General features: G+C 44.6%; 3 protein-coding genes and 1 pseudogene across 9 annotated transcripts; 1 reads left to right on the forward strand and 3 right to left on the reverse strand.

Annotated features, from left to right (window-relative positions):
* The first annotated feature begins 1,478 nt into the window (after positions 1-1,478).
* On the forward strand, positions 1,479-15,068 carry ZNF549 (zinc finger protein 549). Of its 4 annotated transcripts, NM_001131986.1 has the most exon segments (4): positions 1,600-1,766; positions 5,257-5,295; positions 9,331-9,457; positions 11,411-15,064. In NM_001131986.1, coding segments are annotated over 4 exon segments (1,923 nt in total). In that variant the 5' UTR covers positions 1,600-1,733; the 3' UTR covers positions 13,135-15,064.
* Positions 15,069-16,035: 967 nt separating this feature from the next.
* On the reverse strand, positions 16,036-36,010 carry ZNF550 (zinc finger protein 550). Of its 4 annotated transcripts, XM_063720350.1 has the most exons (7): positions 35,791-36,000; positions 30,636-30,762; positions 26,978-27,073; positions 20,819-22,358; positions 17,846-18,782; positions 17,092-17,435; positions 16,036-17,009 (listed from the first exon to the last, which is right to left on the reverse strand). In XM_063720350.1, exons 1-4 carry the CDS (start codon positions 35,815-35,817, stop codon positions 21,340-21,342), a joined length of 1,269 nt encoding a protein of 422 aa, XP_063576420.1. In that variant the 5' UTR covers positions 35,818-36,000; the 3' UTR covers positions 16,036-17,009; positions 17,092-17,435; positions 17,846-18,782; positions 20,819-21,339. The 4 variants fall into 4 exon arrangements, with proteins under 4 accessions (XP_063576420.1, XP_063576421.1, XP_054397208.1 ...); XM_063720351.1 differs by lacking the exon at positions 17,846-18,782; XM_054541233.2 differs by having other exon boundaries at positions 16,036-17,435.
* An 11,683-nt stretch (positions 36,011-47,693) lies between these two features.
* Positions 47,694-55,092, reverse strand: ZNF416 (zinc finger protein 416). The gene is made up of 4 exons (XM_024238236.3): positions 54,819-55,092; positions 54,204-54,245; positions 51,926-52,052; positions 47,694-49,828 (listed from the first exon to the last, which is right to left on the reverse strand). The coding sequence occupies exons 1-4, from the start codon at positions 54,849-54,851 to the stop codon at positions 48,246-48,248; spliced, it is 1,785 nt and encodes a 594-aa protein (XP_024094004.3). The 5' UTR covers positions 54,852-55,092; the 3' UTR covers positions 47,694-48,245.
* Positions 55,729-56,607, reverse strand: PONPYGV1R-PS1929 (vomeronasal 1 receptor ponPygV1R-ps1929 pseudogene; annotated as a pseudogene).

The raw sequence follows: 56,844 nt of genomic DNA on the forward strand, positions 1-56,844 counted from the left end.
GTAACTGTTTCTGTAACCATTTATCTTTTAACCTTTTGCCTATTCTGCTTCTGTAAAAATTGCTTCAGCTAAACTCCCCCTCCCGTATTTAGATCAAGGTACCAAAAGAAATCTAGCCCCTTCTTCGGGGCCAAGAGAATTTTGAGCTCTAGCTTTCTCTCAGTCGCTGGCAATAAAAGGACTCCAGAGTTAGTCTTAGAGTGTGGCATTTCTCTATAACTCATTCGGTTACAACACTATAGGCAAAGATTACATTCATAAAGATATTTTTACAATATAGGTGTCTTATTTAATATGACTCCAATCTAAATGGTAATTTTTCTAACCTTTCTCAAGTAATTATAAAATGTCAAAATTATAAACAATTAAAAACTAAAGAGAAATAAAGACAACGAGTAGCAACAAAAGCTAATTGCTAAATATGGGGAAAAAAGGCCAGGCGTGGTGGCTCATGCTGGTAATTCCAGCACTTTAAGGCAGGCAAATAACTTGAGGCCAGTTCGAGACCAGTCTGGCCAACATGGTGAAACACTGTCTCTACCAAAAATACAAAATTATCCGGGGGTGGTGGTGCATGCCTGTAGTCCCAGCTCCTCGGGAGGCTGAGGCAGGAGAATCGCTTGAACCTGGGGGGTGGAGGTTGCAGTGAGCAGAGATTGTGCCACTGTACTCCGGCCTGGGCGACAGGATGAGACTCTGTCAAAAAAAAAAAAAAAAAAAAAAGAAAGAAAAGAAAAAGATGACATAATGTTTTTGCAATCTCATTTCAGTTCCACTTATGATAATAGATACATTATGTAATTTAGGTCACTAACATTTGAGGCAAAAAAACAGAATAAACACAAACGTGTGGGATAAGGGGATGCTGACCCCACTGTTAATGATCACCTTGGTTGGAGACCAAGGTTTTATCATACAGATGAAGCCTGCAGGTGGCAAGTTTCAGAGAAATAGATTGTAAATGTTTCTTATCAGACTTAAGGTCTATGCTGATGTTATTGCTGTAGGAGTAGAATGAGGCATATCCAACCCCTCTTCCATCATGGCCTGAACTAGATTTTCAGGTTAACTCTATAATGCTGAGAGGAGGGGTCCATTCAGATACTTGGGAGGCCTTTGAATTTTATTTTTGGTTATAGTTTCTACATTAAAGAAAAAAAGAAAAAAATTAAGGGCTGCGTCAATTCCCAATTGTCAAAATTTTTAATGTACTGTATGCAATATATGTCAACTTTTGTGTTGGGAAATGAAGATCAAATCGTATTCTTTTATCCTGTGTATGTAATAGGCTTTGCTGACCCTAGTTTGATGGGTTTTTTCTTTTGCCCTCTCTCTCTTGGATTGAGTCCTCATGGCGCCGCGGACTGCGGCGTGGTAGGAACTACACAACCCAGAATACTGTGCGCTGAGCGTGCCGGAGCCTTGGACCAATCATTGCCCAGGAAAGGGGCACCTCCGTAAGTGCGCAATACAACAGAATCTTCCGGCGTCTTTCCGGTGGTGGTTATTTTTGCTGCCTGCGAGCGCATCCGCTGGCTAGGCGTTTCCGGCTCGCTGGGTCCGGGCCAGGTAACTGGAGCCGGAAACCGGTGGAGGTGGTGTCCGCGGTGTCCGCCTGCAGAGGAGCTTGCCTGGTCTCGGTCTGAGCGTCGCCCAGCGATTTGCCACCGCACGCACACCGGGTCCCGGGCTTTACCGCGCGCCTCTCCAGGCCCCGCCCCGCCCAAAGTCCCATGGCCGCGGCAGCGCTAGTGAATACGCCGCAGGTGAGAGCGCAGTCCTCGGATCCTCACCTGGGTCCTCAGGCCCCGGATTGGGGTCACCTGCGTGGGTCTCTGCAGTTCAGGCCCCTTCTCCAGGACAGCGAGGAGTTCTGGGTGGGGTCCTCAGAGCTGACGGCAGTGAGGTGAAGAAGGGAGAGCGTTGCGTACCCTGGGGGCTGCACGCGCAGAGCCTGGGAGGTGCGCTGGGGTCGCGAGCATTCGGAAACTTGGGGGCGGACCGGTGTCTGCAGGGAGCAGAGAGAATGAGGAGAAGAAGGCACGGCTGCCATGGCAGCCTGAGCAGCCGGGCTTTTAATTCTGAGTCTTTGGGAGCCACGGAGGGTTGTGAACTAAAGGAGAACACGATCTGAGTGAGGGTCTGAAAAAAGATTTCAAAGGCAATGAGTGGAGAAAACAGACTGTTACGGAGTGATGAGGGTGGACGCAGGGATACTGGTGAGGAGACTGCTGTAGTAGACTCCAGGAGGATTATGGTGGATTCTGGACCAGACGGGTTGCTGAAGGGACCTAAGTAATAAGAATCTTGGTAGATCTTAAAGGTAAAGCCAGCAGGATTTTCTGCTGCATCATTTGTGCCTGTGAGCAAAAGTGGGAGTGAAGTATGATCCCAAGTTTTTCTTTTACCTGAACATCTGGAAGAGTTGACAAAGAAATCTGGTGAGGGAGCAGGTTTCAGGGAGATAGTAGGAGTTGAATTTTGGACGTGGTGTTTCTAAACTGCCACACAGTGAAGTTGTTACATGGGCAGTTGGAATCATAAGTAGAAAATTCATGGGAGGAGACTGACTCAGTGATGTGTAAATGGTGACAGGCTGGGGCCTAGACTCAGGCCAAGCCTTAAATTTAGACGGGAAATCTTAAGGTTTTAGTTTGAGCTGAAGAGAGGGAGGGCTGAGGCTGGAGGCTGGGAAAGTGTGGGTCGGCCTTGGCGAAGCTGCCTGCAGATAGGAGGGCCATGGGGTTCCGGGGGTACTTCCAAAGGGAAAGTGTAAGGAATACACACTGCATAGGATGGATTTGAGGGTGGGACACTGTGTAGAGTCACCATTCAGAAGACTTGGCGAACTGTTCACTCTATGTGGAGCCAGAAAAAGGTCAGCCAGACTAGCAGAGCAGCCCAAGCCCAGCAAGAGCAGCTCTCCCAGGAAAATACAAGTTTAGACTGTATAGATTTAACAAATTAAATTTATGCAAGCAATTACTTAACCGATTAAAATGTCACTATAACTCTGTGCTCTAATAAAAAATAAATGTTTGTTTTTTGTCATGCTTTCCTGGCACAGAATTCCTAAAATCGTTGTAATTTCCTCAGTGAAAAGTGTCTTGTGATAAGTCATGGACCGCATAACAACAATGTTGACCACATCAATGACGGTGGTCCCATAAGATTATGATACCATATTTTTACTGTACCTTTTCATTTTCTTTCTTTCTCATCAGGAGGCAAACTGCATTTTCTAAGTTTATAAATCTTTAAATGCACAAATAATTATCACTGTGTTACAATTGCTGACAGTATTTAGTATAGTAACTTGCTGTACAAGTTTGTAGCCTAGGAGCAATAGGCTATACCATTTAGTAGTTGAACAATGAATGTCTGAACAGTAGTTCCCCCTTATCCTCAGAGGATACTTTTCAAGACCGCCAGTGGAGGCTTGAAACTGCAGTTAGTACCTAACCTATATATACTATGTTTCTTCCTAGACTACATACCTGTAATAAAATCCAGTTTATAAATTAGGCACTACAAGAGGTGAACAGTAATAACTGGAAATAATATAGAACAATTATAATATACTTTATAAGTTAATAAAAGTTATGTAACTGCAGTTGAGACAATAAAAAAGCAAAAGTTAAATTGTAAAAAACATTATGTGAATGTGGTATCTCTCTAAATATCTTACTATACTATTCACCCTTCTTGTGATGAAGAAGGGACTAAACTCAATAGAGTGAGATTTCCTCACACTACTTAGAATGGTGCACTATTGGCCGGCGCGGTAGCTCACACCTGTAATCCCAGCACTTTGGGAGGCTGAGGCAGGCAGATCACAAGGTCAGGAGATCAAGACCATCCTGGCTAACATGGTGAAACCCCGTCTCTACTAAAAATACAAAAAATTAGCTGGGCGTGGTAGTGGGCACCTGTAGTCCCAGTTACTCCAGAGACTGAGGCAGGAGAATGACGTGAACCCGGGAGGCGGAGCTTGCAGTGAGCCGAGACACGCCACTACACTCCATCCTGGGCGACAGAGTGAGTCTCCGTCTCCAAAAATAAATAATAAATAAATAAATAAATAAATAAATAAAGGATGGTGCACTATTTAAAACATGAATTGTTTATTTCTAGAATTTTAATATTTAATATTAAAATTTTAATATTACTATTTTCAGACTGAAGTTGAAATTTAATACTTATAATTTTCACACTGAAGTTGAATGTGGGTAACTGAAACTGCAAATAGCAAAACAGCTGATAAGGGAAGACTTCCATACTTGAATTTTATGAGATGGCTTAGGGTGAGCAGACAGGGTGGAGTCTCTAGATAGCCTCAGAGTGGAGTCAGTCACCAGACAAATCAAGTGATTATAGAATTTGAACTTTAAGCCCCACCTCTGGCATCCAGGGAGGGGAGCAGAGATCTGGAGATTAGGTTATATAAAATCTTGAACAATGAGTTCTAGAAGCTTCAAGGTTGTGAACACTTGGAAATGCTGGGAGAGTGACATAAGAGAGCATGGAAGTACTCTGTCTTACCCCCTCTCCCAGTACCTTGCCATATGCATCTCTTTGATTTGGCGGTTCCTGAGTTACATCCATTATCATAAACTGGTAAACATAAGTAAAGTATTTTCCTGAGTTCTGTAAGTGGTTCTAGCAAATTATTGAACGTAAGGAGAGAAGTCATGGCAGCCCCCAAATTTGTAGCCAAGGGGAGAAAATTACGGTGGTCTGGACATTGGCTTGCAATTGGCATATGAAGTGAGGGCAGTTTTGTACGACTGAGCCCTTAAACCTGTTGGTTTAGCTGCAACTCCAGGTAGTTAGTGTTAGAATAGGATTGAATTGTAGGACACCTAGTTGGTATAAGAGTCAGAGAATGGTGTGGGAAAAGACGCTACATATTTATTGTCAAAGAATCACAGAAGCCTCTAATAATTTGAAAAGATATCACATTCACATAAAGACTTAAATGGCAAGTAAGAAACACCAAAATTTTAAAAAATGTTTACAGAAATCTTAATGCAGTAGTCAGTACTAGCTAAATCTTAGCATTGGACACGTATGAATGAGTTTGATGCCTACAATAGCACTACGAGATAGCCACCATTAAGTGTTTCCATTTTACAGATGAAGGCAACCTCAGAGAGGTTAGGTCTTTGTCTAGTGTCACACAGTTGGCAAGAGCAACTTACCCTTTGTAAATGCCACCTTGAACACCTTTATTTCATAGCCTCCCTCTTCCTACAGATTCCCATGGTAACAGAAGAGTTTGTGAAACCATCACAGGTAAGTGGAAGAAGTCCCAGGTCTTCACTGGCCCTGTTCCCTAAAGCCATGGTTCTGGCCCACAGATGCAGGTAACACTGATGTCCTGGGACTCTTTTTCCTTCATCTTGGGTCCCTGGGGTCACCTCAGGCCCAGGATGATTAATCAGGGTCAGGAGTTAATACAGAAATGTTCCCATTTCTGCATCCAATAGGATGAAGTGATGAAAGGTTTCCTGGGCATAGGTGCCAGCATGTCCAACTGCTTAGAGATGAGAATGATACGGGCACATATAGGGAACTGCAAGTCTCTGTGCACTGTGGCCAAAACTTTTGCAGTTTGAGCTGTGACAGAACTAACATGAGTTTCTTTTTCCTTCTTTACAGTCTCACAGATACATGATTTGTCCTTTTTATAGATCTTAGCAAATTCAGAGTACAATATTTTTTTTCTTGTTAAGAACTCTCACCTTTTCACTTAAAGGAAATACTTCACAGGTTGTCTTTTACATATCTGAATGGCTGGTATTATCGCTCTTGTGCTTTGGGGGTATTAAGTAAAATAAGCGTTACTTGAACACAAGCACTGTGATAATGAGACAGTTGATGTGATAACCAAATGGCCACATAGTGATTAACAGGCAGGTAGTGTATTCAGCATGGATCTATTGGACAAACGGATGATTGATGTCTTGGGCAGAACAGCGTGGGACAGTGTAAGATTTTATCACTACTCAGAAAAGCACGTCATTTATAATTTTTGGGTTGTTTATTTCTGGAATTATCCATGTAATATTTTCAGACCACAGTTAACCAGTGGTAAATGAAACCATGGAAAACAAAATTGTGGCTAAGAGCGGGGACGACTGTATATGTATTCAGTGCTATACATTTTATTCTAAGCACCGCTTCCACTGCATCTCACAAATTCTAAGTTGTGTTTTCATTTCATTTAGTTCAAAATATTTTTAAATTTGAGTATTTCTTCTTTGTTCCATGTGTTGTCTTGTTTACATCTCCCAGGTATTTTGGGATTTGCCAGCTCTCTTTCCATTACTGCTTTCTAGTTGAATTCCATTGTGATTGCAGAGCAGACCTTGTATTATTTCTAGTAAATTTATTAAGATGTGTTTTATGACTGTGTATTGTAAACTGGGGAGTAAGTGACCTTCGTGGGGTCTCTAGGATCATTCCAACACTGCCATGGAAATGAAACTCTGAGAGGCATAAAGGATTTATTATATTCATAGGTCCTCATAGAGGGTGGCACAGCAAACCATGCATGGAGCCATATGGAAAGAGCTCTCAGGGAGTGGACTCAACCAAGCAGGCAGGGAGCCAAGAGGGAGAGCAAGGACCTGTGGGCAGATGCCTTTCCTACTGTGTTTGAATGTCATTCAGTCACAGTCAAAGGAGGAAAAGAAGCGGAGGTTGTGACAGGGACCAGTCTTAGCATGATGGGGACCTGGTCACTGGGGTGGGTTGCTCATAATGTATTGGGGATGTTGAAGCATCAGGAAAATAGGAAGTTTTAAAGATTTCTAAAACAGGCCAAGAATGTGGTCTGTCTTGAATATTCCTGTGAGCTTGAGAACAGCATGTATTCTGTTCTTGTTAGACAAAGTAATCTAAAGATGGTGATTATGTCCAGTTGATTGATGGTGTTGTTGAATTCAGCTAAGTGTATTGGTTTTCTGCCCACTGTATCTGTCAGTAACAGATAGAAAAGAGTGTGGAAGACTTCAATTATGATGGTGGATTGATCTGTTTCTCCTTGAAGATCTGTCAGTTTTTGCCTCATATAGTTTGATGCTCTGTGGTCAGGCATGTATGTGCTAAGGATTCTTATATCTTTTTGGAAACTGCCTCAACCTCCCGAGTGGCTGGGATTACAGGCGCCCGCCACCACGCCCAGCTAATTTTTGTATTTTTAGTAGAGACAGGGTTTCTGCACATCGGCCAGGCTGATCTCGAACTCCTGACCTCAGGTGATCCACCCGCCTCGGCCTCCCAAAGTGCCTGTGATGTTTTCTCAATAGCTAGACATGATGAGCTCAGTAAAAGGAATTGCTGTAAATCGGCCTTTAATAATGTGGTGGTGAGGTGTGTCAGCGGGCAGGGGAAGCATTTTAAGTCCCGCAGTTAGGTCTCAGTATTTTAGTGAGCCTGTTCCTCTTGACTGAAATTCACATGTGTTTCTAAATTGTGTTTTGTTATGCTTTTTCTCTCTCATTATGTGGAAGAGGAATACTAGAGTGGGTTGTAGTTGGTTATTTCCCTTCCCCCAGATAGATTAGGGTCTGATAGTACCTCTGCAGGTTAGGCTCTGGTTAACTGTTGTCTCCCAAGGGCAGGCTTTGTTTAGAGGAACACATTGCTATGGCATATTTTAAAATGATTCATTTTCCCCTCTCTGCTGGAAGCACAAGGGGATTTTTTTTCCCCAGTAATCACCATGAGAACTTGGTTAAGTTTCTGGAGGTAAATATTGCAAGATTGTGGGGGCCCCCATCACTGAGTGCCTCTTGAATTTTCAGCTCACAGAATTGTCCACACAGACCTTCCAGCAATTTATGTGTTATAGATTGGGTTTTCCTGACCTGGCACTAGTTTGCATGATGGTTTCCTTTCATGAGTTTCTGCTCTTGTGAGCCTTGATTCCCCTGTATTCCCTTGTTTGTCTCTCCAGTCTTGTGGGCAGTGGTGTGTCCTGTGCCCTTCCTTATCTTTCCAGTGTGGATCCTAGAAGAATTGTCCGTTTTTCAGTCTAACTCTTTACTTGCTATTGTGATAGAGTGGCCACTTCCAAGCTCCTTACATGCAGAATAGGAAACCAAAGTCCAGGAGTTAGGCCTTGACAATGTGGAGTCTCATGCTGGGACTTCTTGGTGGTGGTGTTAGGTGCACAGCAAGAGACAGACACGTGGAGTTCAGGGAAGGATCCAAGTGAAAGCTGTCCATCAGCCAGTGGCTGGCCTGTGGACCATGGCAGATTTAAGAGGAACACTCTTCAGGTCATAGTGGCAGTCCCATCAGTGAGGAAGGGTGTAGAGAGTATTCTCTAATGACTGGGTCTCTTGCGTGGTCACCTAGATAGAAGTGGGAACCATCACTAAGACAGATAAAGAAGAGTAGTAACCATGGGTGTGTGGGGGTAGGATGAAACGGGTGTCCAGCTGTTGGCACAGTCTTTAAATGGGGAATGGTTAAGAGATTCGTTCAGAGGCAAAGCAGTAATAGAGGTCAAATAACACCAAGGTCAGGGCTGGTGCTTTTTCTCCCTTCTCTTGGCTCAGACTTTTGTTGGTAACTCTTGGTAGGGCCTAAGTAGTTCAGACAGTGTGACAGATTAGGTTAAAAGCAAATGAGATTGACTGGGAGAGTCATTCAGCCTGAGGTGGGAGCAGCTGGGGGCTAGGCTTTGACTGAGTATAGGTGGAGAGAGGAACGATATGACTGGTGTGGGGACAGCACAGGCAACACTGAGGTGGAAGTGGACTTTGGCAGCCTGAGCTCACACAAGGTCTGAGTGGCTGAAATTGGAACAAACAGCCAGGCCAGATGGGGAAGTCTTCATAACAGTCCTGAGACTGCCTCTGGCTTGGGTCTAACAAAGATGTGTGGTGGTGCTGGATCCTTGTTGCATTTAGCAAGTGCTGCCTGGGTCCCTTGAGCAGAGTGGCATGTGGAGAAGCCAGTGAAGTACCTGTGTCATGGATGCTGAGGGCAGTGGAGTTCAAGGTGTAGCAGTCATGATCTGGAGATGTGTTCCCATGAATGGTGTGCAACCGGGGAGAGAGTATGGCTGTACTCAGGATCCTTGTACTGGCACTTTAAACCAAGACGGTAAGCACAGGTTTCAGTTTATCTGGGTCTCCAGGGAGGTGAACTAGCAGGAGCGTGGATGAGATTCCATGATGTAAGGCCCAGAGCCCAGTGGGAGACACCATAAGGACCTGGTATCTCCTCTGAGTTGGAGAACTAGGGAGGAGGGAGATTTACTGGGGTTCCTGGGGATTGAGTCTGCTCATGATCTCATCTGCCCCCATCATGCAGGGCCATGTGACCTTTGAGGATATTGCTGTGTACTTCTCCCAGGAGGAGTGGGGCCTCCTTGATGAAGCTCAGAGGTGCTTGTATCATGATGTGATGCTGGAGAACTTTTTGCTTATGGCCTCAGTAGGTAAGATCTCTTAAAACCACACCATCAACCTCTGCTGGACTCTGCTCTTCCCCTTTTTCCAGGAGTTTCCTGTCTTTCCCAGAATTGGACATGGGCCCTTCTTCTTTCCTTGGTTCTTGACCTGTGGAAGACATAGGCGTTGTGGTTGCCAGGCCTGGGTTTTTTCTGCCCCAACATCTACTGTCCTGAAGCCTTTTAGTTAAGAGTTTGGGTTCAGACTCTTGTAACTTGCCTAACTGACACCACTTGGTTTTGCCACTCCTTGCTAAGGTAACTGTTCAGTTCTGTGGTGGACCTGTGTTACAGGTTCTCCCCCTGCCTTTAGTAGACATGTCTTTGGACCTCCCTTTCTCAGGAATTACAGGTACTTACATGGTTACTATTTGTAGGGAACCCTAGATTATGACAGCAAGACCCTCTCCCAAGGGTTTTTTTGTAATGAATTTCCCTCCTGTAGTCTGTCATGGGTTGGGGCACCCTGGGCCAGTGTTGTTGACCCACCTCCCTGTTTTTCCCTTAGGATTTCTTCTACCTTCCAGGACCCACATAGTCTCCTGACTTAAGCCAGGGACAGGGGAAAGGCCTGTGTTCCTGAAAGGGTAGTGAAGTCTTCAGCCACAGCAAGGGGGGTTAACAAGGTTTGGGACCTGTGAGTAGGAGCAGTGGGAGGGCATGATTTGAGGGCTGAACTCAAATCATACCAGGCAAATGTCCTATGTTCCCCACTATTTTGGTGCCAGGGCTCATGGCCATACCTCATTTTTCTCTTTTCTCTGCCTACTTGACAATTTGCCTACTTGTCGTTTCTACTGTGATTGTCCCCCACCTCTGTTCTCCACATCTCTCCTGTTCCTATTCTGCTGTGTTCTCCAACATTAGCCTATACCTAATGTATTTAATATTATGAGCTGTGCAGATACAGATGTTCCTTAGCTCATGATGGGGTTATATCCTGATAAACCCATTGTAAGTTGAGAATATCATAAGTCAGAAATGCATTTAATACACCCAACTTATTAGACATCCTAGCTAAGCAACACAGTAGAGTGTCAGTTGTTTAGCCTGGTGATTGCATGGCTTACTGAGAGCTGCAGCTTGCTACCACTGCATCACAAGAGTATACACACTGTGTATCACTAGCCTGGGAAAAGTTCAAAATTCAAAGTATGGTTTCTACTGAATGCATCACTTTTGTATCATCATAAAGTGGAAAAATCATAAGTTCAACCATTATAAATCAAAGACTGTCTACTTAAACTCTCAAACATCAGCTATCCAGTTGTAATTGCATTTTCGTGGGGTGACACACATTCTATGCAGGTCTCCCCTGTCTCCATCAGACAACGTCCTATTGAAAACCATTGACAGAGAAGGGAGTTGTATACCCCCTGCCTCTCTTCCCACCACAGTACCCGATTCCTTGTTCTCTTGCTGGTTATGGGTCTTCCCCTACATGGTAACCTTAAGAGGCCTAATACTGCAAGTATTATCTTCCTTGACCTGACTCCAGCTCCCTTGTCCTGAAAACAAACCCATGGCCTGGGTGCGATGGCTCATGCCTATAATCCTAGCACTTGGGGAAGCTGAGGTGGGAGGATCACTTGAGCTAAGGAATTTGAGACCGGCCTCGGCAACATAATGAGACCCGTATCTCCACAAGAAATTAAAAAAAAAATTAGCCAGATATGGTGGTATATGCCTGTAGTCCCAGCTGCTTGGGAGGCTGAGATGGGAGTGTCACTGGAGCTTGGAAGGTCAAGGCTGCAGTGAGATATGACTGCAACTGCACTCCCATCTGGGTGACAGAGCAAGACCCTATCTCAAAAAAAAAAAAAGAAAAGAAAAAGAAAAACCATGGACTCATCCCTCCCTGTGTTCCACAGGTATTTGTAATAGAGCTGTTTCCTTCCACCACAGTCTGCATATACTTCACTTGCATTTTTATGCTTTTAGGTTGTTTGCATGGAATAGAGGCTGAGGAGGCCCCTTCTGAGCAGACTATTTCTGCACAAGGAGTGTCACAGGCCAGGACTCCAAAGCTAGGTCCTTCCATCCCAAATGCTCATTCTTGTGAGATGTGTATCCTGGTCATGAAAGACATTTTGTATCTCACTGAGCACCAGGGGACACTTCCCTGGCAGAAACCTTATACTTCTGTGGCCAGTGGGAAATGGTTTTCATTTGGTTCTAACCTGCAACAGCACCAGAACCAGGACAGTGGAGAGAAACACATCAGAAAGGAGGAGAGCAGTGCCTTGCTTCTGAATAGCTGCAAAATTCCTCTGTCAGACAATCTTTTCCCATGCAAAGATGTTGAGAAGGATTTTCCAACCATCCTGGGCCTTCTTCAACACCAGACCACCCACAGCAGAGAAGAGTATGCACATAGAAGCAGGGAGACCTTTCAACAAAGACGTTACAAATGTGAGCAAGTTTTCAATGAGAAAGTTCATGTTACTGAGCATCAGAGAGTCCACACTGGAGAAAAAGCTTATAAGCGTAGGGAATATGGGAAATCCTTGAACTCTAAATACTCATTTGTTGAACACCAGAGAACCCATAATACAGAAAAGCCTTATGTATGCAATGTATGTGGGAAATCATTCCTCCATAAACAAACACTCGTTGGGCACCAGCAGAGAATTCACACTAGAGAAAGGTCTTATGTGTGCATTGAATGTGGGAAATCCTTGAGCTCCAAATACTCACTTGTGGAACACCAGAGAACCCATAATGGAGAAAAGCCTTATGTGTGCAATGTATGTGGGAAATCATTCCGCCACAAACAAACATTTGTTGGACACCAGCAGAGAATCCACACTGGAGAGAGGCCTTATGTATGTATTGAATGTGGGAAATCTTTTATTCATTCCTATGACCGCATTCGACACCAGAGAGTTCACACTGGAGAAAGGGCTTATCAGTGCAGTGAATGTGGGAAATCCTTCATATACAAACAGTCACTTCTTGATCACCAGAGAATCCACACGGGAGAAAGGCCTTATGAGTGCAAAGAATGTGGGAAAGCCTTCATTCACAAAAAAAGACTTCTTGAGCACCAGAGAATTCATACTGGAGAAAAGCCTTATGCATGCATCATATGCGGGAAATCATTTATCCGCTCATCTGACTACATGCGACACCAGAGAATTCACACTGGAGAAAGGGCTTATGAATGCGGTGACTGTGGGAAAGCCTTCATCTCCAAACAGACACTTATTAAGCATCACAAAATCCACACTAGAGAAAGGCCTTATGAATGCAGTGAATGTGGAAAAGGCTTCTACCTTGAGGTTAAACTTCTTCAGCACCAAAGAATCCATACTAGAGAAAAACTTTGTGAGTGCAATGAATGTGGAAAAGTCTTCAGCCACCAAAAAAGACTTCTTGAGCACCAGAAAGTTCACACTGGCGAAAAGCCCTGTGAGTGCAGTGAATGTGGGAAATGCTTTAGACACCGCACCAGCCTCGTTCAACACCAGAAAGTTCACAGTGGAGAGAGGCCTTACAACTGCACTGCATGTGAGAAGGCCTTTATCTATAAAAACAAACTTGTTGAGCATCAGCGAATCCACACTGGAGAAAAGCCGTATGAATGTGGTAAATGTGGGAAAGCCTTCAACAAAAGATATTCCCTTGTCAGGCACCAGAAGGTACATATAACAGAAGAGCCCTAGCAATTGTTGGGATGTGTAATTGTCTTATTCATTGTAAATCACCAGAGAGCTGATTTTTCAAGGGATCCAACAGACAGAAATTCACCCTCATATATCTGCGTATCAGTAGTTGAAAGATTCACTACAAGGTCCAAGTACTTGGGAAGCTTTCCAGAGATTACTTGTACTTTCTAATCTGCCCAGTGTAACAACAGACACTACCATGTGGCATATCCTCACAGTTTTCATCAGTCACTCACATGTGCTCAAGGAATGCAGACCACTGTGCTCACCAAATTCTGAAGGGAATAATATAATAAAAGCCTATTGACGGTCCTCTTCCATCTTGCTGAACTGTTCAAGGCAAAGACAAAACCCAACTTTGACCAAGAAGAGCAATCTGGATTCTTATAGCCCATGGAGGTTTACCTTCTTCATAGGTTTTTTTTTTTTTTATGTGATTGCCATAGTGGGATATTCCCTCCCCCACATTACCCAAGAGGGAAATGGGCTGTCTTACCATGTGCTGATGTATGTGTTCTGCCAATGTGAAGGGTGAACAGCTCCAACTTTATGTCCCCCCAGGGACATAGTATGAGATCAGAAAATAGTTCTTAGTCCTGTTTGTCTTAATTTTTATTGGTTTCCAAGGTTTCCTAGGAAGGAGAGCAGAGCTGTGTGGTCCTAATCATGGTGTCAATGCCAGATTTATTTGTAGGTCCAGAGGTCTCCCTGAGAAGAGGCATTTGTGACAAACTCAAGTGCTGGGACCTGCATGAATTGTTTATTTGCAGTGATGCTCCATATTTCCTAGCACTGTTCATGTCATCTTATTTCCCAGGTCCTTCATTGTAGCCATGGGCACTGAAGGACTGAATTGGTAGGTAGGTCACTGGTTGTAAGACCTACTGGGGCCCGGTAAGAACAGTAATTGGCCCAGAGAGGTAGGTGTGATAAACAGAGTAGAAAAGATTGTAGCAAAGAAGAGTGAATGTGTCCCATCCAAAGGTGCATCCAGATATGTCTGTGTTACTATGGCTTCATGCTTTGGGGGTATATAGAAATTCTCAGGACCTCAGACCTTTGATTCTCCTTTAGCAACACATCGTCGGCATAAGGCATCTAAAGATTTTGTGGACTCTCATAACTTATGTACTGTTTTTCAGATGATTGCAGCACGGGCAGGAAAGCAGGATTTGAGAGAACATACACCTTGCCTTCCAGATATGTGGTTTTTGTGATTCACCCAGATCTGTTGTGCCAGTTAGGAATTATCTTTATTACTTCCCGTTTATTGCCACTGCTGAGAAGGCTGTCCTTCCTAACTTGTGAGATGAATCCTTAATAATAAGTAAATCTTGTGTTATCCTATAGTCTGGTTTTCCAAAAGGAGAGGCAGACACATATTTTTGTGTGGAACCATTTATCTTAAAACATTGAGGTGCAGTTTTCATACACAAAACCTTCTATCTTTTTAAGAATTCTGCCTGTATGGTTGATTGCCCAATTAATGGGTTTTGATAGTCATGTAAGCTCAGTGTCTTGTCTTAGAAATATGTGTGTATAGGCTGGGTGCGGTGGCTCACGCCTGTAATCCCAGCACTTTGGGAGGCCGAGGCAGGTGGCTCACCTGAGGTCAGGAGTTCGAGACCAGCCTGACCAACATGGTGAAATCCAGTCTCTACTTAAAATACAAAAATTAGCCAGGCGTGGTGGCGTCCATTTGTAATCCCAACTACACAGGAGGCTGAGGCAGGAAAATTGCTTGAACCTGGGAGGTGGAGGTTGCAGTGAGCCAAGGTCGCGCCATTGCACTCCGGCCTGGACAACAGAGCGACACTTCTCAAAAAACAAAAACAAAACAGATAAGAAATATGTGTGTATATATTCTATTTTGTCTTTTCATTCACCTTATTTCATAGTCTTCCAAATAAAATGTTCTTAATTTTGATGAAGTCTAATTTGTCTGTTTGTTCTTTTACTGTTATTTTGGTGCTATTAAAAAAATTTTATTCCTCGGCTGGGCGCGGTGGCTCATGCCCGTAATCCCAGCACTTTGGGAATCACCTTAGGTGAGGAGTTTGAGACCAGCCTGGCCAACATGGCAAAACCCCGTTCTACTAAAATACCAAAATTAGCATGGCAAAACCCCGTTCTACTAAAAATACAAAAATTAGGTGGTGGGTGCCTGTAGTCCTAGCTACTTGGGAGGCTTAGGTGGGAGGATTGCTTGAACCCGGGAGGCGGAGACTGCAGTGAGCCAAGATTGCGCCAGTATACTCCAGCCTGGGTGACAGAGCAGGACTCCCATCTCGGGAAAAAAAAAAAAAATTGTGTAATTATAGGAACTTTGGAAACATTGTTACTCAACTGATATACATAAGGTATTTATTTTGTAAATTATTTGCAATATTAGAATTTCTGTCAGTTTACAGTATTTCTCTGCTGTTATTCTGACCTTAACACATTGAAAGAGTTCTTAATTTTGCTTTGCCATCCCTTACGCATACTTAATTTTTGTTATTTTGCCAAATTCCAGTTATCTTTACAAGATCATTTTTTTTTTTAAAAGAGCTAACCAGACAATCAAATTTGCCCTTGTTATTCCCACTTCCTATATAGCTTGTCTGCCAAACTCTTTATGCCATTATTCTCATCAGTCTCATTCTCAGGGGTTTCTCTGAGCAAATCCATATAAAAGTGGAACTATATGACATTTCCTGCCCCATTCTCATGCATTTTTAATAGGTAAATTTACCATTTTAAATAGTTTTAAAATTATCTTCACTGTGTGTGCTTTGGATTTAATCCTTACTAATGATTAAGATGCTCTAAGAATCAATGTAAAACTCATTTTAAAGCCAGCAGCATAATTTTGTGAGATATGCCTGAGTATTCAAAAATCCTAACAAGTCAAAAATATTAATTAAAATCAATGTTTAATCTTTCCAATTAAATACTTCCATTCCATAAACTTCAGAACCAAAGTTAGATACCAACAAGAGACTGAAGATAAATACAGTGTCAATAGTATCAAGGGACTAGCCCATATACTTGAAAATCTTATTAATCATCAATAAAGTATCCCACCATAAACAAAATACACAATAAAAAGTCAAGATACAAATAAAGACAGGCCAATATATGAGTAGACCATTGACAGAAGAGGAAAAACAAAAGGCAATGAAAAGATATGAACTAATGTTCAAATGTATTTCAATATGAGAAATACCAGATATATTCTATATCATTTTAAACTTCTAAAATAAGAAAAACTGGAAAGCTGGGTAATTCTAAATATTGTCTGGGACACAGTGATACAGAAACACTTTTGTCCATCGTATGGGAGAGGAAAGGGCAATGTATAACATAATTCCAGTTACATACTAGATCACCGTATGACCTAGCCATTCAGCTGCAAGGTACATTTCTCATGTATGTCCATAAGTTTATTTGGAACATAATACTGATGACCTTATTTTTAAGGTTGAATCAAGCTGATGGTGATATATTTCATAGCAGGAAAATGGAGGAAATACATGTCCATAATCAGGATTTGAATCAAGGATGAAAGCTTCATGATGTAAAATATTACATGGCAGTTAAAAACAATTGGCTAGAGGTAAGCCCATGAAATATAGGATAGAAATACAATATTTTGCTGTAGTTTGAGTGAAAAAGAAAAAAAAAAAAAGAATTGTGAGGTCTACAATAAAACATAATTTAAAAATAATACCACAAAAACTCCAAAGAAAAAAAACCAAAACAACCCAGACACTTCTTACTAGAACAGATGTTCCATGCTTCTCTCTCGGCTTCTGGTAGCCCCATGTGTTCCTTGGCTTGAAGATGTTCTTCCTGTGTCTTCACATCGTCTTCCCTCCGTACATCTGCTTCTGTGACCAAATTTCCCATTTTTATAAGGACACAGTCATAGTCAATTAGGAACTAACCTAATGGATTAACTAACATGATTACCTGAGGTTCTGAGGGTGACGACTCCAACATCTTTTTTGGAGACACAAACACTTAACATTGCCCTATGAATTTCTGCAGTTCTTCAAAGGGCAGAATGAATAATAACCACAGTAATTTCAAGATAAACAGGCTTCCATTGTGAGATGGCTTGTTTAAAGAAACTATGAATTCCCTACACTCTTCTGATCACTCTGTCGTTCACATTCATTTTAGAATTTCTCTTCCAAATCACTTCTGGTGCTTTCTTTTCTGCTTCTTTCATTTCCTTCAATATTCTAGTTCTATTATGTTTTTATTCCGTCAGCAATTTCTTAAATTTCTCTTTTCAACCTTAAGCGGTTTTTCTGAAATTATAAAATTTACTGTGAACATTTCAAACATTTCCACATGTGCATGAAGTTAAAGTGAATGTTCACTGACACTCCCCTCTGCCCCCATCCCTTCCCGCCCTCTACACCCAAGGAGCAAATACCATTTAACTGGGTGAGGATCCTTCCAGACACGTTTTTTGTCTACTTACAAACATTAAGATTTCTAATTCATCTTTCATGACCGACTTGCTGAGTTAATTTACCGTCCACATTTCCTCTGAGATTTACTAACTGAAGTACACCAACTGTGAATGGTCATAACTAGTCCCACCCCCACAATCATTTCTCACAGATTAATCACAAGAGCATAGTGCTTTTTATCTAATTTGTTCATTAAATGTAACAAAGTTACAATAACAAACATGAACATGAAAACATTTTACCTCCGCCAGGCGCTGTGGCTCATGCCTGTAATCGCAGCACTTCGGGAGGCTGAGAAGGGTGGACTACCTGAAGTCAGGAATTCAAGGCCGCCTGGCCAACATGGTGAAACCCCGTCTCTAATAAAAATACAAAAAAACTAGCCGGGCATGGTGGTGGGCGCCTATAATCCCAGCTACTCGGGAGGCTGAGGCAGGAGAATCCCTTGAACTCGGGAGGCAGAGGTTGCAGTGAGCTCAGATGGCGCCACTGCACTCCAGCCTGGGCAACAAGAGTGAAACTCTGTCTCAAAAACAAAACAAAAACCATGTTTTACCTCAATCATAAACTATTTGTGGAAAACATACAAAAGTTCACAACTTTTACTGTAAGTTCAAAACTTCTACTGACTTAAAAATGGGTGCTAAACAGGTTTAGGTCAATATATTGCACCTGTTCTCATGTGTTCTTCCTATACTAGACAGTAAGTTCCTTCCCTGCTCAAGGGCAGGACCCATAGCCCAGCCATCCACTGCATCCCACTCTTCCAAGTATGACCACAACAGTGAGTGGCCATGGAGCTAAATGACAGGTGTCTCATGAGATTCTTGCCTATCACAGCAGCAAGTTCATAGTAGATCCTTGTACCAAACACTTAAGTGAAGACTGTACGGAAAGAGCTGGAAGCTAAGAAAAACCCTAGGGTGTCCTTTATCCCATGGAAAACATCACTCCTGCTTTGGGACAAACTGGGGCCTAGGTCCTCAGGCCTGGAAAGAACCCTTTGACAGCCAATATGTTTCTAGAGGGATTTCTCCAACTCTCTTGAACCCAGGGCCTTAGGGACAAGTACAGCCACAGCTACAATACATGCAGCCTTCCAGAGAGAGGATGCAGGAGGGTGGGGGTCCTCAAGAGTCAACTCTCCTTCCCACAGGAGAGGAAACTGTGCACTCTGTCCTGAAAAAACAAAAACAGAGAACTCTTAACTCACCAAGAATTATATTTATAATATGTGCAAAAGGACCACAGTAAAAGGTACATGCCCACTATGAAAACATGAAATATATATGCAGTGCTTTAAAAGGTTGTGAGGAAAGCTCAAAGTGAGAAAATGATAATTTTTTATTTTTCACACAATACATGTTTTAACCTAAGATTATCTCATGTAGCTTGAAAACTAAAAGAAAATCTCACAAAAGGAATTTCAAATTACCAGATGCAGGCTAAGTACAGTGGCTCACACCTGTAATCCCAGCTTTTTGGCAAGCTGAGGTGGGTGGATCACCTGAGGTCAGGAGTTCGATACCAGCCTGGGCAACATGGCAAAACGCTGTCTCTACTAAAAATACAAAAATTATCTGGGCATGGTAGTACATGCCTGTAATCCCAGCTTCTTGGGAAACTGAGGCAGGAGAATCGCTTGAACCCGGGAGGCAGAGGTTGCAGTGAGCCAAGATCGCACCCCTGCACTCCAGCCTAGGCAACAGAGTAAGAATCCATCTCAAAACACAACAAAACTAATTACCATATTCAGTGCTAGCACCAAGGGACTAAGGTCATGGTGGTTAACTACAAAACTCACGTAAACCTGCACACGTATATCCTGATTCACCTGTTAAAATGCTAGGCACTTTATTTTGTAGCAAAACTTCACGCAAATGTTTACAAGATCAGACAATGAGATTCCTCTCCATGTTGTTTTCTTGGGTTTACTGGGTTTACCATGGATTCATCTTAGTTGTGTGTTTTATTTTGCCTGTTTTAGCTATAATTCAATCCCTAGAAAAATGCTGAGGGGGACCTAAAAATACCCCTCTACATAGGATTAAAGAATCTGATAAACACCAGAAAGAATTAGGACTCACCTGAGAAGGCCAAGCAAGTACAAAGATCACTATGTTGCCAGAGAAAATAAAGACAACAAACAAATAGAATGGAATCAGGAAAATGTGAGAGTGCTGAGCATTTGAAACCATATTAGGCTAGGTGTGGTGGCTCACACCTGTAATCCCAACACTTTAGGAGGCTGAGCAGGATGATGACTTGAGTCTAGCAGTTTGAGACAAATCTGGGGAACACAGCAAGACCTCATCTATACAAAAAAATTTAAGGCTGGGTGCGGTGACTCACACCTGTAATCCCAGCACTTTGGGAGGCCAAGGCAGGTGGATCACTTGAAGCCAGGAGTTCCAGACCAGCCCAGCCAACATGGTAAAACCTTGTGTCTACTAAAATTACAAAAATTAGCCAGGCGTAGTGGTGTATGCCTGTATCCCAAGCTACTCAGAAACTTGAGGCAAGAGGACCATTTGAGCCCAGGAGTTCGAGGTTACAGGGAGCTATGATCATGCCACTGCACCCTAGCCTGGGTGACAGAGCAAGTCCCTGTCTCTTAAAAAATAATGAGTTTATTAATAAAAATCAAAGCCTTAAACAGTCTTATGTAGTGCACATTTTAATGTGGCCATCCGTACATGGGTTCTTCTCACCCTAGATATAAAAAAGAAGTGTCACATGAAGATGTTCTCAGTATTCTAATTTCTTGTAAATTCAAGAAGCTCGGGGGGAGGGGGGAGGGATAGCATTAGGAGATATACCTAATGCTAAATGACGAGTTAATGGGTACAGCACACCAACATGGCACATGTATACATATGTAACAAACCTGCACATTGTGCACATGTACCCTAAAACTTAAAGTATAATAATAAAATTTAAAAAAAAAAGAATCTCATGACACAAGCCTTCATATTTCTCACAAAGAATTACTCTCCTCATGGATATCCTCCCAGAGATGTCTGGATCAAAGGCAGCTTCCAAGAAATGTCTGAAGAGCTGCCCTCACTGTCCAACTCTGACAAAGGATGGCAGTGAATGTATGTAAAAAAAAAAAAAAAAAGGAATAAAACCCCTTTACCTCTCAAACATTCCCCTACCAAAAAATAAAACTGATCTTACAGGGAAGTCTGTAAGGACAAAAAGCAAGAAGATACCTGTGACTGAAGGTTTTCATAAGTTCATAGAGAAAATCCCAAGGTGGGTCAAATTCCAGCATGGCTCTTTATAGGACAAGTAAGTGACGATCTGGTCACAGAAAGTTTTCTCACATCAATGACAATTATGTAGTAACTTTTCATTATGATTCTCAGATAGTAAGATTTTTCCTCTGGCCAAAGACTGTCCTTAATAGTTATATTTGGAATGTCTCTCTCCAGCATGAGTTCTCTGATGTTGATGGAATGCCTTCCACATTTCCCCCTGGTATGAATCCTTCTGCAATGAGTGAGAACTGAGTGGTGACTGAAGGGATCCTTACATTCACTGTATTCACAGGGCTTCTCTCCAAAGTGACTGCTCATGTGTTAGTTAAGAAAGAGCTGACAAAAAAAGTGAAAAGTTTCCTGACATTCTTTGCACTCGAAGGACTTCTTCCTCTATTTTGGGTCCCATTATAAATGATAAAATAATAACAGTGGGTAAAGGCCTTGCTGTATTCATTGCAATAATAGGGTTCTCATGTATGGACCCTTTGGTGCTGCAGAAGGTGTGACCTGCGTTTGAAGGCCTTCCCACACTCGATACACTTGTAGGGCATCTCCCCAGTGTGGATGACAGAGTGCTGAATGAGGTACGTGCTCCGGTGAAAGGCTTTCCCACACTGGGTGCATTCATAGGGCTTCTCCCCAGTGTGAATCCGTTGGTGCTGTATGAGTTCTGAGCTGCATCTGAAGGCCTTTCCACACGCCATGCAATCATAGGGCTTCTCTCCAGTGTGGATGATGTAGTGTTGAATTAGGTGGGCTCTATTGCTAAAGGCTTTCTCACATTCTTTGCACTCAAAGGGTTTTTCTCCAGTGTGGGTCCTATTATGGCGAATAAAAGTAGACCGGTGGGTGAAGGCCTTTCGACACTGACTGCACTCATAGGGTTTCTCTCCAGTGTGGATTGGATGGTGCTGCATGAGGTACGACCTGCGTTTGAAGGCCTTCCCACACTCAAGGCACTTGTATGGTTTCTCCCCAGTGTGGATGAGGTAGTGCCGAATGAGAGTTGAGCTCTGGCTAAAGGCTTTCCCACACGCATTGCATTCATAGGGTTTCATTCCAGTGTGAACCCTCTGATGTCGAACGAGATACCACTTCCTGTTAAAACCTTTCCCACACTGCTTGCATTTGTAGGGGTTTGTCCCTGCATGAATCAAGGCGTCTTTCCCTGGTTGCTGTGAGTCACATTCATGGAGAACATCTGCTGATAACCACTCTTGTAATGCCCTGGAGTGCAGACCATCATCTGTCCCCAAACCTTCACCTTCAAGGCTCACTTTCCCACGATGGGTCTCCTTGTGGAGGTCTGTCTCTGGTGTCACTTTACCTTTCTGCATTTCCAAAAGCCCTTCCTCATCCCTAGCTCTCCCCAACCTCGAATCACTTGAGGTTAAAGATTCCAGAGTCAGGCTTCCCCGGAGAAAGGCCCGCTCAGATAAGACTGGCAGGTAAGTGGTTGGCTCTCTGGTATGAACTTGTGCTCTGTCACCTGAAGGGCATCAACAAAGGAGGGGTCTTTTAGTGATAAAATATAGAAAAACACAAAATAACCACTTCAGTAGGAAAATGAAGATGAAAATAGTGCCTATGATACTTGCTGCATTTTTACATCTCTAACCCAGGTTACCAAATACTGCTTAAGGTCCTTGTATCCTTGACACCATTAAAGGGAAAATCTGGAGGGCAGGCTGGACCAGGGGACAGAGGATCTGGAGTAAAGACATTCCTCTTTACAGTTCAGAGTAAAGAAGAGATAATAGACTTTTGATGACATTGTCTGAAGGGCATTTGCTTGAAGAATTGAACGCTTACATCCATCTGACAAGGGATTAATAACCAAAATATATAAGGAGCTTAAACAACTCTATAGGAAAAAATCTAATAATCTGATTTAAAAATGGGCAAAAGATCTGAATAGGCACTTCTCAAAAGAATACATACAAATGGCAAACAGGTATATGAAAAGCTGCTCAATATAATTGACCATCAAAGAAATGCAAATCAAAACTACAATAAGGTATCATCTCATCCTAGTCAAAATGGCTTTTGTCCAAAAGACAGGCAGTAACAAATGGTGGCAAAGATGTGGAAAAAAGGGAACCCTCATACACTGTTGGTGGGAATTTCAATTAGTACAACTACCATGGAGAACAATTTGGAGGTTCCTCAAAAAACTAAAAATAGAGCCACCATATGATCCAGCAATCCCAGTGGGGGTATATACCCAAAAGAAAAAAAAAATCAGTACATCAAAGAGAGATCTGCACTCCCATGTTTACTGCAGTACTAGGCACAATAGCCAAGATTTGGAAACAATTTAAGGGTCCATCAACAATGAATGGACAAAGAAAATGTGGTGTGTATACACAATGGGGTACTATTTGGCCATAAAAAAGGAGATCCTATCATTTGCAACAACATGGATGGAACTAAAAATCAAAACAACTGAACTCATGGAGAGAGAGTAGAAAGATGGTTACTAGAAACTGGGAATGGCAGTAGAGTGGAGGAGGGATGAAGTGAGGATGGTTAATGGGTACCAAAATAAAGTTAGAAAAGAATGAATAAGACCTAGTATTTGACAGCACAACCGGGTGGCTCTAGTCAACAATAATTTATTGTATACTTTAAAATAACTAAGGGTATAACTGGATTGTTTGTAACACAAAGAAGGGATAAATGCTTGAGGTGACAGATACTTCCTTTACCTTGATGTGATTATTATGCATTGTATGCCTATATTAAAATATCTTATGTAACCCAAATATGTGTACACCTATGTACCCACATAAATTAAAAATTAGCCAGGTGTGGTGGTGCATGCCTGTAATCCCAGCTACTCGGGAGGCTGAGGCAGCAGAATCGCTTGAACCCGGGAGGCGGAGGTTCCGGTGAGCCGAGATTGCGCCATTGCACTCCAGCCTGGGCAACAAGAGTGAAACTCTGTCTCAAAAAAGAAAAAGAAAAAGAAAAAGAACTGAAGTCTTCTGGTGCTGAGAGTTTAGGGAAGTTGCACCTAACGAGACTGGAAAGAAAAAGAGATCATGGAAGGCTTTCTAGAGGAGATGTCCCATAAGCTGAGTCCTAAAAGATAAGCCAGAGTCATTTAGAGAGAGGAAGTGGGCAATGGGTTGAAGGTGAGGAAGTAAAAACGGGTAGATTCACCCTTTGGGCACCAGATGCCTGTTGAAACCAATATAAAAGGGTGATTAGACTTGGAGGAAGAAAATGAAGATTCCAGCACAAAAGGGATGGACACACAGGAACAAATGGTACAAAATGCCTAGTGTAGTAAGATCTGACAAGTTTCTGCTGTGTCAGAAGGCACAATGCATGGCAGACAAGAGGGTACCGGAGACAGAATGACTCAATTCAAATCCTGCCTGTGTCAAGTGGATTGATACTGGAGGATGACTTTCTCCACCAGGTCTCCAATTCCTCAACTAAGAGACTAGGAGACTCAATTTCTCAGGCTGTCATGAGGTTAAATGAGAAAATGCACAGTTCTTGATGCAGCACAAGTGTTCATTAAATTGTGGGACATTACCCTTATTATTATTTTCATTGCTGTGCTGGGCAATTTGGGTAATGGCAGTGACAAGAGCAACTTCAGTGCTGTGATCTGAGGAACCTAGCAGCTGTGCTTCATAAAGTGGCCAACATCGCATGCTTAGAAGACCCGAGTGCAGCACCAGTCTCATACCTGGAATGGTGGGGATGGGAAATGGTGCAGCTACTCTGGAAAAATATTTGGAGGTTTGACTTAAAACTGAGCACAGATCTGTCTCTTGACTCCACCAGTTGTCTCATGGGTGTATATGCAACAGAAATGAGTGTTTATATGCACTAAATATTATGGAAAATAGTATTCATAGCAGCATTCTTCATAATCTCCAAACAAGGCAAAAAATACAAATGCCAACCAATAGGAGAGTGAAGAAACAGATCCTGATGTTTTCACACAATTTTATGGTACACAGCATACAGGATAAACCCAGCTCATGGACACAATGATGGTGAAAAGAAGAAATACACAAAAGAGAAAATGCTTTGGGGCTCCAATTATGCCCATTCACAACCAATTAAAAACTAGTCCCTAGGGAGAGAGTCTAAACAGTGGCTCCCACTGCAGGAGGAGCTATTGACAAAGACAGGGTGACAGAAACTGCCGAGGTGCTGGAAATATTGTAAATCTTGACCTAGATGAAGAATTCAATTTGCAGAAATGCAAAAATTTAAGCTGAGCCCTTCAAATTTGTACTTATTATTGTATACATAAGATTTTTTTTAGTTTGAGAAATTTTAAACAAAAAAAAATTACAGTCAAGTGTAAACATCTCTTCCAAACATGAGACAACTCCAAGAAGCTTGGCTTTACAAGTGGGGTCAACACAAGTTACAGGGTATTGTAGGTGAAAAAGCATTTTGTCTGTTTTCCCCAAGTGTAAGCAATTTGAGTACACTTTTTTTTTTTTAACTTATATTCACTTTCTGGTTTTGTATTGTGCACACTTTTTATTTGAATATAGATAAGTTGAAGGTACAGACAAAGCAGAGAATTTTTTTTAAAAAAGCAAGTTCCCTGAGAACACAGCAGGTATGATGCAGGCACTGGCAAAGACACTGACCATGACTAGAGGTAAGATCTCCTCCATAGAGGACAAGAGAAGCCAAGTATGAGACCGTGCAGATGAATCTTTAAGAACATTAAATACGCATCCTATTTTTAACATGAAATTAATTATATACTGAAACATCAGCTGCTGGTGAAGTGGTGAAAATCTGAAACACATCCAAGTGGCTGCAGGAGCCGGTGCAGGGACAAGAGCTGCCCAGGGGAATGGGGCAGATGTGGGGAGACCTGTTAGGAGCCTCTGGTATGGCCCAGTCAAAAGATGACGAGAGCCTGTACTAGGGTGTTGGTGAAGGAGCCAAGGAAAGCAGTGGAGGTGATGGACTTAGGAGATATGGATCATTTAAAATGAGCAGGACTAGGGATGAATGGATGCTGCATTTGATGAAGTTAGGCGGAGTCCGGGAGCTATGTGGTGTGTTTCCAGCCTTCTAACCTGCTTGGATGGTAAGACATTCCCTGAACTGAGTGTCTTTTTAGGCATCAGGAGCTAAAGGTGCCTCTGAGACACTTAAGTGGAGATGTGGGATTGAGGGAATGGGAAGGTAGGTATTTGGAACACAGGGTTGCAGATGGGGCTGGCCAAGAAGCCCAAGGGGAGAGCCCATGACTCAGTGGTGATACAAATCCACAAGGCAAATGGCTCCAGCTACACTCATCAGCACAGATGAGTGCCCTAGGCAGAGAAGGCCAATTGTCACCTTGGTGTTTCTCAGGGCAAGAGGGGCAGGAAGATATGGGGCAAAGGACTGCTTCTGAGTCTCTGATGGTCTAACTGGAGGATGGATGAGTGGATGGAGAGGGTGGAAAAGAGTGGGATTCACAGCATAATGCAGACAGTAATATCAAGGGGAGGAAAGTCCCCTTTCTCTTGAGTCCAGAAAGAAATGTATGACATTACATTTATGATGATTAAAACCGTTCATGCATAATACTAACTAGCTGACATTTGTTGATCCTATGGACCAGGAACTGAACTAAGCAGTGTCATACATCCTCTAACAACTCAATGACACAGAAATTATATCACTCTGATTTTTTTGAGTAGAGGAGCCTGAGGTGATGTAAACCAAACCCATTAATTCTTTTCCATGGACACATAGCCAAATCACATTTGTCAGTCCTGAGCATCTGGGTGTGGCTAAATGCCTGGTTCTTGTCAAGACTATGTGGTTGTCAAGTATGTGTACAACTGGGTATGACTTCTCACCTTCTTCTTGTTCCCCTTCTACCAGCTGGATTGAGCCAGAGCAACCATAAAGATTCCTGTTCACAGCAAAAGGTACCTGTGTCTCTGAATAATTGTGCGGCTCAGTGCTCACCTGATGATGGACACTATACCCCAACGTGAGTCAGAAACAACCAGGCCCCCAGCAGGCCACAATGAGCAGTTTCACCCAGAAATTCAGAGGCAGTGGCGCCCTCACATTCTGAAGACTGCCATGACTCCACCTGACCAGCTGGTGGCTGCTTACCTGCACAGGTAGGGTGTGAGAGGCCTCTCTTCACTGTCCACAGCTCCTGCCCATGCTCTAGCAGGTGTACCAACTCTGGTTTGGGAACCCGATGCCCTGTTGATAGCAAAAGAAATAGAATAGGGGTAATTTAATGAGAAAACGAAAGTCTCTCCATCCTGCCTAGGACTTCATGACAGGGGCCAGACATGAATGAAGCTGCTCCCAAAGTAAGCAAAATGCTGATGTGAGCCCTGAAAATCAAAAGCATTGCTCTGAGTGAACTGTGTTCCCCATAAAAGTCGTACGTTGAAGCCCTAACACCCAACGTGACTGTATTTGGAGACAGGATCTTTAGAAGGTAATTAAAATTAAATGAGGCCACAAGGGTGGAGCCTTAATCTGATAAAATTATGGCCTTATAAAAACAGGAGGAAAGGGAGAGAGATCTCTCCTGTCCCTCCACCTTGTAAGAACACAGCAAGGCAGCCATCTGCAAGCCAGGAAGAGAGGTCTCAATAGGAATCAAACCTGCCAACACCTTGATCTTGGACTTCCCAGCCTCCAGAAGCTGGGAAGTTTAAGAAAATAAACTCTCGTTGTTTAAACCACCCAATCCATGACATTTTATTATGGCAGCCAAGGAGATAAAGACAGGCACAAATCCCACTGTTGGGCTACAACTGCCATGGAGGGTAGTGCTATCTGTCTAAACAACACCCACTGCCCATGACCTCCGTCTATGGAAGCCAACATTGTTCAGGCACACAACACTTTGACAGCCATGGGACACTGCAAAGGTGAGCTGCTTCCTCCAGAAGCCATTTTCTTTCTTTCTTTCTTTTTTTGAAACAGAGTCTCACTCTGTTGCCCAGGTTGGAGTGCAGTGCTCGGCTCACTGCAACCTCCGCCTCCCAGGTTCAAGGGATTCTCGTGCCTCAGCCACCCGAGTAGCAGGGATTACAGGCATGCAAAACCATGCCTGGCTAATTTTTGTATTTTTAATAGAGACTGGGTTTCACAATGTTGGTCAGGCTGGTCTTGAGTGCCTGGCCTCAAGTGATCCTCCTGCCTCAGCCTCCCAAGGTGCCACTGTACCCGGCCCCAGGAGGCATTTTCTAACAAATCTAAATCATTGCTTCTCAAACACCTCATGGTTTCAGAACCACTTGGGGATGCCCGATTCCAACCTCAAACCAAATGAAACAAGATTTCTTCGTGTGAGACCTCAGCATCAGTACTTCCAAAATGTGCCCCCCAAAATTCTGGTGCCCAGATGGGGCTGAAAACCACTGGCTGAGGCTGGACATGGTGGCTCATGCTGTAATCCCAGCACTATAGGAGGCCGAGGCAGGAGGATCACTTGAGGCCAGGAGTTCGAAACCAGCCTGGTCAACATGGTGAAACCCCATCTCTACCAAAAACATACAAAATTAGTCGGGTATGGTGGTGTGCGCCTATGGTCCTAGCTACTCAAGGGGATGAGGCTGGGAAGATTGCTTGAGCCTAGGAAGCAGAGGTTGCAGTGACCTGAGATCATGCCACTGCACTTCAGCCTGAATGACAGAGCGAGACTCCATCTCAAAAAAAAAAAAAAAGGAAAAGAAAAACCACTGGATGACACAAATTGGTAATGCAAGAGTCTTCATTAGGCAGGTGACCAAAGCTGGATTCTCATTGTGAAAAGAAAGCATTTATTCCAGGGTGGGAGGAGGGATTGAACATGGGGGCCTGCTGCCCCAGTCAAGGCTGCAGCACCCAGCATCCCTATGAAGAGCCAGCCTGAGGACAATTAGATGCCTGAACCAAGAAGAAAGAACAGAGAACTGGGACATCCTTGATGGCATCACTGCGCTGCGGCACTGAACAAGCCTGGAGCCAACCACACCTCAGGCTTCTCATCAGGCTGGAGCCAACCACACCTCAGGCTTCTCATCAGGCGAGTTAGTGAATTTCCTTCCAGGTGAAGCCAGTTTGATCTGGTTTTCTGTTATATGCAGCCAAATGCTTTCCACTAGATGTGGTGAGTAAAAGACAGGAGGATTCTGTATAGAAGACCAATAACTGAGGTACAAGAATCCACAGAAATATCAACTGGCAGATTCTGAACCATAGCCCAGGATTCCTTCAGACATGTCACAGTAAGGTCCACCAATGTGTGCTACATGCCTGGCTTTGAGTTCTGGGACAGGGCTGTGGGAAAGGTGAATCAGATGATCCTTTGGCTCTCCCAAGAGCTGAGCTCCCTGTCACTTTTCACACGCTGGTTCCTCCACCTGGAACACTGTTACCCTCTTCCACCTCCTTCTATCCAGCTAACTCCTACTCAGCTTTCAGGTCTCAGCTCCACTGTCACTTCCTGAGATGCCCTCTTTGGAACCCACAATAGGTTATAGGAATAAATATGCTTATTTATTCCTAAATTCCCCTCATTTTTCTTTCTAGAACTTATTTCAATTGTCATCTATGGATTGACGTCTACCTTCCCAACTGAACTCAGAGTGTGCCATCATTTCTAATAACTTCTTTATCCTGACACACTTTTGTTAAATATTGTATTCTAAAAGGGAACCTTGTTTTGCTCTGGTAAGTGAGAAAGTCAATTTCACTTCCTACAAATAGAAGTCTGCAATCACAACACAACAAAATCAAAACAATGCCACTGAGTCCCAGCAAGTCCATGTACATTTCTCAGGGCTGAGTTGGAGGTTGTCCCCTCTGTTAAAAAAAGAAATGAACTGCACTGGGGGAGTGAAAGGAAAATGAAAGATTCAGCGCTAATCTGAGACTTTTTTTTTTTTTTTGAGATGGAGTCTTGCTCAAGTCACCCAAGCTAGAGTGCACTGGCACAATGTTGGCTCACTGCAACCTCTGCCTCCCAGGTTCAAGCGATTCTCCTGCCTCAAACTCCCGAGTAGCTGGGATTACAGGCACGCACCACCGCGCCCAGCTAATTTGTGTATTTTTAGTACAGACGGGGTTTCACCATCTTGGTCAGGTTGGTATTGAACTCCTGACCTCGTGATCCACTCGCCTCGGCCTCCCAAAGTGCTGGAATTACAGGTGTGAGCCACCGCACCCAGCTAATGAGACTTTTATGACAACAATTAGCATGCTGGACACAGAAAGTAAAAGGAATGGCTTTATCAGGGTATCGACCCATGCCATTTGAGGACATTCCTGTATACCCTCTAAAAACACCTCCTGGATCAACAGAGCACGGATATCCAGCATCAGAAAATGACTAATGACCATGCAGGCACCTAGATGCCTTTTTACAGAGATTGTATTGCTTAGAAAGATATCCGAGGGGCACTGAGGACAAATGTCTTCTGAGGGGCTGACTGACTCGCCCCCTTCTCTAAGAACAGCCCATCACCCATGGCCCCTGCTTAACAGGGCTGTGGCCACAGCTGACCCCACCAGGATGGCCAATCAGCTTCCTTCTTATGCAATCTGGATTAAGGACCTCAGAATGGGCTGAGCACTGGAGTGAGGGTTTGTGTTAAAAGGACATTTTCTACCCCAACAATCTCTGATGCAGACAAAGTGAGACCAGTCAGGAAGAGGTGGGACCAGAAAAGTCTGTCAAGAGAAAGGTGGGCAGTTCCAGTGACCTTTTTGCCTGGCCAAGAATCAGGGTTAGGGTCCTCCTCAGGGATGAGAGGTGAGCCATTACCTAGTGAAACCAGGAGCCCACAGGTCTCCAGCATCACCTCTCGGTACAGGGTCCTCTGGGCCAGGTCCAGCTGTCTCCACTCCTCCCGGGTAAAAGTCACAGCCACATCCTTGAAGGTCACCAACATCTGGAAAGTCAAACAGAAGTAATGCTATTGGCCTTATGTTGTCGGATAGGATCAGAACCTGTCACTCAGTCTCTAGTCAATGTGCAGAGAGATCCAGGTCTGAATCAACTAGGTCTCCTTTGGGCTGACTTCCGTGCAGGACTCAAAAGGGAGGCAGATACTGCCTTCTGACATAATGCAATTGTGCCTGAGAGTAAAGCCTTCTGACCTCTTCAAGGAAAACTACAAACCACTGCTCAAGGAAATAAAAGAGGATACAAACAAATGGAAGAACATTCCATGCTCATGGGTAGGAAGAATCAATATCATGAAAATGGCCATCCTTCTCAAGGTAATTTACAGATTCAATGCCATCCCCATCAAGTTACCAATGACTTTCTTCACAGAATTGGAAAAAACTACTTTAAAGTTCATATGGAACCAAAAAAGAGCCCGCATCGCCAAGTCAATCCTAAGCCAAAAGAACAAAGCTGGAGGCATCACACTACCTGACTTCAAACTATACTACAAGGCTACAGTAACCAAAACAGCATGGTACTGGTACCAAAACAGAGATATAGATCAATGGAACAGAACGGAGCCCTCAGAAATAATGCTACATATCTACAACTATCTGATCTTTGACAAACCTGAGAAAAACAAGAAATGGGGAAAGGATTCCCTATTTAATAAATGGTGCTGGGAAAACTGGCTAGTCATATGTAGAAAGCTGAAACTGGATCCCTTCCTTACACCTTATACAAAAATCAATTCAAGATGGATTAAAGACTTAAATGTTAGACCTAAAACCATAAAAACCCTAGAAGAAAACCTAGGCATTACCATTCAGGACATAGGCATGGGCAAGGACTTCATGTCTAAAACACCAAAAGCAATGGCAACAAAAGCCAAAATTGACAAATGGGATCTAATTAAACTAAAGAGCTTCTGCACAGCAAAGGAAACTACCATCAGAGTGAACAGGCAACCTACAAAATGGGAGAAAATTTTTGCAACCTACTCATCTGACAAAGGGCTAATATCCAGAATCTACAATGAACTCCAACAAATTTACAAGAAAAAAACAAACAACCCCATCAAAAAGTGGGCAAAGGACATGAACAGACACTTCTCAAAAGACATTTATGCAGCCAAAAAACACATGAAAAAATGCTCACCATCACTGGCCATCAGAGAAATGCAAATCAAAACCACAATGAGATACCATCTCACACCAGTTAGAATGGCAATCATTAAAAAGTCAGGAAACAACAGGTGCTGGAGAGGATGTGGAGAAATAGGAACACTTTTACACTGTTGGTGGGACTGTAAACTAGTTCAACCCTTGTGGAAGTCAGTGTGGCGATTCCTCAGGGATCTAGAACTAGAAATTCCATTTGACCCAGCCATCCCATTACTGGGTATATACCCAAAGGACTATAAATCATGCTGCTGTAAAGACACATGCACACGTATGTTTATTGCAGCATTATTCACAATAGCAAAGACTTGGAACCAACCCAAATGTCCAACAATGATAGACTGGATTAAGAAAATGTGGCACATATACACCATGGAATACTATGCAGCCATAAAAAATGATGAGTTCATGTCCTTTGTAGGGACATGGATGAAATTGGAAATCATCATTCTCAGTAAACTATCGCAAGAACAAAAAACCAAACACTGCATATTCTCACTCATAGGTGGGAATTGAACAATGAGAACACATGGTCACAGGAAGGGGAACATCACACTTCGGGGACTGTTGTGGGGTGGGGGAGGGGGGAGGGATAGCATTGGGAGATATACCTAATGCTAGATGACGAGTTGGTGGGTGCAGCGCACCAGCATGGCACATGTATACATATGTAACTTACCTGCACGTTGCACACATGTACCATAGAACCTAAAGTATAATAATAATAATAAAAAAAAAAAAAAAAGAAAAGCCTTCTATGGGGAAGCTGTTGAAGATGACACAAACAATGGCAACCCCACGAGGACTATGGGAAGCAGACAGTAAGTGCTCTGGCATATTAAAAGAATGGAGGAAAATGACTGATACTAATCCAATCATGATAACAGCAACAGCAGCAGCTAAGTGTGGGGGAAAGAAAGATAGATCAGACTGTTACTGTGTCTATGTAGAAAAAGGAAGACATAAGAAACTCCATTTTGATCTGTACTAAGAAAAATTTTTCTGCCTTGAGATGCTGTTAATCTGTAACCCTAGCCCCAACCCTGTGCTCGCAGAAACGTGCTGTATTGACTCAAGGTTTAAGGGATTTAGGGCTGTGCAGGATGTGCTTTGTTAAAAATGTGTTTGCAGGCAGTATGCTTGGTAAAAGTCATTGCCATTCTCCAGTCTCGAGTACCCAGGGACACAATGCACTGCAGAAGGCCACAGGGACCTCTGCCCAAGAAAGCCTGGGTATTGTCCAAGGTTTCCCCCCACTAAGACAGCCTGAGATATGGCCTCATGGGAAGGGAAAGACCTTACAGTGCCCCAGCCCGACACCCATAGAGGGTCTATGCTGACGAGGATTCGTGAAAGAGGAAGGCCTCTTTGCAGTTGAGATAAGAGGAAAGCATCTGTCTCCTGCTCGTCCCTGGGAATGGAATGTCTTGGTGTAAAACCCGATCGTACATTCTATTTACTGATAGGAGAAAACCGCCTTATGGCTGGAGGAGGTAAGATATGCTGGCGGCAATACTGCTCTTCACTGCACTGAGACATCTGGATAAAGTCAAACATAAATCTGGCCTATGTGCACATCAACGCACAGCACCTTTCCTTAAACTTATTTATGATACGGAGTCCTTTGCTCACATGTTTTCCTGCTGACCCTCTCCCCACTCATTACCCTATAGTCTTGCCACATTCCCCTCACCGAGATGGTAGAGATAGTGATCAATAAATACTGAGGGAACTCAGAGACTGGTGCTGGTGTGGGTCCTCCGTATGCTGAGCGCCAGTCCCCTGGGCCCACTTTTATTCCTCTATACTTTGTCTCTGTGTCTTTATTTCTTTTCTTAGTCTCTCATCTCCACCTTGCGAGAAATACCCACAGGTGTGGAGGGGCAGGCACCCTTCACTAAGTCCTCTGGTCCTCACTGTGTCCCTGCCAGGCTAAGGCTTCCTTAGCCATGGTAAAGCAAATAAAGGCCTGACTTAAATCAGGCCTCCTGAATCTGACACTTGCCAGCTATGTGACTATGACAATGTCACATGATCTCCCTAAGGTTCGATTTCCGAATCAACACAATAACTACTCACATCTCAGCAGGCAGCTCTAAGAACAAAACAGAAAATGTTCACTTAGGCAATCAGTGGAGTGCCTAGCACATGTAAGTGCCTGATGTGTTTGGGAACTTTATTAATCCCCTGACAGGCCCAGAGGTAAATGTCGTTATCACTTTCATTTCACAGTCAGCAAAGGCTCAGGGAGCTTTAGAAATCACGCACAGCCTCACATTTAAAAAGCAAAAGCAGCATTTGAGCACCACTGAAACACCTCACCAAGCTGCCAGAGAGCAGGCAGTTGGGAGTGAGGGGTGCTTTTAGCTAGAGCCAGCACTGCCAGGATGGGTGTGGAGCTGCAGCCCCACAGAGACCTCAGAACAATGTTCCAGACGAAGAGAAGTGCAAGGGCAAAGGCTGAAAATGGGAAAGAGCTTGGCAAGCTCAGGACTCCCTGGATGAATGCAGTGAGAAAGGGGACAATGGAAGAGGAGAAAGAAGATGTGGTCAAAAGGGCAGACCAAGCACAGCCTTGCAGAACATGCTGGTAGGAGGGGGTGGATTTATTGGAAATGTGATGAGAGTCCCTATAAGAGAGGCCTATTCAATCATCAACCATTTATTAAGTACAATAAATGTACTTAAGCCTGGCTGTTCTGGGTCTTGAGAGAGGGAAGCAACAGGCACTCACATTCCAGGGTTGGAAAAAGATCCTAAACAGGCAACTAAATAAATGAGTAAGGCAATGTCACATGGCCTTAAAGATTCACATGACAAGAAAACAGAGCAAGGAGACCAAAGAGACTCTGGTCAGCTTTAAACGGTGCAACAGACGAGACCTCTTTAAGCAGCAGACACCAGAGGGAGTCAGAAATAAAGCAAAGGAGGGAGAGGTGGATGAGAAATTAACAACTACGACAGGAGCTGACAGTAATCTGGGCTATCATGAAAGTAATCAGGGTGACTGCTAGAGAGTAACCCTGGGCCTCATGTGTTATCTCCAAATGGACACTACATCCTGCATACCATCACCACTGAACATTTTAATGGACTCGTTTTTCACCTGTAACTAAATGTCTTAAACAGGAAAATATACTGTTAGTTGCAACCCAGCGTCCCTTGCCCTAAACTGAAAGACAAATTCCTCAGCCTGCACTACCACCTTTTCTTCCCTGGCATAGCAGCAACCGCAAAAACGCTCCTCCCACCTGTTTCAGCCGCTGCCCTTCGTTTTGTAGAGACAGGAGGCCAAGGAGGCCAGAGGGTCAGCCTCCTGCTGGGGTTGAGTCTCCAAACCCAGCACAGGCCCAGGGAGCATCTCCGGAAACAACATCCTGAGCGACGTCCCTGGACCGTGCTGTGCACTGGGACGGACACACACACATCACCCAGGGAGCCGTTCAAGCTTCCTCAACCCAGGGGGGAAAGGAGTAAATATTTCTACTTTCCGCGCGCAAAAATGAAGGACGAGGACAGTAACGGGACTTGTTCAACGTCGCAGGCCCGGGAAAGGACACGGCTGGAAGCCAGGAGGAGGACTGCGGTCGCTCCTCTCACCTGTGAGGGGTTCCAGGACCCTAAAAGCCCTATTTCATACCCCAACGCCGCGCACCCCAGAAACGGGGACGCTCCCCACGCCACCGCGGGCCTGCATTCCGGATCCGGGACCGCGCGACCCCCTTCTAGGCCTCTGAGAAGCAACGGCAGAGACTGCACTGAGGACTACCCCGAAACGCCGTCCTCTCGCTCGCGGGCCCGGGACGCTGAGGCCGGGTGGCCGCGGGAAGCCGAGCCAGTCTGCTCACCTGCGGTGCGTCCTTCGTCTCCGCCATCCGACCGTTGGCAGGACGAGGCCGCGTGGGACAGCTCCCACGGGCTCAAAACCCTACCCCGGGTCCTACAACGGTGCGGAAGTGAGACCCAGTCGCCCTACCATCCTTCCCAGCACAGTTCTGAGACTGCGAACCAACACGACCCACCACAAACGTCCATGCCAGCGAGGCCGGAAGTCCCGCCCCTGTGTCGCGGCCGCCTGCCACGCCTTTTCCTGTGACGACATTGGTCCGGCGCACGCGCCGGCCCACTGCCTTCTAGGTAATGTAGTCTTGTCCCGTAACAGGCCAGGCTTGCCTCCTTTTCCTTTTTTATTGTGCACACCATGATTCTGTATATCTCAGATGATCTTAGTGGAGCAAGTGTACACACTGGATTGTAAATTTTTAAAACTTCCTATTATTCGGATGCCTCAACGTCCCTACAAGCAGGCTGTGAGCACTTGCCCAGGCACCCAGGTAAACGAGTTTGATAAAGGGGGCCCTGCCACGAGGTTCCCTGCTTGCCTCCTCTGACCAAGTGACATTCCCATGTACCAGTAAAATCTTACGCCTGGTTACTGCGTCCTCCTCCACCCTGACGCCAGGCACTGTCCCTGGGACTGGCGTCGATCTGGATCCCCGCTTCCCGCGTGGAGCCACTCCCGGGACGTGCTCATGGGGTTCCCTCTGTGGGACGTCTGCCTCCTCTGCGTGGACTGGTGTTGCCCAGGGCTCAGGAAGGTCTCGAGGGGCCGTGAGTCCCCGCCCGCTTCCGGAGTCCAGCTTCTTGACACCATCGTGAGAAAGAATTCAGGGATGAGTAAAAATGAAGCCAAAGGCAAGAAGATTTATTGGGAAGAAATAGTACACATTTTTGAGAAGAGTGTACTTTTCCCAAGAGAAGAGGGAAGTGCGGACGTACGAGGGAGAGCGGGTCATGCACAATGCAGTTTGGGTTTCTAATTTTATGGGCTCTTCTAATTAGGGGGTGGAATAATCGTGAGGTTTTTCTAGGAAAAGGTGGGAATTTCTTAGAATTGGGGTGCCAACCATTTTTATACTAAATGTGGGCGTGCTTGGATTGGCCTGGCACTGGTGGGTGTGTGATTTAATGTGGCAATGAGTGTATAATTAGGTCTGGGGTAGGAAATGGGTCAAATTTAGCGTCATGGGGCAGCCTAGCCCCGGTCCTGTTTGTTAAGGTCTCATCAGCCCAGTCTCCTTGTTGGGGTAGCTAATTTTAACAGCTTGATGTTTTCCCCCTTCTCCTGTGACCACACAGCATTCCTATTTTGTGGGTGTTTCTTTAATTAGAGAGTGGAATAATTATTAGGTATTCTGGAAAAGGAGGGAAATTCAGGGACCTACCTGGTTACCGCCCCCTTTCTCTCTTATTTGGGTTTGCCCAGAAGAGTCATGGACATGTCATCCTGACTGGGATTTTGGCCATTCTCTCTCTTATTTTGGGTTTTCTGTTATCCTATGGTTTCTTTGCCTAGTTCTTGTTTTTATTTGTTGTTTGAATTTTTCCATCCTCCTGCAACCACCCAGTGCTATTCCTATATCACTGTGAGTACAAACACCCTTTAACCTTATAGGCTTCTTGAAGTATAATTCCCAAGACCATGTTGCAGTGGTCCTTAAAGAACCAATAAGGCAGAGATAAACAAACATATTCCAAATTTTGTTCTCAGGAGTAAACCTTACTCAATTGTTAAAGGCTGTAGCTAGCTCAAAAGGAGTTTCCTTGACTCTGAAAAACAAAACAAGGATCAGCAATGTTCCAAGCAAAAGTCAAAAAGATTATTTAAGTTTTTCTATTAGTTCAGCCTATTCTGTTAACTCTTGTTCTGCTTGATATTTATGAACATTTTAGCTTTTCATGAGTCCTGTATGTTTTTCAGTTATCAGAAACCTGCATTTAGGAATACCTGTTAAAGTATTCCTACATCAGATTATGAACCATATTTTGAAGAGGATTAAAACAAGACAACAATTATCTGTAAATGACAAAATGTCCAGGGTGGTTAGTCAAAAACATGATTGACAAAATTTGGTTATCTCTGTGGTTTACAATAACTTAACATAACAACCTTAATTGTGGTTGATAGCATATATTTTCACATTAGAATTTTCTAAATCCCATGCAGTTTTGGAACACATATTAATAGTATTTGCTGAAATATAACCTGAAGAAGATTAGACATCATTTTGGCAATCCCATGTAACAAAACATGTCAAATAATCCTGCTTGCCTCTTTTCTGGATGCCCCAGGGACCCTCTGTAGCATCCAAAAGCTAGGTGTCAGGAAACACAATTGATTTGTGGAAGCCTGTTAAATATGTTAACAGGCTTAAAATATTTGATGTTATGTACTAGAATTCCAGATTACTATAAATTATTTATTTTGCCAAAATGATGACTCAAAAATTTGAAAAAGCAAAAACCTTTCATTAGCCTTTACTATTACATGAAAATTGTGTTCAAGAGAGAGAAAGCCAAATTTCACCCTTACATTAGTGTACAATTAATGTCAACCACAATTCTTAATGAAACCTTATAGGCAATTCTATCCAATCTTAACCAGTTTGACAATGAGGTGAGATTTTCACAAATCTTTTATAACCCTTTACAAATTTTGCTAAAGAGTAGATTCGTGCATTGAGTTCTTTGTTGTGCTTTTATTTCAATGCTCAATTTACAGAAAACCATATAATACCCTTTTGAATTTAGTCAATATGTTCACACAGAGTTTCCTTTGCAAGATTAATTCTTACAGTTTTTTCCCCAGTTTGCTTAAACCTTCAGTTGTATTTTATCTACTTTAAGACAATTCTTTATCCCTAGGCAAAATGTACATTGCCATGCCTTCTTATAATTTTTTACGAAAAACACATTTTACTGTTTTTACACACATTGCATGTAAATCTCTTCAGTAGTCTCAATTACGTGTCATAATGGTAACTCTTAGCAATTTTTTTTTTTAAATGGAATCTTGCTCCGTCATGCAAGCTGGAGTGCGGTAGCACAATCTTGGTTCACTGCAACCACCACCTCCCAGGTTCAAGCGATTCTCCTGCCTCAGCCTCCCAAGTAGCTGGGACTACAGGCACATGGCCACCATGCCAGGCTAATTTTTTGTATTGTCAGTAGAGATGAGGTTTCACCGCATTAGCCAGAATGGTCTCAATCTCCTGACCTCGTGATCTGTCCGCCTCAGCTTCCCAAAGTGCTAGGATTACATGTGTGAGCCACCATGTCTGGCCCTACCTCTTAGCAATTTTTAACTTTAATGTAAAACCTGGTAAGTTGTTTTAATTATTTGCTGGTTGCAGATAAAGTTTAACTCCTTCCAGAATAAGTTAGGGGCATGGTTACTTCCATATGTTCCCAGACTTTACCCATTGTGAAGCAGGCAAGTTGAACAGTTCTAAAGGCCAAAGGAGCAGTACAACCTTAAAACATTTAGCAAACCTAGTATCTGACCTGCATAATTTAGACCACATATTTACATCTTGAGTACATTTGTATTTTGCCAATAATCCCTAAGACTGTTTTATTTTTAAAGATTAAAGTCACATGAACTAAGAGAAATTATAATTTTTACTATTCTTTCAAAAAATATTTGATCGGCCAGGTGCGGTGGCTCACGCCTGTAATCCCAACACTTTGGGAGGCTGAGGTGGGTGGATCATAATGTCAGGATATTGAGACCATCTTGGCCAACATGGTGAAACCCGATCTCTACTAAAATACAAAAATTTAGCCAGGCATGGTGGCACATGCCTGTAATCCCAGCTACTTGGGAGGCTGAGGCAGAGCAATTGCTTAAACCTGGGAGGCGGAAGTTGCAGTGAGCCAAGATCGCACTACTGCACTCCAGCCTGGTGACAGAGCAAGACTCCGTCTGGGGAAAAAAAATTTTTTTTTATCTAAGTGCTTATAGGCCAATCAATTACAGCTCTTTTTTATAGACATCACACAACACATATATGACTACACAGACAGACAGAAGAAGATCCAGCAGCTCAGGGTGGAGCCCTTTAAGAATAAGTCTACAAAAGCATGTAGTTTCTGGGGCCTAAAAAACAGGCATAGCTTGAAGGCAAAAACAGATTTTGAGAGGGATTTATCCATCTCTAATTCTTGGGGTTCCATGAGGAAAACAGAGATTTCCCCCAAATTGAGTCTGTGGCACCTTGTCTGTTTTCTCAAAGAGTCCAAGGCCACCAAAAGTCATCCTTGAGCCTTTCATGCATGCACCAAGATTGGCAAGACAGAGTGGAGAAAAGTAATTCAGTTGACTGAGATACAAACCTTTTCCAGAAAACCAAGATGTAAGAAGATAAAAACATAAAGGGGTTTCAAGTACACCTATAACTTGAGTATCCACTTTTAATTAAGCTGAGTGCTCTTTCAGAAAATTCTTCTTTATTAATTAAAACTTTACAGATAATATAAACAATGATCCTTATCTTTTTTTAACTGGTTTGCATCACTCTTTGTTCACAATCATGTTCAGGTTCTCCAGTTTACTTTTGGGGAAAGTGGCTGGGTTCAGGCAAGGACAGGTTTTTAACTGGACTATAGATCCCTCTAACAGCAATTGTCTGTTAGCCAGAGACTCCCCTTAGGGGATAGCAGTCCTGCTATATTATGTGGGGTCTAAACAGTTATTTTCCAGCTGGGCGCGGTGGCTCATGCCTGTAATCCCAGCACTTTGGGAGGCCGAGGTGGGTGGATCACAAAGTCAAGAGATCAAGACTATCCTGGTCAACATGGTGAAACCCCATCTCTACTAAAAATACAAAAATTAGCAGGGCGTGGTGGTGCACACCTGTAGTGCCAGCTACTCAGGAGGCTGAGGCAGAAGAATTGCTTGAACCCAGGAGGCAGAGGTTGCAATGAGCCGAGATCACACCATTGCACTCCAGCCTGGTGACAGAGCGAGACTCTGTCTCAAACAAACAAACAAAAACAAACAAACAAGCAGTTATTTCCCATTATTAACTTGGTGGCCTCTGGCACGAGCAAACCACCACTGCAACTTCTTGGAGGAAGGCTGGCCATCCTTTAACCACCAAGTCAAGTTCCTTGCTTAGGTAACCCACTGGCTGTTGAGCTGGACCTTGAGCCTTTGTTAAAATTCCCTGGGCCGTTTCCTTTCTTTCTGATACATACAGATTAAATGCCTTCCCTATGAGAAGACTGAGGGCTGGTGTTTTAAGTAATGCTTGTTTTAACTGGTTAAGGCTTTTGAGTTTTAAGATTCCAAGTGTTAGTTGCTTGAGTTTCTTTTATGAGGTGGTATAAAGGGCAAGGTATTTCACCATATCCAGGTACCCACAGTCTGCAAAATTCAGTAATGCCTAAGAATCCCCTTAACTGTTAAAGGAAATGGGCTTAATCCTTTCCTTACCTGGTGCTCTCATCCCTTCTGATAAGCCTAGACCTAGGAACTTTACTGAAGTCTGACAGAGCTGAGCTTTAGATTTTGAAGTCCTATATCCCCTTTCAGCCAAGAAATTGAAGAGCGCCTCAGTGCTTTCCTGTTACTTCCTCGGTTGGAGCACAGAGGAAAGTGTCATTTATATACTTCAAAGTTTAAACTTGAGGGAGAGAAAAATTAGAAAAACATTTGGACAGGGCCTGTTTCAGCAACTTCCTTTTGATATCAGGGGGTGCCTAAGTAATAAACCTGCTCTTTATTGAAGTGGGAGACAGGGAGGTGTGTTTCACTAAGGCCTCTCTCAGCCTTTCCATAACGGCTGAGGGATTTTCATCTAATTTTTGATTTAACAAGGATTGTTTAGAGTAATTAAGAGGTTTGGTTTTGTTTTTTGCTAGCCTTTTAATATGAACATCAGAAAGCGTATTCCACTCATCTATGCGATAACTAGTCTCCACTTAGGGTTTTCAAGGGGCACTGTTTATCTTCTTATTGGGAATGGGAATCCTGTCTCTTTTTTACGCTCTTTCCCCTTTTGACTGGGTTTCTTTTTTGACTGGCTATAGGATACATGCTGTTTGTTTCTGAATCTCTCTGCTGCCTTAGGGCTGCCTGTTTCTCAGCAGCAGTTAGAGTTTGGCTTAGGAGTAATATAACATCTCCCCATGGAAGATCAAACATTTGGGTTAGATTTTAGAAAGCTTTTATGTATCTATCAGGGTCATCAGAAAACTTGCCTAAGACCCCCTTTATTTGTCTAAGGTACTGCAATGATATGGGAACTTGAATTCTAGTAGCACCACGTCCATTGGGCGTTTCCTGCAGGGTCAACAGTGAAGTTGGGGTTTCTTGTGTGGCACAGCTAGAGGAGCTGATACTTGGCTATTGGAGGCCCCAGATAAGGGATGGGGAGGTAGAGCATCCAGAAGCTGCATTTGAGGGGGTTTTCTGACTTTGGGGTGTTGTCCACTGTGGGCTTGTCTGATATGACTGTTAAGAGGGCAGAGTCAATTTTGCAGTGCTTACAAAGAGCTGGGCTGTTTCACAGGGCAAAGAAGGCTTGCATATAGGGGACCTCAGACCATTTGCCCTCCCATGTGCAGAAAAGATCTAGTTGTTGGATATTATTGAAATTAACACTTCCCTCAGCAGTCCAGGCCTACCCATCCTGGAGCTGGTAAGATGGCTATGTCCTTGTACAGAAGAATATAAGCCATTTTTCTTCAGTCTCAGAGTTAAAAGTCTCTGTCTCAGGATGCACTCAAGAGGAGTGCAGACTGAAGATGGTTTGTTACCTGTTTTAAAAAGAGTAGGAGAAAAGGCGTCCCTTGGTCTTTTTCCTTTTTTTGGTGTGACCCAGGGTGGAGAGAAAGATCAAAAGTGCATCCCACTTCTCTTTCTTCCCATACTCTGGGTCCTGGCCACCATCATAGGTGTCACCCATGGATGCAAGCATGACCTTCACCCGTGGATCTGGAAGAGCTAGTTGGGTGTAATAGTCATGCTTACCTGTATGAGGACCTAACTCTCCACCCTGCTGGTTTCCTAGTCCCAAGTGGCCCATAAGGCTCCCAGGGTACCCTAGCAGTCTGGGAGATATTGTATTTGGGTGAGACCCTTTAATGGAGGGAGTGTTTTAATACTATCTCTGGCTTCCCTTGCTATGGCCCTAGCAAAACATTGAGATCCCAGAGAATGGGACCGATTGACTTCCAAATATGAAATCTTTTTATTTAAATGCCAATGTAGTTCAATGCAGAACAGGTGACTCAAAAGAACATAAGGATTGAATGGCTGTTCTCCTGACTGTTAAAGGTACAGCTTTGCTGTTAACAGATGGAGCATGGAGATTAGTCCCTAACAGAGGCACACAGGAGGGAGAGGAATTGGGGAACTAAAGGTTTTGCACAAAGGGCAGAAAGGGCTCCTTATGGAGAAAAAATCCTATTTCACTTGGTGGTGCTGTAGGATCTGAAATGTTAAATAAGAACTCTGACCCCAAATTCTTTCCAGGAAGAAGTTAGAAAGAGAGGTTTGGGCTTAATAGTCTGTCCCCATTGTATGCCTCTGAGAAGAAGAAAATTAACCTGTCTCATAATGGAACTGTCTAGATTCATTGGGCAGTCCTGAGTTTTACATGGAGGAAAAACACAACCCAAATGGAGAGGGACAAGGGTATTCACTCAGCGTGAAATATCCCCCCTATACAGTGCCATGAATGTCTGTCATTAGGGACAAAAAGCTCTCACTAGTTGAAAGTTTAGACAGAAATCCTCTAATTGTTCTAATTAGATCAAACCTCTATAGTAAACAGTTCAAAAATTATAGTGTCAGGGAATCATCTTCATGGTTGCTGGACTTGTCATCAACATGCCCAGGATCTAGAGTTCCATCTTCTGGCCTATCTGGAAAATCTCACAGCCATCTACCCAGTACTTCTAACTAACGATAGCAATCCCAAAGTACCAAAACCCCTACTTATTCAGTGGAACTCTCCTGCACTTGATTCCACCTGAATGTCCCCTTCCACAGTTGCCATTATACCTGGACTTGAAAAGTTGAGTATATCTCCAGTGCATTAATGATTCTTTTGCACCCACTACTGTGTTAATGACACAAAAGCAGACATTTCCCTGTGATGCTCCGATCTAACTATAGTTACCAAGTTTCCAAGGCAACAGCAAGGTAAATGGTATTTCACGTGTAGGCAAGGAGACCATATATAGTGTCTTCTCCCAGACCAGAACACACGGGAAAAAATGACTGCCTAATCTGGGTGGGTGGGAGTACTGTTTGCTTCTGGAAAACAAGGTTTGTTTGACCACCCCCACTGGAACAGGGGAAGAATATCTCTATAGACCCAACTTGGCAGCAAAGGATAGACATTACACCCTGTAGGGCCTCTATTTATGCTTCAACTGGACTCATTTTTGTTTGTGGCCATGAATGAGAAGTCACACACTGTAACTACTACTGGCTCCCCAGGGAGTCATCTGTTCTTTTAGGAGTAGCTTTCCCTTAAATATCAAAACCTTGGAAGAAAGATAAATGTATGTTGACCACCCTTGCCCCTTCAAGGGTCACAGTCTATAACCCAATAAGGCCCAGGAACACCAGAAGTCAACAAACAATAGGATTAATTCTGGTGGGAATCAGGGCAGCCATAGGACAAGCAGCACCCTAGGGTGGCTTTGCCTACCACAAGTCAACCCTAAAGAACTTGACTCAAACTCTAGAATCCTTAGCCACCAACACAGGTCAGGCATTACAAGCAATTCAAGAATCTCTAGACTCTTTGGCAAATGCAGTTCTTGATAACACACTGGCATTGGATTATCTACTAGCGGAACAAGGTAAAGTCTGTGCAGTTAATAAAACCTGCTGCACATATATTAGGCACTCTGGACAGGTTAACATTCAAAAGATCTATGAGCAAGTGACCCTGTTACGTATATTTTCTTTGGCTCTTGCTTGTTTAACCTCTTAGTAAAGTTTGTGTCTTCTAGATCAATAGTCCCCAACCTTTTTGGCATCAGGGACCAGTTTCGTGGAAGGCAATTTTTCCATGGATGGGGTATGTGGGGCTGGGGCTGGGGGCTGGTCTCAGGATGAAACTCTTCCACCTCAGATCATCAGGTACTAGATTTTCATAAGGAGTGTGCAACTCCAGTCCCTTGTGTGCACAGTTTATGATAGGGTTAGCACCCCTATGAGAATCTAATGCTGCCGCTGATCTGACAGGAGGTGGAGCTCAGGCAGTAATGCTCGCTCACCTGCCACTCACCTCCTACTGTGCAGCCCATTTCCTAACAGGACATGGACCAGTATCCACAGGAGAGGGGTTGGGGTATCCTGTTCTAGTTCCAGGTAAAGACAATGCTGGCACAAGGCTTCCAACCCATCCTTGTCTACTATCCCAGAGAATGAAAGTGTCCTTCCTTTGGGGACCTTAGATGTGGTATCCAGGGATTTTTACTCCTTTAGTGCTAGGCAGGGCCTAGGCCCACAAAATCAACAGCAAGCAGTCACAGAGCCCCCTTAAGATTAAAGAGGAGTATCTAATCTCTGATGGGAGAGTGAGATAGGAGGCAGGACTCCATACCAGACTGAAGACTGGCTGAAACAGGGAACAGGCACCGAGAGCATATCTACATAATACACACCCACCATGGCAGTTTACCATCACCATGACAACACCTGGAAATTACCATCCCTTTTCTAGAAATTTCCGAATAACCCACCCTTTACTTTTCATGTAGTTAAAAGCAGGTATAAATATGATTGCAAAACTGCCCCCTGAGCTGATATTCTTGACACAGTGCCTATGGGGTTGCCCTGCTCTGTAGGAGCAGCCACAGAGTTGTAACCCTGCTGCCTCAACAAAGCTATTTTCATCTACCACTAGCTTGCTCTTGAATTCTTTCCTGAGTGAAGCCAAGAACCTTCTTGGACTAAGCCCCAATTTTGGGGCTCACCTGCCCTACAATGACACCTGATGTCATACCTCTGTGCTTTCTAAAACCATCTCCCTTACCACTGGAAGAATATAACTTAGGCCTCAGGAAATGAGGACAATTCATGCTGACACAAGGAGCTCTTTAAAAAATAAAAAAGCAGCTGGGCGCAGTGGCTCATGCCTGTATTCCCAGAACTTTGGGAGGCCGAGGCGGCTGGATCACCTGAGGTCAGGAGTTTGAGACAAGCCTGGCCAATGTGGTGAAACCTCATCTCTACTAAAAATACAAAAATTAGCTGGGTGTGGTGGCACATGCCTATAATCCCAGCTACTCAGGAGACTGAGGCAGGAGAATCGTTTGAACTTGGGAGGTGGAGGTTGTAGTGAGCCAAGATCATGCCACTGCACTCCAGCCTGGGCGAGAGTGAGACTCCATCAAAAAAAAAAAAAAAAAGGCAGTATTATTTAATAAGATACCTGGGGGATATTGATGGACATGTTACCTTGGAGGCCTGCCTAACTCAGTCCCTTCTTTGAGAACAATCCACCATCCACAGTCCTGTTAACCGATCTCTGGGGATACCTGACCCAACCAGGCAAGATCAAGTTTTCTTGCCTGAATTCTGGAATAAGGACCTCACACAGAGGGCAGAGTGTGCTGGGCACTAGGGTGAGGATTTGTGTTTAAAGGGCTGCTTCTACCCCAGTGATCCCCAGTGCACACACAGGGAGACCAGGCAAATGCATGTGAGACCAAAACAGAGAATACAGCAGGACCTGTGGGTAGAAGGAGAAGGGCTGGAGATGCCTTTCTCACCAGGCAGGTATGTGCAAGAGGATGGAATCAGAGGACTAGGGTCACCCACATGGGACAGAAATAAAGCTTTACCCAGCAAGACCAAGGGTCCGCAGTTCTCCAGCCTCACATCTTGGTGCAATGTCCTCTGGGCCAGGCCCAAATATCCACATTTCTACCAGACGAAGGTCAGGGCCATGACCTTGAAAGGCACCAATGCCTGGCAAGTCAAACAGAAAGTTAACCTCAGACTGTTGGATATTAGAACCTATTGCTTGGTCACTGGGAAAGGTGCAGAGAACCAGGACATCTGAGGGTTGAGCTCCACATAGGGCACAAGGGTGAGGGACACTGCCTCTGAAACTAGGGTAACTGTGGCAGAGGGTAAATCCTATGATGGGGGATGTCATTTCCAAGTTAAGGTTTCTGCTACCCAGGCTCCTTCCGATTCTCTACCTCCCACATGTCCTCCTGCACTCACATTGAATCGTCCCAAGTAAGCTTCCAGGTTGCTTGCCTGGCTCCATGCTCTGACAATCGTGCTGCAGAATGCAGCTGTTCCTTCTAAGCCAGACTATGCCTACACTGTCACACCTTGTACAAGGAGATTGTGTGTTGTGAAAATAGACACAGCCAGTTACTAGATGTTTAGATGCACTTTTACCACAGGTGCATTTGTTTTGCTACTAGCTCCTCCACTTTCTATTAATCATACCCCAAATTTCTGTACCAATTATGTCCCATGCTTAGCTCTCATCAGCTTGAGTACCACCATCTATGGAATCATGGGCATCAGGGCAAATGGTTCCTTTGCAGAAGCTGGGGAAAAGCTTCGTCTCAACATTGCTGGGCATTACAGCCTGTAGGAACAATGCAACAAATCCATCTTATTCCCCAAAGCACAGGAGCCTGTCATAACAGCCGACTTGTCCTCAGGATGACCTCTGGTCCAGAGAAAGTGTAGGGATCCAGGCCACAAATTAGGACAATCAAATTCTTGCATTGTTTCCTCGGAGGCCTTGAGCAGCAAGGCAAAGTGGACTAAAACCAGAACAAGAACTACTGTCATTTTACTTTTCCTGCACAGGCCAACAACACTGGGGCCCCACAAAAGCTGTCCATTCCTTTATGTAACAGCCCAAATGTGTTTTCCAGCCACCTCACACAGTAAACCAAACCCTAAGACCACACATAGATTTAAAAATAAGGCCTTTATTACCACGCAAACCAGAGAAATGTGAGGCAGCCAGTTACTAGGTGGTGACTTGGAGGCTGGAAAAACTACCAAATGTTGTGTGAGAACAAGAATTTCCACGAAGGGAAGCCTTCCACATCAGCTTCCAGCAGAATCCAGGCTAGGCCCTTCTGGCCAAAACTGGTCAGATGTATGCTGTAATCAGTCAGAAAAGGGAAGGAATTCCCTTTAAAGGCTCAGACTGCTCAAGGAATTTCCTCCAAGGAATGGGAGAACACAGGTTATCTGCCTCACCTTAGTATGCAAGGGTGACTAATGATTTAACTCTGGCAAAGGCCTCCAGCAGTTTAGAACATGCAAAGGAGCTCCTGCAAGACACATATGCCTGGAACTCATGGGAGTCTGACCCATCGGAAGGTCTAGAAGTATGAGGTTTAACTTTAGGCAGATGGCTCCTTCACAAAGGCTCTCTATAGCCATAACACTGAAGAAAGAGATGGCACATTCCCTGCAGGTCTAAGGCTTTTATCAGGTGTGGAGTTTCAAGAGTTAAACAATGTTAGCTCTTGGGCTGTAGGGTTTTCCACATTTGCTGCTGTCACGAGGCCTCTCCACAGTGTGAGATTTTCGGTGGAGAATGAGGCCAGAGTGTTGTGTAAAGGACTTCCCACATTTGCCACACTCATATGGCCTTTCTCCTGTGTGAACCACTTGGTGCTGAATGAGGCTAGACTTTTGGATAAAGGATTTCCCGCACTGTCCACAGTCATAAGGCCTTAATCCAGTGTGAATTTTCTGGTGTTCAACGAGGGTATAGCTTTGTCTAAAAAATTTCCCACATTCACTGCACTCAAAAGGCCTTTCTCCAGTGTGAGTTCTCTGGTGCCTAACAAGTTTAGATTTGAACATAAAAGCTTTCCCACATTCCCCACATACATAAGGCCTTTCTGCAGTATGAACTTTGTGGTGTTTATTGAGGGTGGTTCTTTGGCTAAAGGATTTTCCACACTCATCACACTCAAAGGGCCTAGCTCCACTGTGAATTAACTGGTGCTGAATGAGGCCACACTTTAAGCTAAATGATTTCCCACACTGGCCACACTCATATGGCCTTGCTGTAGTGTGAATTCTCTGGTGTACAACAAGGCTGAAGCTTTGTCTGAATAATTTCCCACATTCACCACACTCATACGGCTTTTCTCCTGTGTGAGTTCTCTGGTGCCGAACAAGAGTGGATTTGGACCCAAAGGCTTTTCCACATTCATCACACTCATAAGGCCTTTCTCCAGTGTGAATTCTGCAATGTTCAATAAGGTTGGAACTTTGGCTAAAAGATTTCCCACATTCACCACACTCATAAGGCCTTTCTCCAGTGTGAACTCTGTGATGTTTAATGAGGGTGGCTCTTTGGCTAAATGATTTCCCACACTGACCACACACATAAGGCCTTTCTCCAGTGTGGATTCTCCTATGATCATTCAGATGAGAGGTTTGGCTAAAAGATTTCCCACATTCACTGCACTCATAAGGCCTTTCTCCAGGGTGGACTCTTTGGAGCTGAACAAGGGAGCACTCACAGCAGCAGGCTTTCCCACATTTGCTAGATTCATAAAGCCTTTTTCCAGCGCAGACTCTAGGGTGAAAAAAAGTGTGTTTGTGGTTGGACTCTCTCCTGCATTGACTCCACTTGTAATGACTTATTCCAACATGAAAGGCCTCCTTACATTTGCTGATTTTGTTTGGCTTCTCATAGTTAGCAATAGCCTGAGGCTGAAGAATGCCCAATGGGGCTAGGAAGTCCTTCCCAACCTCACTGCTGGTGAAAGGCATTCCTGACTCATGGAATAGGCAGCACTGCATAAATGAGGCCTTGTCCGTGTCACTTTCCAAGGGTTTCTCTGCCCTATGATGCTTCTGGTCCTGGTGAAAGACTGCACATGCCCCAGTCAAGTATGGTTTCTGCCCAGGCAAATTGGTCAGGTGCAAAATGTCAGTCAGGAATGGGACACACATGTCACAGGATTGAGTCTTCTGGGTGGATGGACTGGCCTCTGGAGTCCTGACCTGAGGTACTCCTTCTACAGAAACACTTTGCTCAGGTGTCTCTTCATCCTCCATCCCATGCCAACAAACTGAAAGCAGAGAAACACTGATGAAATGCATGTTGACTATGATGGGAGTGTATTAATCATTTAAAAAATTATTTTCTGAATAATTGGTGTTCTGACATCTTAAAAACTTTGCTGGCCTGAGCTCAGGAGTTCGAGACCAGCCTGGGCAATATGGTGAAACCCTGGCTCTACTAAAAATACAAAAAATTATGCAGGCGTGGTGGTGGGTGCTACTCAAGAGGCTGAGGCACAAGAATTGCTTGAACCTGGGAGGCAGAGGTTGCAGTGAGCCTAGATTGCACCACTGCACTCCAGCCTGGGAGACAAAGCGAAACTGTCTCAAAAACAAAACAAAACAAAATAAAAAACGTTGCTAGCTGGGGAGAGAATGGTGCTTCCAGAGTGAGCCAACTCTTAAGAGATAGCAAAGGGCTCAGCAAGGAGTGTAACAAATACACAATCAATCCAGAGCCCATACTCCCAATCACATTTTCTATGTGACTTGGATGCTTCAGGAGCTAATATTCCTCTGCTCTAGTCATCCCAAGGTCAGGCAGGAGACAACTACGCCTAGTAAGCCCCTTTGCCCCAAAGCAAACTACTCAAATTACCCAATCCTAAACTGTTTATCATGTCTTGTGTTACCTGCAGAAACCCCAATACAGGCTGTGGCTTATTATTTTCCCTCCTCTCTTGCTTCTACCTTCTGACCACTGAGCACTTCCTCATGTGGCCCTGCATGGCATGGTGTTCACATGCTCTTGCTATTGCAGGTGATAAATTCCTATGTCATTGACATTAACCTCTCTGTATTGGCACTCTACTACCTCCATTAATTAAAATCCTGTGGGTACATAACAGGAAATGGGAAGAACCTTCACATATACATCAAGGAATGAATTCATAGGATTGCTTTGAAGCAATATTGAGGAGCTGAAAGCAGGATAAGAAAGAGGCTGCTTGGCAGTAGTGGGCCTCTAAAGATCACAAAATGGGGAGGCCTCACCAAACACACGACATAAGAATGGGGTGCAGCACATAAGGAGAGGCAGGGTCTCCAATCTATTCTTTTGCCAAATCCTGTGGCAAGATCTTGTCAGCTGGTGGCACATGTATGCTGTGCTGAAGGCTGGCATTATTCAGGCCAAAGATAATGCAATTGGAAGTGAGTGGGAGATTCCAATTGCGATCTTGTGTTCAAGAAATATTTAACTGGCATATGCACAACTCACAACACACTGTGAGTGGGTCAGTGTTGGAAAACATGCTGGGGGGACAATGCAGAGAAACTGGTGACACATGGAGGGCAGAAAAATGGGGGCAGCATGAGGCCAGATGTCCCAGATGAAGCAATAAGCCAGCAAAGTGTCAAGGAAGAGAAAGAAAACATAGAAATGAGGTGTGTCCAGTGGCATTAGCACCAAACTCTGGATGACACAGGGCAAATTCCTGGTAAGATTAGAAAACAGGCTGGATGCCATGTCCTCACCCAGATGCCACTGACTGAGGCCAGGCTTCCTCTGAAGCCATATTCCCATCTTCACCCTTTCCAACAACCAGGGCTTTCCCACCACCTCTAGATGTGCCACTACTTGGGACTTGAATGAAGCAAGTCCTAAGGGAAAGCTGGGACAGGTGAGTATCCTGCAGTGGCCCAGAGCGACTCAGCACCCTTGAGAACACAAGAAAGAAAATTAATATCACACAGATCCTTGAAGGAGGTTCTGGCAACAGCAGCTCATGGTCCATGTAAATACTGACAAGCAAAATTCTGCAAATTCCTAACACAGGTAGTCAAAGGAAATGTCATCTAGGAGGCAGAAATTGAGACACAAAGTACCATGAATATGGACACAGCCACCCAAAGAGGAAGTGAAGAAGTAAACTGAGATGCATTAGGCTGACTCAAGACACCTAACAGCCAGACCCATCCCTGTGCGTTTTGGGACAGCAAATGTCAGGGCTGATTAAGGAGTGCAATGATTTCATTCCTTACACCACAGCACATGTGCCAAGACAGTGGGGAAGTCAACAGAGCCCATGGCCCAGCAGAGCTGCCTCTGAGGAAAAAGAGGATAGACGAAGACCAGGACACGAGAGTGGGTGTGAGGGCCTTACCCAGCGCGGTTATAAGTGCAAAGTTCTCCAGCATCACATCGCGGTACAGGAGCCTCTGAGCCTCATCAAGGAGCCCCCATTCTTCCTGGGAGAAGTAAATGGCCACGTCCTCAAAGGTCACACAGCCCTGCCATGATGGGGATAGATCTTTCCATGATCAGATTCTCTCCTAGGACCCCAAGTTCACACCCCCCACACATCCTTCCCCTGCTTACCCCCATCCCTAAGCCCCACCTCAGAGGAGATACCAAGCCCTGGTGGCACTGATTCCTGCCCTCTCCTCATGGTCCCATCATCACTGTGTCTTCCCATAGCACCAACAGGCAGGTGGGCCAGGAAATGCCATTTAAACTCTGGGTCTAGCATATAGGGCTGGATTTTGTCTTGTCAGACAGTTCTCCTGGGGTTTCCAAAATTATGCCTCTCACATACAAACAATGATGAGGTTTGCCATCATTCTTATACCCTCAATGCCATGGCCATGGGTTGTTCAGTTCACACTTCCTCTCCATATGCACATCACTCTTTGAAGCACGCACTCTCTCAAACAATTTCAATCCCACAGCTATTTCCACCCTGTTGCCCCACACCATAGGCATCTCTCTGGCATCCCCACGATACTTGGAACGCAACATTCAGAAAGTGCTTGGCAAACTGAAAAGAGGTCCAGTGCTACTCAGAGGCTGAATGGTCCCCACTGCCAAAGGCAGCCCTTCAGAGCCCCATCCTGCTCTGAAGGCCTCCCTGCCTGACTCTGTCCCTTTCTACAACCTCAGTCACCCAGAAATACCTGGGGATCTGACACCAATGGCCCTCTTCCACTAGTGCTGCACTTGATGTCCTCTCTGAAGTCACAGCCTTCCTCTCCTGCTAACCCTCATTCAAACTCTGCCCCAGAGGACCCCCACACCTCAGGCCCAGTAACTCTCCCAGATGACCACCTGTGCCCCTCAACTTATCCACCTCCCTGAAATTCCTGACACCTCAAGGGTTACCACAAAACCCTGGTAGATAGATCCAGAGTGCTGAGTAAGCACTAGTTCTGGTCTCAGTGTCATTTTGTCTCAATTACTTCCAAGCATTGATCTCATGCCCACTCTTCTCCTAGATCCTTGGTCACTTGCCAGATCATCCTTGCTCTCACACCCTACCATAGCCACCTCTCTCCCATACCTGTCTTTGTGATTCCCACCATGACCAACCATGTCCCCAAGCAGAAGAGCCAGTAGTGACCCCCAACCTTCCTTCCCTGGGCTGATAATAGCATTACCAGAGTGATCACGATTCCACCTCCTAATTGTGTCCCAAGCTATACCCCTAGGCAAGTAGTGGCCACCACCTTTTAAATGTCTCTATCCTGAATCCCTCACCACAGTTCTAGTCCTGTAAGATAAACTATCCACTTGATATCTAAACTAACTGTTCTTTGAAACGTCTCAGACTCTAAAGATGTCCCATTGGGCCATGTTGAGATGATGATTTTTATAAAAAAATTTTAAAAATAAAGATGTTCCATATCAAAATTTCTGATTATCTCTAGAGATAACTGACTCTACTACCAACTTTACAATCCTCACTAGTGGAGCTTCCATATTTCCAGGTGCCAAACCCAAACACCCTGCTTTTACCCCTAAATCCTACTTTTCTATCTCTTGCCTTCAACATCTCAAAATCCAGGCTTCCCTACTTAAAAAAACTGATCTAGAATCCAACTACCACCTCCACAGCCACCACACAAGTCCAGCCACCAGTAACACTCACCTGGACTACTGCAGCAGCCTTCTTCACTATCTTCCTATCTCATACCTCACACTCAGCCTGTTCTCTCAGCTTGGCCACACACAGGGAACCTGATGAGACCTGGATCAGATCACATACCTCCTCTGCCCCCAAACTGTCATTGCTCATCACACACTCCAGAAGAAACACCCGACAACTGAGAGCCATTTTTTGTCTGATTCCTGCATCCCAGCTTTCAGTTCCCATGAGAAAGAAAAAAGCTGTAGTTTCCTAAACCAGCTCAGCCTGACTCTCAAGCACTTGCTCATCTGGTATCTAAGCCTGAGACAACGTCCCACACCTTACTTTACTGGTTCCCAGCAATAGGAACCGTTCTATACCAGCTTCCAGCCTGGATGTATGACCCTGGGATTGATGTTTGTTGAGGATTCCTAGAACCAAGGACCCAAAGAGTGCCAAGAGAAGACTCCCAGAACACAATCTCAGAGACAAACACTGGGGTCAGCACCAGTGAGGGCCCGAAACACTCTCCACTCACCTGTGTGAAGCCCATAAGTTTAGCTTCTGCAGTCATGGGAACCTGCGGGAAGAGGAAGGCTATGAGAGGCAGGTAACTATGGTGGAAGCTCCATGGGCTCATGCCTCCATGTTTCCCTGCGCAGCCCTGGAGCGAGGTGACTTGGTGATGACTAAATTATCATTGCTCCTCAGTTCCGTGTGACTCTCACCTGCTCTGGGACCTTGCACAAGGACTCAACTTCCCTGTGCCTCGGTGCTATCCCCCTTCCAGGCTGTTCCAACTCTGAATAACTTTAGGAAAAATTTGAAAAGTCTAACTCAGACCATGTGCCTCATCTGTTCACAACCACCCATGGCTCTCAGCGTCTTGAAAAGAAAGAGCCTCCCTTTGCCATTCTGGCGTGAACGCTACTGGCTCAACCGTCCCAACAAGATTCACAGAAACCAGCACCTCCGCCTGCCACACCCTCCACAGCCCAAGACACCAGGCTTGTAAATGGGAGCCCCACCCGCGAGGGCCTCATAGTCCTGGACTCTGGGGCGAGGCTGCAGGGACGCAAGCAGGCGTCCCTCACGCAGGGTGTTGGATTTCCGGCGGGGAGGGCAGGTGAGGCCCGGGGGACGCAGCACTCACCGAAGTCGAATCCCTAAGCAGGGCCGCCGCCATCGGATTGTGAGCGGAGCGGGGCCAGGAGCGGCGGGCAACCCGGGGCGGGAACCCAGTCACGGCTGCCACCAGCGCCAGCGACCCACGGGCTGCTGCGCAGCGGGGCGACCCCCGCTCTGTGCCGGAGGCAGCGTTTCTAACTCACGCGGCGTGGGCCAAGGTAGAGAACCACCAAAAGGACCATCTCGGAGCGGTGCCGGAAGTTCCGCCTTACCGTATGCAACAAACGGAGACAAGTCTGGTCCTGAACGTTGATTGGCTCCGCGTCTTTGCAGCTTGGCGCTCGGCATTACGGGTAACGTAGTTCTCAGAAGCCCAGAGTTCCAGTGCCCTCCCTGAGATTCACCCGGAACAAGGGCTAAGCGGCGCGCGGAGGGCGCTACGAAAACGCGCGCACCAAGAGCGAGACAGGGACTTGCCGCTCCTTAAAGGGGCCGCTGGCCGATTTCCGCAGCCCCATACTCAGCTAAGCGCCCACGTGGCTAGAGACGTTGATTCAGGTTCAGAAAGCTAAGGCTCGGGATCCACACGGACGCATCACTCCACGGGGCCGCGTAGACACCGCGGCCGCACCGCGGGAGGGAAGGAGACTCATTCCCCTCACGTGCGGGGCCGAGGCGTTTGAGGCCATTTCGGTGACCTCATTGGTTCCGTAGGCGACAGAAGCGACCTACCGGTCAGGCTCAGGAACGCCGGTCCGGGAGGCCACATGGGGGCCACGCCCCCTGGCCGCTCCTGCCCTAAGCCTCCAATGGTCCCCAGGTGCAGGAGGCTGGGCCGAGAGGTTCCTGAGGCAGGGTTCCTGGGTGGCTTCACCCGGCGGACACTTCCTCCAGGGAGGCCCCCCGGGCGAGCTGAGAAAAGGGTGTTTCCTTGACTAGCAGGCCACATGAAATGCAGAGAATCGAGTGTCACCACGAATGAGCACAAAGGTACTGAACGCTGGGAAACGTCAGGACAAAATCATAGAGGAGTCCACCAGCCACTGACCTGGAATAACAGAGTCATCCAAACGTGCAAAAGAGAGGAGAGTGAGTAAAAGGAAAAAACGGTCCTCAAGGACCAAAATGGCTCTGACCTCTTGAGCTCTGAAGAGATTCTGTTGCTGTGAATGTGTTGGACTCACTGCTTGTGTCTGTGCAGGAAAAGGACCATGGAGCTACTGGCCCAGCCCATGAGGCCCAAACTCATGAAGTCAGTTGCAGAGAATATGAATAAGACTAGAAACGTTAAACATCTAGCTGGTTTGAGCAAAGAACAGTATACATAATTTATTTTCACACTTACATTTTTGCTGTTTATTTGACTAGTTACACTCATTGGAACAAAGATATTTGCCAACAGTTGCAGGATTCAGCAGAGAAAACAACAGAAGCCAATGAACTTTGGGGGATCTCATTCTGAGTTCCAACCACCTAGAGAAACTGGGACAAAGCTTTATGGCCTGGAAGCCACTGAGGAGACAGGTGCTGCTGAGGGGAACCACTCTGGCCACTGTGAAAATAGAAGAGAAGTTTGCATCCAGCCTCATCCAGGAAATAGTTCAATCCAAAAGCTACTATTGTATGAGGGATCCCTCTAGAGAAAAGCACAAACAAATTGGCAAAGGCCAGTTGGTTGAGAATAAGGTCCGTGGGTCTAATCTTGTGTCCAGTAAGCAAGGTGAAGTTACAAAGACAAGGAAGGAGTTTCCAAGGATTCCCACTCCCATCTGAGTGAGAAAGGCAAACCCCATTTGCAGATTGGCAGGAGCCATCACATTAATATCTATAAGACATTGATTTTAATTGGTGCCAGAACAATGAGGAGCTCAACAAACAAAAATATGTTGGCCGGGTATGATGGCTCATGCCTGTAATCCTAGCACGTTGGGAGGCTGAGGCAGGAGGACTGCTTGATGCCAGGCATTCAAGACCAGCTTGGGCAATATAGCAAGACCCCATATCTAAAAATACAAATTGCTGGGCATAGCGACATTGAGGCCAATGAGCTA

This window comes from Pongo abelii, chromosome 20 (genome assembly GCF_028885655.2).
Source record: "Pongo abelii isolate AG06213 chromosome 20, NHGRI_mPonAbe1-v2.0_pri, whole genome shotgun sequence".
NCBI classification, from domain to species: domain Eukaryota; kingdom Metazoa; phylum Chordata; class Mammalia; order Primates; family Hominidae; genus Pongo; species Pongo abelii.

Bases quoted from the DNA above. Each gene is read 5' to 3' on its own strand.
- ZNF550 (XM_024237664.3), bottom strand. From the start codon at position 35,817: ATGGCGGAGACGAAGGACGCACCGCAG. The intron at 30,763-35,790 runs GTGAGCAGACTG...TTGACTTTCCAG, and splicing joins AGACGAAGGACGCACCGCAG to ATGTTGGTGACCTTCAAGGA. The intron at 22,359-26,977 runs GTAAGCAGCCAC...GATGCCCTTCAG, and splicing joins CTCACACCCTACCTGTGCAG to GTGACAGAGCACAAGTTCAT.
- ZNF549 (XM_054538358.2), top strand. From the start codon at position 1,734: ATGGCCGCGGCAGCGCTAGTGAATACGCCGCAG. The intron at 1,767-9,330 runs GTGAGAGCGCAG...CCCATCATGCAG, and splicing joins CGCTAGTGAATACGCCGCAG to GGCCATGTGACCTTTGAGGA. The intron at 9,458-11,410 runs GTAAGATCTCTT...TTATGCTTTTAG, and splicing joins TTTGCTTATGGCCTCAGTAG to GTTGTTTGCATGGAATAGAG.
- ZNF416 (XM_024238236.3), bottom strand. From the start codon at position 54,851: ATGGCGGCGGCCCTGCTTAGGGATTCGACTTCG. The intron at 52,053-54,203 runs GTGAGTGGAGAG...CCATCATGGCAG, and splicing joins AACTTATGGGCTTCACACAG to GGCTGTGTGACCTTTGAGGA. The intron at 49,829-51,925 runs GTAAGGCCCTCA...CTCTGCTTTCAG, and splicing joins TGCACTTATAACCGCGCTGG to TTTGTTGGCATGGGATGGAG.